General features: G+C 33.8%; 5 protein-coding genes across 6 annotated transcripts; 2 read left to right on the top strand and 3 right to left on the bottom strand.

Moving 5' to 3' along the window:
- Positions 1–3,124: 3,124 nt before the first annotated feature.
- On the bottom strand, positions 3,125–5,901 carry LOC146920292 (uncharacterized). The gene has a single exon (XM_085710720.1). The coding sequence runs from the start codon at positions 5,779–5,781 to the stop codon at positions 3,163–3,165; it is 2,619 nt and encodes an 872-aa protein (XP_085566846.1). The 5' UTR covers positions 5,782–5,901; the 3' UTR covers positions 3,125–3,162.
- Positions 5,902–21,313: 15,412 nt separating this feature from the next.
- LOC146920291 (putative Peroxidase 48) lies at positions 21,314–23,730 on the top strand. The gene is made up of 4 exons (XM_085713695.1): positions 21,314–21,785; positions 22,103–22,297; positions 22,649–22,814; positions 23,025–23,730. Exons 1-4 carry the CDS (start codon positions 21,420–21,422, stop codon positions 23,528–23,530), a joined length of 1,233 nt encoding a protein of 410 aa, XP_085569821.1. The 5' UTR covers positions 21,314–21,419; the 3' UTR covers positions 23,531–23,730.
- A 12,688-nt stretch (positions 23,731–36,418) lies between these two features.
- On the top strand, positions 36,419–39,297 carry LOC146920290 (putative serine/threonine-protein kinase CST). The gene is made up of 6 exons (XM_085713694.1): positions 36,419–36,549; positions 36,787–37,136; positions 37,616–37,751; positions 37,847–37,989; positions 38,394–38,517; positions 38,636–39,297. Exons 1-6 carry the CDS (start codon positions 36,480–36,482, stop codon positions 39,007–39,009), a joined length of 1,197 nt encoding a protein of 398 aa, XP_085569820.1. The 5' UTR covers positions 36,419–36,479; the 3' UTR covers positions 39,010–39,297.
- A 3,363-nt stretch (positions 39,298–42,660) lies between these two features.
- LOC146920289 (phosphoinositide phosphatase SAC7-like) lies at positions 42,661–53,507 on the bottom strand. 2 transcript variants are annotated; one of them, XM_085713691.1, is made up of 21 exons: positions 53,352–53,507; positions 52,614–52,779; positions 52,402–52,485; positions 51,651–51,778; positions 51,470–51,561; positions 50,428–50,485; positions 49,839–49,895; positions 49,709–49,742; positions 49,476–49,556; positions 48,904–49,010; positions 47,201–47,287; positions 47,041–47,118; positions 46,758–46,828; positions 46,554–46,652; positions 46,111–46,210; positions 45,854–45,962; positions 45,644–45,716; positions 45,108–45,201; positions 44,507–44,599; positions 43,842–43,908; positions 42,661–43,165 (listed from the first exon to the last, which is right to left on the bottom strand). In XM_085713691.1, the coding sequence occupies exons 2-21, from the start codon at positions 52,759–52,761 to the stop codon at positions 43,035–43,037; spliced, it is 1,791 nt and encodes a 596-aa protein (XP_085569817.1). In that variant the 5' UTR covers positions 52,762–52,779; positions 53,352–53,507; the 3' UTR covers positions 42,661–43,034. The 2 variants fall into 2 exon arrangements, with proteins under 2 accessions (XP_085569817.1, XP_085569818.1); XM_085713692.1 differs by having other exon boundaries at positions 51,470–51,558.
- A 13,047-nt stretch (positions 53,508–66,554) lies between these two features.
- LOC146920288 (uncharacterized) lies at positions 66,555–68,283 on the bottom strand. The gene is made up of 2 exons (XM_085710719.1): positions 67,699–68,283; positions 66,555–66,977 (listed from the first exon to the last, which is right to left on the bottom strand). The coding sequence occupies exons 1-2, from the start codon at positions 68,174–68,176 to the stop codon at positions 66,724–66,726; spliced, it is 732 nt and encodes a 243-aa protein (XP_085566845.1). The 5' UTR covers positions 68,177–68,283; the 3' UTR covers positions 66,555–66,723.
- Positions 68,284–72,089: the final 3,806 nt, after the last annotated feature.

The raw sequence follows: 72,089 nt of genomic DNA, 5'->3' as shown, positions 1-72,089 counted from the left end.
GTCATCCCCAGCGTTAGCTGTTCCAGTGATGTCACTAATCAATTTTAATTTCAATTTCAGAGGTGTCATCCCCAGCGTTAGCTGTTCTAGTGATGTCACCGGTCAATTTCAATTTCAATTTCAGAGGTGTCATCCCCAGCGTTAGCTGTTCTAGTGATGTCACTGGTTAATTTCAATTTCAATTTCAGAGGTGTCATTCCCAGCATAGCTGTTCTAGAGATGTCGCTAAAAGTGTTGTCTTCATTAAGCTATCGTCCCAAACCAATACGGTAGTAGACAATCATTTTCCCCAGTGAAACTACATTCCCACTAGCGGAGTCGGATCCCTTTTCTTCAACGAATTTGGGTATCCCTTTGTGTGTTTCTCATCTCAGTCAAGTCGTCTTTGTCATCCTGCATTCATATTTGCATCATGAGCATTTCACAACATCTTAGGTCCAAAATTGGTGTACTTCTGTATTTAAGTCTCTTCGTCCTGTCAAATCAAAGATTTCATCTTTAAATCTCCGGACGAAGAAACTTAAATAGGGGCATCTGTCATACCCCAATTTTTGATCTAAGGTCCCACTGACACATGTCCTCTGACCCAAAATATTCTCTGTCTTTTCAGTGAAAATTTTGGCATACCTCATTTTTGTTCCGGTTTCGGGCCTCCGTTTCATTTTATTTTATTTTTAGGTTTTTTAGTCTTTTTATTTTTAGTTTTTATTTTAAGTTAATTTCCATCTTTTATTATTATGCATTTCTACTTTTCGTTCTACTTTAGTTTTTTTTTTTCCTTCCTTTTTTTTATTTTATTTTATCATCAATGAGTCCAAAACAAGTTTGTGAGGTCCGAATTTTTCTTTCAATTCTAGTGCCACAATCACAGCATCTCAAGTCAGCCTTTTCTTTCTTCTCTTAGCCAAAACGTGTTTCCAGTAATGATGAGCCATTAAGTCCTTTTATTTTTCATCAAACTTGTTTCTTGTTCTGAAAAATGGTTTGGCTCAAGTCAGCCTTTTCTTTCTTCTTTTAGCCAAAACGTGTTTCCAGTAATGATGAGCCATTAAGTCCTTTTATTTTTCATTAAACTTGTTTCTTGTTCTGAAAAATGGTTTGGCTTTAAGAACATAGCAGAATCAGAAACAAAGGGGGGGAGCCAATTGCAAAATCATAACCTGCGCACAACACACACAAATGTTCCAAAAAACCTTTATTCCTTTTTCTTTCGGCTGAATTGTTGTGCGGTTTGACATATACCTGTTATGCTATAGCCGTATTTCAAATCCAACACTTACGATTTTCAATTCCAATCCAAACAATTTTCTTTTGCTTGCTGCTATAGTTTTTATATAATTTCAAATTCTAGTTGCCCTTATTTTTCCACCGCTACCATTTTTTATGATTATTGTTTTCCAATTGTGAATCATCATGCTGCTACACGCTATTTAATTCAAATCAGTTTCTTTATTGTTGCATCCATCTATTTAAATTTCATTTGTTTATTGTTACTGATGTACCATGTTTCTATTATTTGCTGCGGCTTAGAATTGGTGCTTCCTTCAATTTTTAATTGTTTCAAACTCTTGTTCATGCATTAGATTTCAATTCATTCACTTTCATTTAAATTCCTCATGTTGCTGCTACGTATTAGATTCCCAATTGTTTTCTTGATGGCTGTGCCTCCTTATTCCAATTAAGAACCATTTGCTGTTTTGTGGTTGCTATTCCTGCTATGCGATTCGATTCATGTTGCTACTGCTAATTCTTGTATTGTTGCAGCACTTAATCTTTTTATTTAAAGTTTCCATCATTAATCAGGTGTTTGCCGTGGCTGTTTTATTCCATTCCATTCCAATTGCAAGGCCGCAGCTACTCTCCAAAGTTAAAAGATGTCATCATAAAGAGAATTGGTGGCCCCTTTGCATTTCTTTTTTCCTAATTTCTTCTTCATGCATTTTTATTTTCTCTAGCATTTTATTTTTCTTTTCTCATGCATTTTTATTAGATTAGATTTATTATTCTGCATTTTTCTTATTTGTTTATGCATGTTTACTTTTTCGTCATTAGAATGTAATTAGGTCAAATGTACAATATAAATGAAATAGTGTGTGTGTGTGTCTGTGTGTGTGTGTCTTTCATTTCTTTTACTGCTTTATATATCAAAAAATGCAAAAAAAATAGATTAGGTTAGGAGATTTTGTGGTGATCCAAAGTCACTACAAAATTCTCACGCTTTTATTTTATTGCTACGTTAGTTTTTTTTAGTTTTTAATTAATATCCAAAAATAACAAAAACATTCAAATAACCAAAAAATCACAAAAAAATATTTTCATAATAAACCTTGATTTCTCAATCAAGTGAGCGTTCTTTTTATTTTCTTTCTTCATCAAACTTTCAATCAATTTTAATCATACTTCGAGTCATCTTTCTTTCAATATAAAAAATACAAACAAATACTCATTTGCCACTTGGCTTTTATTTTAAAACCTTTTTCCAAAATTAATAAAAAACACCACAACAAATCAAACGTCATTTTCTTAACCCCGAACTACGAGGTTTTGATCCCTCACGGGTACGTAGGCAGAGGACACTCGTCCTTCCAAATCAATAAAATGTAGATAATTAGGTCTTTCTTTTTAATCATTTCAAAGTTTCATTTTTTTTTTAAAAAAAAGCAAGCAAGTTTATAGCACAAAATGCTAAATAAAACCAAAAGGTTCTCGTAGAGTACTACGAATATTTAGGGTGCTAATACCTTCCCTAAATATAACCAACCCCCGGACCCCCCAATTTAAATAAATTTTTTCAAAGTCGTGAAATAAAAAGTGAGTCAAAAGCTAAACAAATAGCCTTGATCTCCAAAAAATGACGCGACACTCCCCCTCAATTTCATAATTCATTGCATAAAATAAAAAATATGCAGATTTGAACCAAACTCAATATCATTCATTAATGTAAAGCATGAAGTACAATTACATGAATATATGGTTCAAAAACAAAAAGAAATTCAAAGCATGTGATCAGGCAAAAAGTGAAGTTTCTAACTCCAATAACTAGTGATCACTAGACCTACTTAGGGCCTAAAACTAAGAAAAACTTAAGACTTAAATTAAATCCTAAAGCTTCTCCCCCTTTAGTCATCTGCAAAAAGGATAGGGAGGACAATACAGAAAGATTCAGGGAGTAGAATCCCCAGAATCAGAGGATGGTTCAGACTCAAACACAGATGGATCATCAAAAACTGGTGGATCAATGGCCAGACCAGGAGCATGGACTTTGACAGTCCAATCAGCCAAAGCACAGACAATTTTGTGTGTCTTGGTGGAGACCCTGAGTGCCCTTGAGGCTAACTTCTCAGCCCTTGAAGGCTTGGCAGGTGCAGCAGGTGGAACAGCATCAGAAGCTTCAGCCTTCTCTTTGTTGGCAGACACAAAGGTATTGAGGGAGTCAAAAAGAGCAGCCATATTAGGAAGCTTGCTTGTGGTGGTAGTTTTCATTGGTGGTGGTGGTGGAGTGTATGAGGGAATGGTGTCTGGAGTTGGAAGGTTAGAAACCAAAAAGTTGCTTGTACCAGCAACAGATCCCATTGTGGAGGATGAGAGGTTAACATTCTGACCAGTTTGAGCCATGAGCTGTACCTCAACAGAGGGCAAAGATCCTGAGGCCATAGGCACTGGATCTGCTGACAGCTGGCTAACTTGAGCAAGAAGAGGCTCATTTGATGCATTCAAACCAGCAGAGACTTGAACATTCTGACTGACTGGAACATCTTCAGCAGGAATTTCAACATTCTGAGCTTCAGAGATTTCAACATTCTGACCTGCAGCTGGTTCCTGAACATGTTGAGTGGTGTCCTGACCATCTTGGAACACATCATTGTTGAAGTCAGTGTTGACATCTTCAATGTTGAGATCAAATCCAGTTGTGAACTCCATTTGTTCAACTTGAATATCTTTCTCCATGGACATGTTTGAAGCTAAAATTTCTGCCACTTCCTGAGTATCTTCATCAACATTCTGAGCTATCTTCTCAGTATTTTCTTCAACTCTTTGATTTGGATCAACAGAGTTTTCCTTACCAGCCATCTGAGATATACCTTCATGAATCTCAGTTGCTTGCTTAACATTCTCAGCTTCCCTTTGAAGAGATGCATCATCATCCTTCTGAGCATCATCTTCAATCATTGATTCACCAATCAAGGCCTTGAACTGAGAGCTTCCTTCTTGAACAATCTCCTTTGCAAGTTGAGAAACTTGAGAAAACAACTCCAAAGCTGGTGGAGAGGGAGGTCTGACTTCTGCATTCTTAGGAGATTCATCTCTGATATCTTCTACCTTTCTTTTCTTCCTGGTTTTCTGAACATTCTGATTAGAAGTCCTTTTAGAAGATCCAGAAGTGCCTGAGGTTGTGAAGGAAGGCATATTTGAGGTGGTGATGCGTAGTTGACCTAAAGTCTTTGATGTGAACTTCATGAAGTCAAGCTTGCGTGGTTCTCCCTCAAGTGGCACTTTTGCCTTCTGAAATATAGGTGTAAGGTGCATTGCATAGGGCAATCCAGCCACAGTTTGTTTCATTGCCAAACATGAGTCAATCATGTGTTGAATGATGAGAAAGCAAAGGTTAATTTTGGTTTTGCTTATGAGATGGTGGATGATGCATAGGTCCATGTCAGAGACAACATCAAAAGATCCACATTTTGGTATTAGAGTGTGCCTAATCATGTTGTGAAGGATTTTTGGGACATCTACTAGATTTGTGGAGTTAAAGGTGAGATTTTCTTTGGTGTAATTGGCTATGAGTTGAGTTTTGCTAACTCTGAGGTCATCAAACCAAGAACAAGAAAATAGTTTGTTACCTTTATTTGGAATTTTCAAGGCTTCAGAGAGGAAATCCTGAGTGATAGTGATCTGTACTCCTTTTACAGAAGAGATGAGAAAGTTCTCATTTTCCCTTTTGTTCTGCTTCACAATCAAGTTAATGTAGAACTCTCTAACCAAACCTTCATAGGTGTGCTCTTGTAGAGACACAAAGTTAGTCCAGCCTTGTGGATCTGTGAATTTCTTCAGATCCCAACCTTTTGTCTTTAAGCTATCAAACTCAAAACACTTAGTTCTGCTCATTGGTCTGAGGGCAATCTTCTCTGCTCTCTGAGCTTTTAGAACAGCAGCAACTCTAGCAATGTCTTTTCCTTTGCCATGTTTTTTAGGAGAAATTTTCTCCTCTTCTTCAGGAGTCTTTTCTTCAGACTCTTCCTCATCATTCTCATCATCATCTTCCTGAGATGATGAACTTCCTTTTGATGGAGAGGGAGTGGCAACTTTCTTTCCTTTCTTTGAGTGTACTCTCATGGATTTCACTATTTCAGAGAGAGTTTGCTCAGAGTCTTCTTCCAATTTTTCTTCCTTTTCAGGAATTTCCATTTCTTCTTCTGGATCCTCTTCAGAATCTTCTTCTCTTTCATCATCACTTGATTCTGTCTTCTTCTCTTCGTCAGAGACAAGATTCACATGTGAGACCTTAGGTTCCTTTGATGAATGCTTCATCCTAGATGATCTTCTAGTAGGAATAGGTCTGGGTTTGGTGATGGGTTTCTTAGAGGCTTTTGATTTTGAGGATTTGGGTGGATCAAAAGCAGGATAGACCACATCTGGAAGAACAGTGTGAACAGGGGTTTCACTTAGTGGTTGTTGATCAGAGGATTGACCAGCAGCAGCGTTTGGTGGTGGTGATTGAGAACGTTCCACTTGTGGAACTTCATTATCAGAGAGTTTTGAAGTGGTTTTTGTTCTTGCCATTTTCTTCGTAAGCGAGAGAGAGAAACAGAGGGTTTGTGAGTTTTGAGAGTGAGAAGAAAGAAGTTTTGGATTGAGATAGTTGTGAAATAATCAGAGGTGGTTACTGATTATATAGACCAAACGTGCAGAAGGAAAAGAAAGAGAGAAAGGAAATGATGGCAGTTTTGCATTGGAAAAGATGAAACTGCAGAAAAGTAACGGTCAGAGGAGAGAGAGAAAAAAAGTAGCTGTTTATGGGAAATGGAAGGGATTGGTTGATTTGATAGTTCAGGTTTTACATGGTGGTTAAACCTTAAACTCATCTTCTTATAACCAAACATTAAATGCTTGAGATTATAGAAGGATTTTTGGAGAAAGTCAACACAGAATCTTACGCATGAGATAGTTGACCCAGAAATCAAGTTTTGAATATAACTGAGTTTTGTGGACATCCTGAAAGGATGAAACTCAGATGAAAAAACTTGTGAATGTTGATTGAATGAATGTTAGGATGAACATTCTGATCATATGAACATTCTGACCTGATGAACATTCTGAACTCAAGAACATTCTGAGCTTAGGAACATTCTGAACTCAGGAACATTATGATGAATGTTCTGATTATGATAGATCTATCTGATTTGCATCAGATGACATCAAGGGGTTTAGTCTAAGGCCCTTAGTGATCTGTAATCAATCTTTATTGGGATTTTTCATGATTGACAATTTTTCTTTAAGAAAATTGAATCTATCCTCAACAAGGGGTTTTGTGAAAATGTCAGCTAGTTGATTTTCAGTATCAACAAAGCTTAATGCAATATTCTTTTTCTGAACATGGTCTCTAATGAAATGATGCTTTATTTCAATATGTTTAGACCTAGAATGCTGAATAGGATTCTTAGAAAGATTAATTGCACTTGTATTATCACAAAAAATAGGAACACTTGTGTACCTTAATGAGTAATCTTCCAACTGATTTCTTACCCATAAAATTTGAGAGCAACAACTAGCTGCAGATACATACTCAGCTTCAGTTGTGGAGAGAGCAATGGTGTTTTGCTTTCTGCAAGACCATCCAATCAATGCTTGTCCCAAGAATTGACATGATCCACTTGTACTCTTCCTCTCAACTTTGTCTCCAGCATAGTCAGCATCACAATATGCTACAAGATCAAAACTAGAACCTTTTCTATACCAAAGGCCAAGATCAGTAGTACCTACTAGATATCTAAAAATCCTTTTAACTGCAGTTAAATGGGATTCTTTTGCACAAGTTTGAAATCTAGCACATAAACCTACTGCAAACATAATGTCAGGTCTGCTAGCAGTCAAATATAATAATGAGCCTATCATGCCTCTATATTCTTTTTCAGAAATAGATTTTCCACTCTCATCCTTATCTAAACTTGAAGATGGATGCATAGGGGTGACCATGATTTTTGCCTCATTCATTTTATATTTCTTAAGAATGTCTTTGACATATTTTTCTTGACTTATGAAAATTCCATTTGGATGTTGTTTGATTTGTAAACCAAGGAAGAAACCAAGTTCACCCATCATGCTCATCTCAAATTCACTTTGCATAAGGTTGGAAAATTCTTCACACATTTTCATTTTGGTGGCACCAAAAATAATATCATCCACATAAACTTGAACAATAAGTAAGTCAGAGTCATGTGTTTTTCTAAAAAGTGTGGTATCAATTTTTCCTCTTGAAAAACCATTTTCAATTAAAAATGTGCTAAGTCTGTCATACCAAGCTCTAGGAGCTTGTTTAAGACCATAGAGTGCTTTAGTGAGTTTGAAAACATGATCTGGTTTTTCTTTACTTATGAAACCAGGAGGTTGACTTACATAAACTTCCTCATTTAGAAAACCATTTAAAAATGCACTTTTAACATCCATTTGAAAAAGTTTAATGCTTTTATGTGCAGCATATGCAAGGAGAATTCTGATGGCTTCTAACCTTGCCACTGGTGCAAAGGTCTCATCATAGTCAATACCTTCTTGTTGGTTGTAACCTTGAGCAACTAACCTTGCTTTGTTTCTGACAACCTTACCATTTTCATCAAGCTTGTTTCTGAAAACCCATCTTGTTCCAATGATGGTTTTCTCTTGATTATTTGGAACCAGGTTCCAAACTTTGTTCCTTTCAAACTGAGAAAGTTCCTCCTTCATGGCCTCAATCCAGGAATCATCAATAATAGCTTCATTGATTGACTTGGGTTCCATTTGAGAGATCATTGCCATGTTGGTATCTTGAAAGGACAATCTGGTTCTTACACCATCAGTTGTGCTTCCAATGATTTGATCTACAGGATGGTCTCCTACCATTCTCCAACTTCTTGGTGGAGTTTGGAAGGTTTGATCCTGAACATTCTGATCATCTTCTTTCTCAACTGAAGTGTCAATGTTCTGACTGGGAACATTCTGAAGTGTTGGCACTTCTGTGTCTTCACTTTCTTTTGGTTGAGAATGTTCATCATATTCATCAAATATGACATGCATACTAATTTCAACTGTCTGGGTTTTTAGATTGTACACTCTATAACCTTTAGAAGTTGTAGAGTATCCTAAAAAGATAGCTTTATCTGATTTAGGATCAAACTTACCCAATTTTTCTTTATTGTTCAGAATGTAGCAATAACAGCCAAATATGTGAAAATAAGATATGCTAGGTTTAATGTTTTTCCAGAGTTCATATGGAGTTTTATTAAGAACTTTTCTTATTGAAACTCTATTCAAAATGTAGCAAGATGTGTTAATGGCTTCTGCCCAAAAATAATCTTCAACATTTGATTCATTTAACATTGTTCTAGCCATTTCTTGTAAAGTCCTATTTTTTCTTTCAACAACTCCATTTTGTTGTGGAGTTCTTGCACAAGAAAAATTATGTTTAATACCATTTTCATCAAAGAATGTTTTGAAAGATGCATTTTCAAATTCTCCTCCATGATCACTCCTTACTGTAATGATATTAGAACCTTTTTCATTTTGAACTCTTTTACAAAAGTGTTGAAATGCTTCAAAAGATTCATCTTTGTGTTTTAAAAACAGCACCCATGTAAATCTGGAAAAATCATCAACAATAACAAACCCATATCTTTTGCCTGTTAGACTAGCAGTTTGAACTGGACCAAATAGATCAATGTGAAGAAGTTCTAAAGGTTTCTGAGTTGAAACAAACTCAATGGTTTTAAAACTACTTTTCACTTGTTTACCTTTGACACATGCTTCACAGATCTTATCCTTGTCAAAGCTAATCTTAGGCAAACCTCTAACTAGATCAAGTTGAGAAAGTTTAGCAATGGTTTTCATGCTTATATGACCAGCCCTTTTGTGCCAAATCCATTTGTCCTTTTCAAGGGACATGAAACAGGATTCTGCAGGCATATCATTTAGTTCTAAGACATACAAGTTCTTTCTTCTTGATCCAGTGAAAAACAGTTTGTTAGAGGAGGTTTGTCTTATTTCACATATGTTAGGTTTAAAGATCACTTCAAATCCACTATCACACAATTGACTTATGCTAAGTAGATTGTGTTTTAAACCTTCTACATACTGAACATTTTCTATCTTAGCAGAGTTAGGTTTACCTATAGTACCTTTACCTCTGATCTTACCTTTGTCATTGTTTCCAAATGTCACCAGTCCTCCATCCTTCTTTTCAAAGGTCAGAAAACAGTTCCTGTCACCTGTCATGTGCCTAGAACAACCACTATCCAAGTACCATGACTTTGTTCTAGCACCCTGAGGCAGGACCTACATTTGACAAGATAAAAATTTTAGGTACCCATGTAATGTTGGGTCCTTGAGGGTTAGTTCTTCTAAGAGATCCTTCCTTATTGTAACATTCTGTCTTGTGTGATCAGATTTGTTACAGTAGGAGCATGACTTCTTAGCTTTCTCAGCCTTTTGTGAACTTTCTGATCTATTGAGATGAGAACGTTCTGAACTAAGATTAATTTTATTTTCTTTGATAAGTTTTTTCTTGACATGGCATATTTTTTCATCATGTCCATACCTATCACAAAAATAACATTTAGTTCTTGGTTTAGTTTTAGGTACAAAACTTTCAATGATTTTGTGTGGATCCTTAAAGCCTAAGCCAGATTTTTTTGCACTTTCATTTTGAGATCCTAAGATATTTTGAAATGTTTTTGTAGATTTTATAAAACCTGTAAGATCATTTTTCAAAGTTTCAACTTCCTTTTTCAAAAGTGTGTTTTCCTTTTTCATCTCAGAAGGTATAGAAATAATGCCTTTTTGTTTCTTGTTTAACTCTTTTTGTTTTTCTGACATTTCAAAATGGGAATCTTGCAAAATCTGTATGGTTTTTCTAGATTCATCATATTTGTTTTGAAGTGTTTCTTTTTCTGCTTTTATTTCAGAAAGTTCCTTGATTAAAGAATGACATCTATTAGTTAAGAAGTTTGAGTCATATAAGAGACTATCTATTTTACTTTCAAGATCTTTATAAAAAGAATCAGTTTTATAGACAATTACCTCTTCTTCATCATCTGACTGAGCCATCAATCCCATGTTGGCTTCTTCATCTTCTTGAGGTTCTGACTCTTCTAAGTCATCCCAAGTGATCATTGCCTTCTTCTTGAAGGGAGGTTTCCTTTGCACCTTCTTGATGTCAGGGCATTCACTCTTGTAGTGTCCAGTTTTGTTGCAGCCATAACAAGTGACTTGGCTTTTGTCAGCTTCAGGTCTGGTGCTATTGTTGGTGTTTGGAAACTTCTTTCTGATCTGATTTCTTCTCAACATCATTCTTTGAATTCTTTTGGAGATTAGTGCAAGTTCATCTTCAGCTTCTTCTTCATGAACTTCATCTAATTCTTGTGGTTCTTGTACCTCATCATCAGCAACTGATGGGGTTTGCTGAGATGCTTTTAAAGCAAGTGTTTTAACCTTCTTCACTGGTTTGTCTCCTTGAAGTACCACTTCATGAGCTCTCAGTGATCCAATGAGATCTTCCAGGTTCATAGATTTCAAATCTTTGGCCTGAGTGATTGCAGTGACCATAGGTCTCCACACACTTGGAAGACATCTTAATATTTTTCTGATTCTATCATGAGTAGAATATGCCTTTCCAAGAGATCTCATTTCATTTACTATTGTAGTAAATCTAGCATACATCTCATCAATGGTTTCATTTTCACTCATTTCAAAGACTTCAAACTTTCTGACACCTATGTCAATTCTAGTTTCTTTGACATGAGATGTACCCTCATGATGTATTTTCAGAGTATCCCATACCTCTTTAGCATTCTTACATTCATCAACTCTTTCACTTTCTTCCATGGTTAGTGCACATGATAAAAAGAGTCTAGCTTTAGAGTTTAACAATACCTGAGCCTTTTCATCTGTTGACCATGAACTCTTTTCTTTGACAGCTCCTTCTTTGGTTGTTGGGACAAAATCTCCATCTGTGATGACTTGCCACATATCATTGTCTTGAGATCTGAGGAAGAGTTCCATTTTGCCTTTCCAGAAGTAATAGTTTGAGCCATCAAAAAGTGGTGGTCTGTTTGATGATCCTCCTTCAGCTATGTACTTGACTTTAGACATGCTTCCTGAATCTTTTCTCTAACACTTGTTAAAGTGTTCAAACCCTTAGAACCGGGCTCTTGATACCAATTGAAGTAGATAAAATAGTCACAAGAAAGGGGGGGGGGGGGGGTTTGAATTGTGACCCTTTAAAAATTATCCTGAAACTTAAAGGTTATTCTCAAGTAGTTTACTTGGAATGGTTAAGTTAACTTTCTGAACTCAGAACGTTCTGAAGTTCATACACAGAAACTGATTAATAAAGTAAATGTGTTGGTGTGTGTTGTGTATACTGAAATTAAAGAGTATAAGGAAGAAAGAAAGAACACACAGAGATTTATAGAGGTTCACCCAATGTGGGCTAGTCCTCTCCTCACAATCTTGTGAGAGTTTCCACTATGATGCTTGAGATAACCTCTCAAGTCCTGCACCTTACAATCTTTGTTCACCTGAACAATTACAATCCTGTATTCTCTAAGCCTCAGCAGGCTTGCACCTTCTTGCTAAGTTACCCACTTAGACTTTTACAACCTTTGCTCAAACTAACACTTTAGTACCCCTAAAGCTAGATGAGACTTAGTTACAATTTGTATGGAAGTTGAATGTTTGTGAATCAAACAGAGGAGGAAGAAGAGAGAGGAGTTATCTTAGAGATAACAAAGAGTATTGATTTGCACTAAGTAATGAAAGCCTTAGAGATTGATCAATTTCAGTTTGCAAGAGCTTCAAACAAAATCAAAGTTGTTTTCTTGTATGCTTTGCAATGGTGCAAGTAATGCTGAGCCTTTGAACTGTATTTATAGAGTCCTTGGGCTCAAATAGCCGTTGTGGGGTGTCCAATGGTGTTATGCCATGTGTCCTGGGTCCCACAAGCTTTTACTTGAAATTCTGGGCAAACATTCTGATCTCTGATGAACTTCAGAATGTTGTTGCGTTCATGATGATCTTCATCTGGGTTCATCATGTTCTTCATCTGGGTTCATCATATATGAATGAACATATGAAGTTCTGGGCGTGTCATATGCTTTTCATATGAATTTCTGGGCAATAACCAAAGTATGGACTTATCTTCATACTTCAGAAAGTTCAGTTGCCAGATCTGCCTTGGAACTTGGTGCAGGAGGATATAGTGGGATTCTGCATCTTCATACACAGGCTTTGAGAGATTGTGTGGTCCTTGTTCTGTACCAACTCTCATACGTGTCTATCTCTGATTGAGCAAGATAGATTTGCTTTGCTTTTGCTTTTGCTTTTCACCTACTGTACTGTTCATAAAGTAGGCCTGTGCTGAGCTGAACATTCTGATCATCAGAATGTTCCATTTGTTTCACTTAGGATGATTTGTAAGACTACCATTTGATGTAATCAAATCCTAATAGTGAAACACAATGAAGAGCAGTAAATATAACATCTAGGATGATATTCCCTTGTGGAATATTCCTAGGACTTTAATGTTCATAGTCTTAAATGAACATAAAGTATCCTTTTTGACATAATCCTTGTATATGCCTTTATTGCTTGATTGATCCATGCAAAAGTACTTCTCTTGACATTTATTTATGTCACATGTGTCTTGCATGACCTTGATCCATGTTCTTGAGATTCTGGGCTTGTGTAGAAGCAACCTTCTGATCTCTTGTGCGAACATTCTGATCTCTGAGCAACATTCTGATCTAACTTTCTGATCTCAGTGTTAGATCTTGAATTCAAATGTCCTTTGATTTCTTGATTCTTGGTATGATTTAAGCCTTGTTCCTGTCTTAGTAAAACACTCAAGAGCACAAGTTAAATACCAAGGAAATAATCAAAGTCCATTAATTCTTTAATCATATTGGTTTATTATCTTTAAAATTATTTAGGGATTTTGCCTCAACAACTCTTGTGCAAGTTTACTAGTAGACAAATGAGAAGCATTGCCATGCTATAGAAAGAGTCATGAGGTGCCTTAAGAAAACAATGACTCTAAGATTACTTCACTAGGAGTAACCTATTGTACTTAAATGGTACAAGATATAAAATAGAACATCTTTTAGATGAATATTTAGCGACTAGTGTTTGTATATTGAGCATCACTAGAGGAGTTGTTTGTTAAAACAAATGATATTGACTCAGTCCACTATGGAATGAATCTGAGATGAGAACACTAGAGAAAACTAGTGGAGAAGCAAGTTGACAAGATGCTTGCTAATTGAGAACCCTTAGTGGGTAAAACCATTTCCAGAAGTGTTAAATCATTGTGATAGTCTGCAGCTATTACAAAAATTGAGAATCGTTAGAGACGATAATTAAGGCATGAACACATAAAGGATTAGAGAGCTAGCTACTCTCAAAAGGAACGGTTAAAGTAGATCATGTACGTACTGATAAAGAATTAGTCAATCCTTTGACGAAAGGAATTACTAAAAAGAAAGTCCTAAACACATCCAATAGGATGGGACTAATGCCCAAAGGTCACAAGTGATGGTAACCCAACCTACATGACTGGAGATCCCAAGAAATAGGTTCAATGGGTAATAACAAGTCACAAGTGATAGAACATGCTATGATAAAAGTAAGAAAGCATGATTCCTGCAGCGATAGAAGGATGAGATAATAGAAACTCTTAATGAGATCTATACTTTATTTGGAGTGGAGTACATAGCTACAGGAGTACTCTTGATAGACTCACCTATATGAATGTGGAACTAAGGGCCGGTTCCTATGGGATTCGGAGCAGAATACCTAGAGCGTTCGTTAAAACCGGGATACACGTGCAAGGCCATAAACACACGGGCTTTTAGAATACACCTTATGAAAAGGTTTGTGTGTGGGTTCTATGTCTGAGATAGAGTTCAATGCTGTAAGCAACTCTTGTTAATCAGAATTTTACTCGCTATGCAAAGGTTCAAGTTGTAGGCGACACCTTTGTATACTAGCAAATCTTATGGAGACGTTTTTGACGTTACTTATGAAACCATTTTTTAAATTCAAGTGGGGGATTGTTGGAACATGTGTGGAAATTGAGTAAAAAGACTAAACACAAATTCCCATGTTGGATAGAACTAGTGTTGTGTGAATTAAAAAAAGTGGAAGTCTCACATCGGATGGAACACACACATTAGTAGTGTTTATATAGTGGGGGTGTACCTCTAATTAATGGGGGTACATAAGCACTAGAGAAAAAATATATATAGATATATATTTTATTATTTGGAAATGATAAATTAAATAATTAATTTAATCATTATTAGAAAGTGCTTTCTTAGTCCCCAAGTTTTGCTAAAATATTTTGGTACATAATATAATATATTTTTGTACTAAATTTAATATATTTTAGTACTCAATTAAGATATTTTTGTACTAGATCTAATATGTGAATTACTTAATCGCAAAGTAATATGTTACTTGTTCCCAAAGTTTCTCATATTACTTGTTCCCAAAGTTTCTCACTTATTAGTTGTGAATTTTCCCTATAATAGAGAACTCACATAGTGCATTCCACACACCAAAGAGTTTCATTGAGTTGTCGGGAACTCTTTCTCTCTTCTCCCTTTTTTGACTTGTGTTGACGAGTCTTTCATCTCTTCTCCCTCCTTCGACTTGTTTAACAAGTCCTTCTCCTTTTTCTACTCCTTTCTGTCCCTTCGAATTAAGAGTGTTCTTAAGACCATGGTCCCTTTTCGGTTTAATGTCCCTTCGGAATTAAGAATGGTCTTAAGTTCATAGTCCCTTCGATAATATATGTCCCTTCGGAATAAAGAGTACTTTTAAGATCATAGTCCCTATTTGGAATAAACAATGTCCCGTCGGAATCAAAAATGATCTTAACGGTATATAAAAATTATTCAATAATTTTATTTGAGGAGAAATGGTGGTAACACCATATTTGAGTGGTCATAGTACCATATTGATAGTTTGGAGAACTTAAAGGTTAGAATGGTGGAAACACCATAATTGAGTGGTCTTAGCACCATAATAGAATGGTAATGATACCATATTAAAGTGGTTTCAGTATTAAAGAGTGGTCTTAGTACCATATTTGACGGTGTAATTCTCGAACGATTTTCTACAGTGCAGTAGTTAATCGAACAGTTGTAGCTGGGCTTGTTTTATCCTGGAGGCGGCGTGGTTGATAGTCTACCTTGCACAATTTTGGGTAGTGCCACGAAACGTCTTAAAGAGAGCGACCTGGTCGTGACTCAACCTAGTAACAACTTCGGTAGATAATAGAATTTGGAAATCCAAATACAACAGTTTGGAAATCCAAAAACAACATAGAGTTTCATTAATATTCAATGTTCATGTAAAAATTACTTACACTTTTATGTTCATCTAATCATTTTTAGGAAAAAAAATAGTGGTGAGTGACTAATATATAAAAAAAGTGAATGAATTTTAAAAGTAAAAAATAAACGGGCTGGGCCGGGCTGGCCCATGGCCCACACAGGCCGGGCTGGGCTCTAGAATATGCGGCCCAATTATAATTGAGCCAGGCCGGGCTGACCCATTTATGTAGTCGGGCCTCTTGGGCCCGAGCCGGGCTGGGCCAGGCCAGCCCATTTGACACCTCTAGGTACTCAATCGTGTAATTTTCGTGAACGGCTCTTTCGGGATCACATATTTCCTTCACTAAAGATAATCATGTTTAATATACGGTCGGATGGAGAACATGGTACATTTTTTTGTGATCAATAAGCCTAATGTCTAAAATTTCATCCATTAAAATGAGTACATGGAAAATATAAAATTTGAACTTCAACTAAACATATGACAATATACCAATCTATTGCTTTATATTCACGACTACAAAAATAAATTGAAACATGTGGACATGCAGTGGATCGAACACTCAGCCTTTCCAAAATATGGTACATCTTTTAACAGATATTTGAACTTTGGTTTAATTTGACACATTATAAGATACTATTAGTTCCCTAAAAAAAGACACTATTAGTTCCCGATCGATAATTAAAGATGATACTTTGATTTTATTTAATTCGATTAGTTTTTTTTCTCTCTTCTTTTTGATGTGTATTTCGATTAGTTTTTGAACAAGACAAAATGGAATATATTAAGCCAAAATGTAATTCAATTAGCTATCCCATCTAATAATGATTTAACGATACTTTAATTTGAGGGTCGTAGTTTTGTTTAGTTTTCTTGACCATTTGTCAAAAACTCTAATAAAACACTAGATAGTGCTTAAAGGTGGAAGTACATACGTTATCTAAAATAACACGAAATATATTCATATTACAATGTACTCCTACTTGTTTGACCAAGTATTATTTGAACTTTGAAGGTTATTGCTGACAGGGAGATATGGTGCATTGTACATAAGTAATTTCGACATTAATCAAATTTATTTATCTAAAATAAAAAAGAAAAGTTGTACTAATTTATTTTTATTTAAGAAAAAAACCATAACCAAAATTTAAGAGGAAACAATAATGTATTTATAATTTCTCTAAAAAAAAGTTATTTATAGTTCATCATATGTCTGTGTTGACCTTATTTAAATTGTCACGTAACATAAAATGAAATAACTATTTTTTATCATGAAGATCAATATTTGAAGATAAAGATTTGTGGAAAATGTCAAAAAGCCAACGCCATCAATAACGACGTATCTCTGACGATGCTAACAAGATCCAATGATTATAGGTTCGTTGGAAACATGACTAATAGGATTTTTAGAAGTTAAATGTTAACCGGTGCTCAGAGTCACTGGTTAAGGAACTAGAAAAGGAAATATTTTTTTAAAATTGTGTATTCTATTTTTTAAAAATATTGTTCTTTTTAATGTAAATTATGTCTTTTATTTTTATTCTTGTAAAAAAAAGTCTTTTATTTCTACTTTTATTTTCTTAATCTGTACCCAGGGCACCGGTTAAAAAGAACTAAAAAAAATTGTAAGAAAAGGGTATGGGACACATTACTTCGTGAGTGTTTTTAGTATAAGGGTATAAAGTATAATTGTCGAAAACAAATTGTGTTTACAACAAAGTGGCTCCTAATTCTACCAAAAAAAAAAAAAACCAAAGTGGCTCCTATCGCCCAATGAAAAAAAACTTTAGTGAATTTTTGTCTTCCAACTTCACACTTATTAGACGTCCTTCATTTGTTCAAATTTTGAATTTGAACGTGAGGGGGTTTTCTTTTAAACTTTTGTTACATGTTCCGATTCTAAAATCCGAATAAATGATGGGTGTCTGAGAAATGTGGAAGTTAAAAAAAAGAAATTCATGAAAAATTATTGGAAGAAATAAAACTTTTCTCACTCCTAATGCCTCTAAACCGCTCTGTTTTTGTTTTGAAATTTTACTCATGTTTGAATTCTATAATCCAAATCCAAAAAAACATATTAAGGCACTAATTAGATAGAAATTGAGGGGTTTATATTGATTATTATAATGTTTCATATGTCCACCTTATTTATTATAATTGATCTTCTTAGTTTATATTGCTTCTAATTTATTTATTTTTTCTAGTTCCATAACACACTGAAATGTGTCAACAACGGAAAAAATCCTTAAATTGAATACTATGGATGAGAATTGGTTCACGAATGTCATCAGTGTTAGTGGACTGAAGGAACTTTCTGGTACATGCTACATCTTGATTTACCATGACCTCTTCCCAATCTTTTCTAATACATGGTACTCAAAGACACCAACTTCCATCTCCCGTCTTGATTTTCCCTTTATTTAAGTACCCTTTGAATGTTTGCATGACCTAGTTCCCTTAATTTGTGTCTTTATAGGTGTTTATGGATTTAATTAGCTTTTGAAATTATTTTATCATTAGGAACAATTTATGCTTGCTAGTGTTTGGTTGAACTTGAATGTACATGTTATGCATTTTGCTGAAAATGAGACTAAAGTAGCAACGCTGGAACGAAAGTCGTAGCTTCACTGACAACCAAGATGGTTAAGTGTTAGTGTACAAACGTGGGTCTAGAATGGTTGATGGCGTGGAGCTGAAGTTTATGGCGTCTCAATTGATTGTCAATAGGCTAGTTCTTTGGCTTATGGGCTGGGACCTTGTGATATTTTCCTGTCCGGGTCATGTTCGGATCTTTGTATGGTTTTTCCGTTTGTTTCGCAACCTTATTAGTGTGTCTCGCACAAGCTCGCCGTTAATAATATTTCTTATTAAAAAAAATGTAAGGATCGGGAATGTTCTCATTCTTAATGGATAGGGATAAGAATAGCTTGCGCGGAAATTACAAAAAGACACAACAAGAAACGATAAGGACTTGTACTATAAATTAAATTAAAGGACAATTCCTTTGTAGAGCACAAGGTTCGAATTCTGATCCAATTCAATAGAAGTTTCACAGTTGCTAGCCCTAGCATCCATTTTAGATCTCAAATCCATTTTCTAACCTTAATCCATCTCACATTGAAGGCATGATAGCTAGATTATAGAGTTGTTGGATTCTTTAGAGTATTTTGAGTGAGTAATGAAAAAAAACATTCCTTTCCACTTTGGATTGTAATCTTTCCTCCGAAAACTCTAATCATCTTTATTAATTTATGCAATAATATATTTCTTCACTTTATATTCTCATATATGGCCTCTTCTCTCCACTTGAAGATAATTTAGGACATAAAGAGCTCCGTTTGAGAAAGAACCATAAACCAATTGATGTTTGTTACATGTCTCTCCTTCTGTGTCTCAGGATATAATGTGGTCGAGTGACTACTAGCAACGAATCTAGATAAATAAATATTTCATAGATCTTAAGTTTTTTTTTTTTCTTTTACAAGGAGATCTTAAGGTTGTTTATATTTATGTTGTAGGAACTATCCAAAATTTCAACAAGTGGAGGCATAATTATTTATTATAAATATTTTTACAAAAATATATAAGTTCATAAGCGACAAAATGATGATGATGATGCCATCATTATCATTAAGCAACAAATTGGAAATTAATTAGAAATTATACCATTTTATATCGAATTTTCTAATTTCATTCCATGAGAGTTTTGTTATATCCCAAGTTGATAAAAAAAAAAACCACTAATCCTTATTCAAATTTTCAATCAGTACCCATTTATAATCTATTTTCATGTTTATCTATCCTCTTTCTTCCTCTCTCCCTCTTTCTTGTCTCCATCTCCATTTCATTCATTTTTCTCTTCCTCTCATTTTTTTACCCATTTCGGATGTTCCATTTCTCTTTTCTACAAATTTTATGTCTTTCATTTTTTTTCTTCAAAGTGTTAGGGTGCACATGAATTGAGTTCACGTACACGTACTCAAAATGAGTTTATGGAGACTGACGTGAACTTCATTCATGTATCTTCAATTTTCATATATTTGCGTACTTTAATTTAGAGCACCGGACATGATACATATGTTAATCAAGTAGAGGCTATGGGTGGTGTAACTAAAGTTTAAACAGGTTATACATGAATTAACATAAGATGTACAACATACTAGAGATGGAATAAAGTTCTCAAACAGAAATGAATTGGGGCAGGAGAAGCGAACCGTGAAGTTATAAGAACCGTCATGAATTTTTCAGATAGAAAAGACAAATTTGGTCTGGTAGGCTTAGCTCAACTGGTAGGGACATTGCATAATATATTCAAGAGTCGGAGGTCGAAAGTCCGACACCCTACTTATTCACCTTAAAAAAGAAAAAAAGTATTTGACTAAAAAAAAGGACAAATCCAAGACCAATATTCCAAATCAATTTTTTGAGAGAGGTGAAGCGTAAGATTAGGGGATAAAAACGTATATGAGAAGGACTATTTAGGTATTATGATAAGATATTAACAAATTTTGGGTGTAATCAGTCGTTTTAGGGGTGTAATTAAGAAAAATCCTTTATATTCAAAAATTAAAGACACGCCTTAATTCTTAAAACACACACAGTGTATTTGTAAAAAAAAATAAAAAGTGTATTTATAAAGGCTTTACATTGTGGCTATATATGCTGTGTGAATCAGATAATTGGTTTTTTATGTTGCAATCAAAATATACTTTTTGTCTCCCCATTTGTTTTTTTTTTTTTGTTAGAAAAAAAGACTTATAACATTTTTTTTAAGGAAAGACTGACAACATTTTATTACTTAAAATGTGTTTAATACAATGTGGTATATCAACCACAATTTAGAAATTAGTTGATAACAAGGCCACCTTTGTTAATTAGTGGGTAACCTCGTTTACTTGTCTACATACAAACTAAATATTAGGATTTTCATAAAATTGTACAAACCATTCATCAACTAAAATAATTATGCGCATTAGTAGTGAATATTTTAACTGAATAATTGAGTTCAAGTACTTAATAATTCAATTCGATTTATGGATGAAACAATTATTCGTTGACTAAAATAATTGCCACCCCCTGATGTAAACATTCAATATTGTCAAATTTCAGAAATAGAAAAAAGTGCAAGTTTAGAAGTCCAAAATTTATCATCACTCTCACCAAGGTAGACCTCATCAGCAGCATGCCTTTACAATATTTCAATCACAGTAAGATGAACAAGAGCTTGGTACTTTGGTGTAATTGTTGGACGGTTTAGGATAAAACCTCCATAAGGGTATTGTCCAAAATTAACAGCAGCATGAAGAGCAGAAGTAATCCATATGATAATGCATGCTAGGCCACCATTGCTTGTCTTTCAAGTCACCATGCCTCATCTGTTGGATAATACAAGGAGACGTACATAGTCTTGGACCCATGCTATGCCTTAATAGCATCCCATCTCTCTAGTCCATCAACAGCATAAGGGTAGTCCTTTAGTCCACGTGGAGAAGATGGATCCTCAGTTATTAATAACAAACAATTCAAAATTATCTTATTATTTATTTTACAATAATGTACATTTAACTAAATATTACAAACAATCTTAAGAAGAATTATTTACTAGGGCTGATAATAAGAAATATTTACCCCTTAAGAAGATTAATCTCATGATTAGTGATGAAAACAACGATACGATACCCTGGTGAGTCCATTCCTAGTTCCTTTCCTATATAAAAAGAGAATCAATTCAATATGCTGCTAATTGCTAACTAACCATTCATTCAGTTACAATTCCAACCAACTCAATAACTTCCTAAACAAGTCTTCTCTTTCTCTTCTTCTTCATCATCAAGAAAATGAGGAGATTCTTCTTCATCTTCAACCCATGGATCATAGTTGCATTCATTCTAGTCCTTCCCGTTCTTCTCTCTCTCAGAAACCCAAGAGGAGAACCAGAACCAGAAAACACCATAACACAAACTGAAGATACTACATCTTCTTTCTCTCATACTTATTTTGGTTCAGTCATCTTAGCCAATACTTTTCCATTTGATTTCAATCAAAGAATCAGAGATGGTTCCAATCTTCAATATAATTTCTATAGGGATTCTTGCCCTCAAGCTGAAGATATTGTTCGTTCCGCTGTTACCGATATCTACTTTGATCTTAGAGACCTTGCACCTTCTCTTCTTCGTCTCTTCTTTCACGATTGCTTCATCCAGGTATATTTAATCTTTTTTTCATTGTTCTTTAATTCTTTATTTTCTCTGAAATATGGGGTGTTTTTGTTAAGCATTTTCTGTTATTTCCTAATTTTACAGGCTCTATGAAATAGTCAATAATAGATATCCTAAATTGTGTTCCTTATGTTATATTTACTGCATACATCTTTGTTTCATAATGGTTTACTTTACTTTAATTGAAGAAATAAAAAAAAGTGAAACTCTGATATATGCTATCTATGTTTACTAAAGCATTTTCTTGCTTTCATAATGGTTTTGATTTGCTGTTCTAACTACTTGTGGTATTGCGAAATCAGGGTTGTGATGCTTCCTTGCTATTGGAAGACAATGGTGATAGAAACGGTTCCTATGAGAAGCAGGCTATTCCAAATCAAACATTGAAAGGTTTTGACAAAGTTGACTTGATTAAGGAGGAGGTGGAGCAAGCATGTCCCGGCGTTGTGTCTTGTGCTGACATACTTGCTCTTGCCGCAAGAGATTCCGTTCTTTTGGTTTGTTCCTAACACCTATAAGTTTATAACATCTGTTGAAAGCTCTTAATTCTGATGCATTTTCGCTTTAAATGCTATTTTGTGACTACTTTGATATGGTTTATGGTGGGAATTTCTAGCCTGCATGTTTACTTAAAAACGTTTTCAGTTTTCATTTTCTAAACTTTGTATTCGTTTAAAATTGCCAACATTGAGATGGAAAACTTGTGTAGTGATTAATTGTCATAGAGAAAATACAGAAAGATAGTTAGGGAAGCTGTTACTTGTCTGATATCTGTCTATTATCCTTGATACATGATGCCTTTAATAATTTTTGCACCTATGATTTATTAATGTACATGGTCATTGCAGGGTGGTGGGCCTTTCTATCCAGTTTTAACAGGCAGACGAGATAGCCTGCAATCGTTTTTCCAGGAGGCAACTGATCAAATTCCAAGGCCTGACGATGACATTACGCGCACACTGCACCTCTTCAATCTTAGAGGATTCAACGCACGTGAAACAGTCAGCCTCCTTGGTAAATTACTTTACACTTATGCATTTATGAATATAATATGATAAGGTATATTTCGTGACTGCATTACGAACTGTTGAGCCTGATGCAGCCTCAACTGTGGTCACAAAGACATCAAAAACCCTGATGTCGTAGCTGAGATTGCGATCTCACACATTTTTTAAAACCTTGAATATGACTAATGATATCTGTTGGTTTCTTGATAATCTAAAGGAGGACACAACATTGGAAAAATCGGTTGCGATTTCATTCAGCAAAGGCTGTACGACTTTCAAGGAACAGGGCAACCAGACCCGAGTATACCTCTCGATTTTCTCAGTCAGATGAGGCTAAACTGTCCTGACAACAGTAAGAATAATATCAGCAGCAACGGCACGTTTTCGACGTTTACAGTTTCAAAGCCAATGAATGTTCATCATTCTAGTAGTGACAAAGGGATGTCATACATGCAAGTACTGTCATCTGCAGTGCCATCTGGAGCATCTTTTGACACTCACTACTATCAGAGTTTGTTGAGAGGAAGAGGGTTATTGTTTGCTGATCAACAGCTGATGGCTCAAGAGAAGACTGCCAGATTGGTTTCTGCTTATGCTTCAGATGACGGATCAACCTTTCGGATGGATTTCGCAAGGGTTATGTTGAAATTGTCTAACCTTGATGTTTTGACTGGAAATCAAGGTCAGGTTCGTTTGAATTGCTCTCGTCTTGTAAGCTCTTAAGTGAGCTGGTTCATATATTTCATTCTGGTTTAGCAAATTTGTTCTCTTCCTATGTAAGTTTTTCACACATTTAAGGGTAGTTTTGGCCATGTAAAGTGACAACTGTTACAGAATTTATAGATTTTGGTGGCACTGTGTTAAATGTTTACTCTAGTGTTGCAAGGCAGCAATAAATATCAATAAATCAAAGTGTTCTTCTTTTTTTTTTTTTTTTTTTGGTCAAGTAGCCCAGTGGCTAGATTTACACACATTATGTGTGGAGAAGTGGGGAATCCGGGGTTCGAACCCCGGCCCCTGCACAAGTTATCCCTGGTAGCTACCAACTTATGCCTTATTAAAACTTGGATTCCAAGGTATTGAAGTATATTTTTGTATAAGCTCCCTATTCAAATGTTACCATTAGAGATCAAGGAATGATTCTTAGATATGATATTATTCTGTGATGGTTCCTCTCCTATCCATGTAATGTAACCATAATGTTTAATGAATACATACTAGTTAGCAACAGTCCATCATGGACACAGTTGTGTGGATATAAGGAATCAACTTTCATGTCGAAATTAATGTCAAATGTAGACTTAAATTTAAATTATATATGAAAATAAGAAAACTTGACACACCCCGATTCCCCAAATGGCTGTCAATCACTCATATTATGCAAGTAGAGGTCCAAAGAGTTGAGTTTGATTGATTGTCTTTGCTTTTTATATCACATTATAGTTGACAACGCTTACGGACCTCAATACCTTTTATGTCACATTGAGTTTTCTTTAAAGATAATTTGATTGTTGCCTAGCCAAATGCACCAGCAGTGACAATTTCCTACCTTTCTTACCACTTTTGATATATATACCATTGTGTCGCAGGAAATGAGAGCACAAGTTCAAATCTTGAACGAATCGCATACCAAGCCATCCATGAACTTGATTCCATACAACATTACTTGTTGGACAGGAAAAAAAAACAAGTGTTGGGCAGATTCTGTGCTTGAATTGCAGAAAATGCGGCTGAGTTGGTGTTGAGCCGTCAATATGCCTCTCTCGAAGAAATTCTCCCTTGTTGCCAACCTGTCATGCAAAAGCTTCCAGCAGAAAATAAGAATTTTGCTAGGGACTGCAGTATTCCACAATTTCAACCAGACCTGAAACTGGATGTCTTCATTCTAGTTCTCCATAGAAACGCCTTCCTTTGTCACCCAGAGATATCAAGATTTAACGAAGACGCCTCTAGCAACGTCTGGCAACCAAACCCAATAATTTGGTGTATTTATTGTTGGTGATGTGCCTGTAATAATGTCATCCGACATAGATACCTCTCCTGCCTCCCTATCTAACAAAGCCCTGCTTCAACTTAAGTTCCACTTCCAACTAAAACCAAACCATCCCCTTGATTCTGCGATTGTCACATTTTTGTCCGCTGCAAGCAAAAAAAGGCGAGGATGATCTTCTTATAATGTGTAGTACTTATTATTCTAGCCTTTTCTTCATTGTCATGTACCATCATATTAAAATCTTCATTGATCTGATCCTTTACACTCGCTATTATTTTGCATTAATAAACCTATACAGCATTTTTTAATCGTATTAAATCTGTGGAATAGAGAAAATTTCAGCATTTTTCTTACCACTTTTAATATACCACTGTGTCATAGAAAATGAGAGCACAAGTTCAAATCTTGAACGAATTGCATGCCAAGCCATCCATGAATTTTGATTCTTCACAACATTACTTGTTGGACAAGAAAAAAAATAAGTGTTAGGAAGATTATGTGTTTGAATATTGCAGAAAACACAACTGAGTTGGTGTTGAGCCGTCAATATGCCTCTCTCGAACAAATTCTCCCTTGTCACCAACCTGTCATGCAAAAGCCTCCAGCAGAAAATAAGAATTTTGCTAAAAGTATTTAACTTCTCTTTCTCATATTATTAATGAAGGATGAATTTATAAAATCTTTCATAGTTTCTCTTTCCCATATAAAATTAATTTCATTTCTTAATATTTGTAGAAGTGTCACACACTTGTTGTGAAAGTGCCTCAAAATTGAAGAAATTGGAATTCTGGTAGCAGAAAATCGGTGGCCGATTTTCAGAGCACGGTGGCCGATTTTGGACTCTGTTTTTTTGTCTGTTGGTTCTGTAAAAATCGGTGGCCGATTTGGTAAGCACCGTGGCCGATTTTGACAGCAGAAAATAAAACAGAAACGTATTTTCGGGCCTAGATTTGTTCTAGTTTTATTGAGGATTCTTTTACCATAAATATAGACATTGTATCAGTGTAAACCTTGAGAGATAGAGGGGGCTGAAACAAGGGTTTAGAAAGGCAACAACAAATCTAGGGTTTGTGTAGAGTTTGTCTCTTTGGAACAAACACTAGGGTTTGAGGGTTGATTCACCTTGGGAAACACTATTAGGATTGAGTCTCTTGGTTACGGGAAGAGGCTGGGATTTGGGTAGAATTAGGCGGGAGACTTATTCTTGTAACCCATTGATATCTCTTTTGTAACGTTACTCATCATATAGTGGAACGGAGGGCTGCTCTCTCCCCCAGACTAGGTCAATTTGGACCGAACTGGGTCAACAAATTCTTTGGGTTCTCTCTTCCTTTTCTCTCGCGGTTGTTTTCTACTTTTGGCTTGTGATTATAACTGTTCCATACACTTTGATTTCGGTTGCTTAATTATCCCTTGCTCCACACATCAAGTTGTTATTGGTGTGAGTTTTTCATCGAATTCGCAACAATTGGCGCCCACCGTGGGGCAAAGGTCAAAGGATAATCAAGTACCATGGGTTCGAAGTGGGATATTGAGAAGTTTACCGGAGATAACGATTTTGGGTTATGGAAGGTAAAGATGGAAGCGGTGTTAATACAACAAAAGTGTGAGAAAGCTTTGAAGGGTGAAGGTTCGTTACCGGTCACCATGTCACGAGCGGAGAAGACCGAGATGGTGGACAAGGCCAGGAGTGCCATTGTCTTGTGCCTCGGGAATAAAGTTTTGAGAGAAGCAGCAAAGGAAGCAACCGCGGCATCGATGTGGTCAAAGTTTGAATATTTGTATATGACAAAGTCTTTGGCTCGTCGGCAATTCCTAAAGCAACAACTTTACTTATTCAGGATGGTAAAGTTAAAGGCCGTCATGGAGCTACTTGTGGAGTTCAACAAAATCATTGGTGATTTGGAGAACATTGAGGTGCGTCTTAGGGATGCGGGTGCTCTGATGGTGTGGGGTTGTTTGGAGGATGAAGGTGATGTTGGTCACCTTGGGATTGATGTCTAGTGGAGCGGTGTTCGTCTGGAGAGACGTTAAACACTCAACATCAGCCTGGAGAGGCGGTGGTAAGAATACTCATGATCAGTCTGGAGAGGCGGAGGCAACAATACTCATGATCTACCTGTTGAGGTGGAGTTTCAAGGTTGAAGACATAGTGGGATGTACGCATTTGCTAGTTGAGGTAGAATACGCTCAGCGTGAGGTGGAGTTAAACACACCGGTAATGGTACGACTATGGAGGACCTTGGGTGCTATGCTCTATGGTGAGCAAGGGATTTCTTCATAAGGTTGAAGAATGTATAGCACGACTTGCGGGATTACTCTAAAAGAAGGCCAAGGGTGATTGGATGCAAGGAGACCTTCAAGGAAGCGGGAGATGTCCTGTGTTGAAGATGTCATGGTGAATGCTTGTGGAACTACCTAAAACTCCTAGTGTAGTTAGACTGCAAGGACTCTTCGAGAAGACGGAAGACGTTCCGATGGCTGAAGAGGTTGAGGTAAAGGCTTGTGGAATTACCTAAAATTCCTAGCGTAGTTGGACTGCAAGTACCTTCGAGAAGGCGGAAGACATTCCGATGGCTGAAGGGATTAGGGTGTAAACTCGTGGAGATACTTGGTGTAGTGGGAAGCAAGGGAAAGAGCAGCAAGGTGTTGATGTTAAATTGGCATCATCACTAATTTAGAGTCAAGGTGGAGATTGTTGTGAAAGTGCCTCAAAATTGAAGAAATTGGAATTCTGGTAGCAGAAAATCGGTGGCCGATTTTCAGAGCACGGTGGCCGATTTTGGACTCTGTTTTTTTTGTCTGTTGGTTCTGTAAAAATCGGTGGCCGATTTGGTAAGCACCGTGGCCGATTTTGACAGCAGAAAATAAAACAGAAAAGTATTTTCGGGCCTAGATTTGTTCTAGTTTTATTGAGGATTCTTTTACTATAAATATATACATTGTATCAGTGTAAACCTTGAGAGATAGAGGGGGCTGAAACAAGGGTTTAGAAAGGCAACAACAAATCTAGGGTTTGTGTAGAGTTTGTCTCTTTGGAACAAACACTAGGGTTTGAGGGTTGATTCACCTTGGGAAACACTATTAGGATTGAGTCTCTTGGTTACGGGAAGAGGCTGGGATTTGGGTAGAATTAGGCGGGAGACTTATTCTTGTAACCCATTGATATCTCTTTTGTAACGTTACTCATCATATAGTGGAACAGAGGGCTGCTCTCTCCCCCAGACTAGGTCAATTTGGACCGAACTGGGTCAACAAATTCTTTGGGTTCTCTCTTCCTTTTCTCTCGCTGTTGTTTTCTACTTTTGGCTTGTGATTATAACTGTTCCATACACTTTGATTTTGGTTGCTTAATTATCCCTTGCTCCACACATCAAGTTGTTATTGGTGTGAGTTTTTCATCGAATTCGCAACAAAACTAAAAGAAAAAGAGGGAGTATAAATTCGATAATAATCGGGGAGTATATGCTTTTGGTTGCATTATTGTTCCTGGTTTCCTAAGAACACACACAACCTTCCAGTTGCAGACACTAATGCTTAGCTATTTTTAGGATACATGGAAATAAGTAGTCACTAATGACCTCATTTTGAAATCCAAATCCATGCTAATATGCAAAGAAACAAAGATAAAGTGTTATGGGCTGATTATATTCAAGAAATGGAAAACATAGAGATTCTTTCCACTTTTTAAAATTGTCCCTGTATGTTGAAACTTCTTTTTTAATCATTCAAGTTCAAGCACTTCTTTTTCAGTCCTTTGTTTTTAATTATTGAATAGTTGTAGGCTCCTTGCTTTTTTATTATAAAAAAAGACCTTCAATGAGTTTAATGTGCCCAACTTATTCTTTAATAAAATTTCTCTGACATTTTTAAAAAAAAAAATATTCTTTTTTATAATAATAACATTTAGTGACCAAAATTTTCATCTCTTGGAACATAAATCACACCAGCTTTCTCACTCTTAGGATCTGTTGAGAATAAAAAGTTTGTAGAATAATTATATAAACAAATAAGACACCAAACCCATCCAAATATCCATACATAAATTAATGTCATTAGATCAAACCATAAATGATCAAGATTAAAACATAAAGACATGCAACTTTTTATCAAATCATCATTTATACATAGTAAATCCATCCATTCCAGCTCATATGGTGTGAGAACATCAACCCTTGAATGATGGGCAAGTTCTTTTTTTTTTTTGTTTGTCGAAAAAAATAATCATGGGCAAGTTAGCCCAACTCCAATTAGCCAAATCATGAACGATTGAAATTCAATGTAATCTACACTAATTATATTAGTGCTCTCTAGAATATCGTCGACTAAAGAAATACATCACTAAAGAAGTCGTTGACACATTCCGGCCGCCACGATGTAGACCATGGCTTTTGGTGGTGCGATCGAGTTTTTTGGCTCGCGTCACCACCTACAGACCCAGATGGGTCTTGCTCCAAAAGGGTTGTCCCGGTATCAGCTCCGCTGCGGTGGCTTCTTGTTGCCGTCACGTTTTTGCGGTGGCTTCTTGTTGCGGTACTGTACTCTGGTCCAACCTTGGTTTCACGTTTGTGACACGTTGATTTGCGCCGATTAAGTCTGGGGATGGGGTTTACGACGATGTTGCTGCTTTGTGGTCACACCGTGTGTCTGTCCTCTCATGAATCGGAAGGTGAACCGGTCCCTGGTTCCTTATTTACGGTGGTTGTTTACTGCCGCTGGATTTTCAATATGTTGTTATAGGTGGTTCGCGGTTGTTGATCGCATTGACGTTTATGGTTGATTTTGTCGTAATCTGAGATGTTCGGGTAAACATCATGGATGTTGCCGCAATGAAAAGAGAACCAATTTACAATGATGGGAGATTTCATCGCTCTGAATTTTGGCTTGAAAGGGTTGTTGGTTCTTGAATCTATCCATGTTGGCGGTTGGTTCTTTCGTTGTGCAATGGCATAGTGTTTTACTGGATTGGCAGATGGTTTGGCTCGAAAGGGCAATTATAGCTTGCTGTTGTTTCGCAGGGAGTTGCAGGATCTTGAATCGCTTCTGTGCTGGTAGATGATTCATACGCCGGTTTAGCTTATCCATTCACTATTTGCTGCAACGAGTTGCTGGTTCATGTTGGCGCTTGTTCGTGCTTGCCTAGGTTGTGCTTGTATGATCGCTTGCTGTGGGCCAGAAATGGTTGATTGATCGCAGCAAACGGTTGGTGCGAGTGGGTTCGCAAATTACCGTGTTGGCTGTCGAGTCCACTACACTTTCAAGCATCTTCCAGTGGCTTTGTTCGTTCCATTCGCCAAAATTTAGACCCTTTTGGTATTCATCGTTTGCTTTAATTTTTAGGGTTGGATCCATTTTGTGGATTTTTTATTTTCTTATTTTGTTTTTCCCGTTTGGGCTATTTACTGGGTTAGGTTTTATGTCCCCCCAGTTTTTATGTATTTTTTTTCTTTTTTTTAATAATATTTATGAGCAATTGGTATTAGATTAGAGTAGGTTCCAACTTAGTTGGACACTATTCTTTTTTATGTCAATTTGCTCTGGCCTTATAAAAAAAAAATATTAGTGCTCTCTAGGTCCACATGTTGATGTGAAACCCTTCAGATTTACTCGATGATATCTTCATATGAAGTATCTTTTTACTCTTTACTTATCGGAAGATATCTTTTTATAATATATAAGTATTTTGACTGTTTTGAGCAACACATGGACAAAAAGAGCAACCATCCAATACTAACCGTGTTGTTCTTAATAGAAGATAAATGATATTTGTGCAACCACTTTTTGACAACTTTTGAAACAACCATCTCTCTCATACTCACATGTGTTTTTATTCTTTTTCTTCTTATTTCTCTCTCAATTATTTTTGTCTACTCACAAGAGGAGAAAAGTGGTTGTCACCAAAGTTGTATAATATTAGTTGTACAAATATCACTCATCTTGATAGAATTCCAACATGTAATGTTCGCCAGTGGGTCCCGCCTTGACAGAGGGCAAGCTGTGGACACCAAGGCTTCCAAAGATGAAGGTGTTGTTAATGTTGTCACGATCATATCTCAACCAGTTTTTGAAGAAACTTTTTCTACCATCACATTTCTAACAATTATACATTTTTCCAATTTCCATAAGATTATTTTGAATGACATATTTTATCAAGAAATATATTTTCAGGAAGTACAAAATTCCCATTTTTTTTTTCCTAAAGTGATATTAGAGGGCGTGAAAAGATCTTATAAAAAAATAAGAGGGTGTGAAAAGTTGTTTCATCATGTTAGATACTCGGTTTAGGCGTTAACTCAACAAATTGGATGAATTAGAATCGGAAATGGCTCTTCTCCCATCTATTTTTGCTCATTCCCGTCAAAATAGTCGAGCGTGAGTTAACTCACGCAGGTGTATTCTCAGCGTAAGTTAACTCACGCAAGTGTATTTCTCAGCGGGGATGAGCAAAAACAGATGGGAGAAGAGCAATTCTCATTAGAATTCGTTAGAGCTTCTTATGTGACTAATCTATTAGAGAGGAATGATAGTTATATGAGAATTTCTTTTCCCACTCTTCAACCTTCTCGCACACTCTATTTCAGATTTTTAAATCCAAAGAATATAAGGTTTTTGAATGTGTTTTTAACGTGTTTTACGTTTTTGGAAGTATAATCTAAAACCCAATATAGGACGCGCGAAAAGTCGGTAAGGCGAGATAAGAAATTCACTAGTTATATAAGGACATGCATGGATATATCCATAGTTATTCAATGATATGGTTGTTTACTTATTCAATGATCTAGTCGTTTAATAGCCAGTACATAATAATTTGGACATAATGATTGGACTATTAATGATTAGTTTTTGTTTTTGTTTTTGTTTTTCCTAGACCATTAACAATCTCCTAGTTGATAATTTTTGTTTTTCCACAATAACTTCTTAAATCTATGTTCAGAAGTTGAGTCTCAATCTCAACCTTCTGGTTCTGGTAACGATGAGAGTTGTACTCAACCTAAGTCTGATGATTATGATACTCTAATGATTGGAGCCGTTGGAGGAAGAAATGCAAAGGGTAGAGTATATGGACTTGGTTTTGATGGAATCATGCATGCTCGTGCCTCAATTTCTAAGTTGAATCAATAGTTGAATTATACTGATATTGTTCGTTGTATAAGTTGAGAGATTGAAGCATGATTGAGGAACAAGATTGCAGAACAGAAGCAAACAATCAAATCAATCAATCCTCGCTTGTCAAAATAAATTATTTTCCATATTCGCTAAATATGCAAATATAGATTTTTTTTTGAGGCAATGCAAATACAAATATAGAGATTTGGACGCAATGAATTTGGATATCAATCCTTCTAATGGTAATGCTAGTCCCAGAACCAATCCTTCTAATGGTACAAATGCTAATGAGTGATGTTGTTGACTTTTGGAATGAAGAACCTACTTTAATTTCATGTTGATATTTTGAAGACACTTCCAAATCAACTTTTATCCTTTGAGTAGATTGAGTAAACTTTGATGTTATTGACAAATGCTTATGTGTTATGCTTATTATGATGGAATATTTAGTATTGAAAGAATGAATATGTAGTTGGATATTTTCTAGCCACTTTCAAATCAATTATCTTTAAATGGATTGATTAAAATTTGATGTGGTTGAGAGATACTTATATGTTATGCTTAGTATGATGAGATGTTTCGTATTGAAAAAAATGGATAAGCAGTTGTGTATGAATTTATTGAAATATAATTTTTTTTTTTGAAAGATTTGAAATATAATTTATAAAATAGATACAATTTAATGTGATAAATTCATTAAATTTGTGACAGATTTGAAACATTGAATTTTGTCACAATTTAATATATTTGTGACAGAGTTAATTTATATTTTTCGTCTCAATGAATTTATAATTTAATAATAAAAAATAAATTCCATCACTAACTTTGTCTCAAAGTTGACAAATTTGGTAATTACGTCAGCATTTTGGGACGAAATAAAGGAGTCATGTTTTATTAAATAAATATATTTCACCCCTGATTCCGTCTCAACTCTGCAACGGATAGTAGTATTCCGTCTCCAAATTATTGCGATTAAATTATTTTGTTGCATATTCCGTCCCAAATTCTATTTGTGACATAATTTGAACTACTATGTGGCAGAAAATTTAGTTTTGATTTTTTTTTCTTCCTTGTAGTGTGAATATAGGAATGGGTTATTCGTGGAGTGACTTTACGATTAGAACCCTTTTGTGAGGTTTGATAGAGTAAATTATTTCATCTTTGAAGAGATTTGCTCTACAATACAAGTTCCTATCAATTGGAACCCTTTTGAAGAGATTAGAACCCTTTTTTAATTGATAGTGAAGTTTTTGTAAATTGATTAATATAGTTTTATAGTGCGATCAATGCGTCTTAGACTACCCTGTGGTTTGTTAATAGCCGGCCAATTACATACATTGTAGCATATATACAACAATTACGTGGTGTCCAGATAATACTGCAGCATATATACAATGCGTCTTAGACTACCCCGCAAAGTTCAAATAATATTGATTTGGGGTTGTGGCTATAGAAGACTTGTTCGTGTGGACGAGGATAAGGAGAAAAAAAACTCTGAATGCATTAAGGGACAGAGATTGAGATGTAGATTATACACCTCGTCTCGCATAGTCTTCAATAAAATTACAATAAAACTTTATAAATATATTTTAGAGATTTTTTAATATGCATTTTTTGGGTTACTATATTTTATGTACGAAGCTTACACCGTCGTTTAATGATGATTAATCATGATTAATGAACTTGTGAGACACACAAATGAGTTATTCTTTTTTAACCAAATCTCTTCATACGCAATAGCAAAGATTAAACCACTGACCTCTAACTTAAGATATTGAAATTGTTAATCACTTAAACTAATTCATCATTGGTAATATGGATTATCTTCGTTAGTTAAAAAAGCATTGAGTAATAAAGAAAGGGAAATGTTAAAGATATAGCAAATACAATGCATCAAAAAAGAAAAAGAACGTAGCAAATACAAAGTACAGAATAAAATATTTCCCTTCCCGAGTGGGAAAGCATGCAAGCAAATAAAGTCAAGAGCGTGGTGTTGAAATTAACTCGACGCGCCGTTGAATATGAACGGCGATGCTTCTTCGTTATTTTACTCTCCTAGCTTAGCTGGAGTACATTATTTTACACAGCCGCGTAAAAGGTAGTTGTTTTTTCTTCAATTAAAAAAATAAATCAAGAATTAAGAAGCCATTCTATTTTTATTTTTATGTTATCTTCCAGTAGCTATTATAATTCTAAGAAATACCATCAAGATAATGTGACATAAATGATAGATATTTGGATTCGATCAAAAATTGTAAAAAAAAAAAGAAAAAACTAAGAAAAAAAAACTTGTTGAAAAAATACAAATTACTTCAGTTGATTGACCTCCACAATATATTTACACATTATATTTGTAAGGATAACCAATTATTTTAAGAATTTCCTTTAAAAAATTAATTTAAAATTTTAATTTTTCATTATTTGTTATTAGGATTTTATATTGGATTTAATCATATCATTGCAAAATTTCTAAGATGAAAGATGTCAATCTTTATAAACTATCTGATTTGTTCTTGTTTACAAGAGACATTTGAGTCAACAATTTATAAACTATCCTATTTGGTCTTATTTATAAGAGACATTTGAATCAACAAAAATTGATATGTAGTTTAAATTTTGAACTAGATACAATCATTTTTATTCAACCGTTTGCATTTTGAACCGAACCTAACTGTTCTAAACTGAACCAAATTGTTATTATTGGTGTCGTTGAAAAAAATATAAAAAATCAAACAAAATCGAATTTTAGAAGTTTTTAAAACCGAACCGAACTGTTTTGAATCGAACTGTTTTCATCCAAACTGTTCAGTTCCATATTTGTTATTAATGATTCAGTTTGTTTGGTTTGACTCGGTTCAATTCAGTTCAATTTTTTGGTTTTATTGCCCACCCCTATCTCTAAGACCAAATTTAATGTGATGTAAAATAGGAACTTGGAAGTAACACTTAGCAATGTCTAAGACGTGTATCTTCTTGCTTTGAGATATAGAATATCAGCTGATTCAAAGCTTATGAAAGTGAAAGAAAAGATTCAGCATTTCAATGAAGTGAGTTGGAAGAAAATGTTTGTGACTAGATCCCAAATCGGCTACCTCTTAATTGACAGTAGACTGCTCAAGCTATAAAATCAGTTCAATGTGACATACATTTATCAAGCTATTAATCTGCCTTATTCTTAAAAAAAAAAAATAAGGAGAATGCCAATGAATAGCTTGTTCATCATATATAAGAAACCAAAAGAAAGAGTTTTGTACGAAATTTCTTTTATGGTAATTCTTAACTATGATTACAAAGAATTTGTTAGCAGGTCCTATTTGACAAAACAAACTTTTTGAGTTTAAGGTATTTTTTTTTTTTAATTATGCGATTTTGACATCCTAAATTTTACCTTTCACATTTATCCTTCTTACATTTTCTAAAAAAATATTTATCCTTGACAAATTAGTTAAAAGATTACTCTTTTATGAATCAATTAATTCAAAGAAAAATATGTATTTAATTTATTATATAAATCAACATGAGACAATATTTTTTATTTGTTAGTTATTTAAAATATGGTCTTTTGCGAATCAATTAGCCAAAAGATAAACATGTAATTAATATTGTTTCTTTTGAGTATATTCTAGATAGAATTTTGAAGAAAATTATAAAATTTTGTAATTTCTATAATTTAAATTGTAAAATTAATATTTACCACTTAGAAGAAAATTGCTGGAAACTTAGCAATCTAAAACTCCAATATAACTATTATTGATATATATTTTTTTACATTATATAACTGATAAATGTTCGAATTTCTCCTATACTAATTTGAGCGGACTAATTTAGTTTTGTTAAAAAAAACTCCGAAAAATGAATTTGAATCTTATTCTTTAAAACCAACTCAGAATGAAATACCCAAACACACACACACATACATACACACACACACACACATATATATATATACACAACAATCTAAAAATATTAGCAATGTAGTAAAATACAAGTTGAATAAATCATAGTCTTTGAAAAGTAAAGTAAATGATGAAAGAAAAATGAGAGATTGAGAAATAAAATACTATACCTATTCTTACAAATTATGGTTGGACCTAACACTACCACACAAAACGAAAAAATTGCCGCCACTTATATAAATACATAATCATATAATCTTTTGTCTAATTTGAGACTTTTAACACACCCCCTCACAGCTAGCACTATTAAGTTTGGTTCATGAACATAACCAATGGATGAAAACCAGATAGCATGTTGCCGAACAGATTTTAACGGATAACCATCAGGTTGTGTTAGGCACAACCACGATTTTTAAGACCAGTATCATTCAAAATCCTATTTTTATAATGTTGTATGTTTATATGCACGTGTGGACCGTAGTTTCTTTAATGATGGCTAGAAAACGCCAAAATGATTGTGATTTTTGTGTTTGTTTACTGTCCTTTTGACAAACGCGACTCTAACACGGCAATCACACACATATATACTTCAAACAACCTACGACTTTTACACTTGTTATCCACACTCTTTCTCTGTCTCTTTTTTTCATGTGTTTCATTAGTTAACAACCTTAACATGGGTCTTTGCTTCACCTCACTCTCTCACCAATCACCACCCTCTTCCCTCAATATTCATAACACTTCAGGCAAGTCATCGTATCCTTCACAATTTTCTCGCGGCTTAATTCAGTCATGACAAAAAATAATATCAGAGACAAGTTAGTCTCTCTAGTAAATGACTAGTCTAGAATTTTTTTTTAGAGACTGAATTGGACCGTCGAAAAATTGTTACTGGGCAAATTGGGTTTTTAAGAATTCAATTTTATGCATTTTATTTTAGTTCAAAGCTCAAAATTTTAATTAATTAACTATATTATTTACAGGGTTTGGGAGTAATAATGATGATAGTACAAAAGAAGAGTCATCATCATCATGTAATAAGAGTAAAGTTTGGGAGATTGGAAATAGTGAAAGTGATAGTAGAGAAGGAAGCATAGAGATAAATGGGAAGTTTCTAGAAATGCCAAATTTGAAGGTGTTTAGTTATGGAGATTTGAAGGCTGCAACAAAGAGTTTCAAGTCAGATGCATTACTTGGTGAAGGAGGTTTTGGTAAAGTGTATAAAGGTTGGTTAAATGCTGTGACACTGGCACCTGCAAAAGCTGGTTCTGGAATGATGGTTGCTATCAAGAAATTGAAACGTGATAGTGTTCAAGGTCTTCAAGAATGGCAGGTCAGTTAATTTCCAAATCTTTGAGGATACTTTGTACTGTTCACAATCTTTAGAGTTAAATGTGGTGTATGATTATTTATGATGAATATGTATAATCATGGTTTTATATTGTTGTTGCGATCGCGGTTATGTTGTGAAACTTCGGCAAAATGCGGACTATGCGGTTGAAATTTCAATTGTGATACCGTTGCAGAATCAAAAAACTGTTATACATTGCGGTCACGGTCTCACACTTGCAGACCACAATATAAAACCATGTGTATAATAGAATAAAAATAAAAGCTTTGACTCATACTTAAATTTAAACCATGGTTGCGTTGTGAACCTCAATATAATAGAGGATTACAATCAAATGCGGTTGATGCGGCCTCAAATGCTGTCCTTGATATTGCAGTCACTGATTGTTTAAAACCATGCTAGAAATTCTAATTCAGCTACTGACTTAATTTTTTTTTTTTTTTGTTCATATGACAATTCAGTCAGAAATCAATTTTTTAGGAAGGATTTCTCACCCCAACTTGGTGAAGCTACTAGGTTACTGTAGGGACAATGATGAATTTCTCCTTGTGTACGAGTTCATGCCAAGGGGAAGCTTGGAGAATCATCTCTTTAGAAGTATGAACTTTGAGACAATATAAAGTAAATAAGAGCAAAATTATTGTCTATGAAGGATCTGAGTTTAATTTCAATTTTGTTTTTGTCTGTTTTAGGAAATACTAACGTAGAGCCACTTTCTTGGAACACTCGACTCAAAATAGCTACCGATGCAGCTCGAGGCTTAGCTTTTTTGCACTCCTCAGATAAGCAAGTCATATATAGAGATTTCAAGGCTTCCAATATACTTCTTGATGGGGTTAGTTATTTTTTCTGTTGGTCTTATTAATTTAGGGCATGTTTGGATTGTATTATTTGATTTTATCTATTAACATAAGCACTTATAAGACTCTGTGAGATGCTATGGAAACAACTTATGACACGGCTATATGCTAGCTGTTGGCAGTTTATTTTCCTATGCTCTCCAGAATAGATTATGAAAACATCTTTTTAGATGTTGCGATATTTAGCAAGTATGTGAATTTGGACACCAACTGTTCTGTTAACTAAACCTTTAACACTAGTGTGTTAGCTGAACATTCATCATAACATTCCTCAGACATAAACCTCACAGAACAATCATCATATTTTAATATACATTTTCTACGTCTTTTTTTCCTTTCGATCCACATATTTATTAACGGTCAATTATGTCTTCTACAGAATTACAATGCAAAGATTTCAGATTTTGGGTTGGCTAAATTTGGGCCGTCTGGGGGAGATTCGCACGTGACTACTAGGATCATGGGCACATATGGTTATGCTGCCCCTGAATACATGGCAACAGGTGATTATATCTATATATATATCAATATCTATACACACTGAATGGATTTTTGTAAATATATATACTTCAAATTGAGAAATAGTCTAATGGATTATGTCATATTTGTATAATTCAACAGGTCATTTGTATGTGAAGAGTGATGTTTATGGATTTGGCGTAGTGCTGCTTGAAATGTTGACAGGATTGCAAGCATTTGATGCAAAGAGGCCTGAAGGGCAGCAAAACCTAATTGAATGGATTAAGCCTTCTCTCTCTGATAAAAGAAAGTTGAAAAGTAACAACATTGTTGATTACAGGTTGGAGGGTCAATATACATCAAAGGCAGCATTTGAAACAGCACTCCTTATTCTTAAATGCCTTCAACCTGACCCTAAAAAACGTCCTTCAATGAAAGATGTTTTAGGGATATTGGAAGGCATAAAAGCTATCAAGCATAAAAGGAAGATATCCAAGAATCATTGTACTAAGTCTGCAACTGTGGATAATTTATAAAAAGCCAATTTGTCCATTTAAAAATTGAGGGTGATGATTTTTTAATCAGTCACTTTCTGGTCATTTCTATGTTTTAGTTTATTTTGTTAGTTTTGTTGGAGGAGAAATTCTTTTAGTGTTCTTCATTGTTTGAGTTAGTCACATTTTTTGAAAGTGGAAAAATATTTTCTGTTGTAAGTAATGTTAATTCCTTTGTGAAAAAAAAATGTTACTTCCTGAAAGACCAATGTATTTTCTTATGGCTTGTACGTGACTTTATTTGAACATAAACTTTTGGGTTGTTGTGTGTGTCCTCGCAGTTCCGTCCTTTGTAAAAGGCACCTCATTGGACTTTGGAGTGTGGGTGTTGTATATAAACTATAATTGACCTTGATTCTCAAGCGATATGAGACTTTAGAATGCACCGGAATATCGAGAGAGATAAATACCAAACGAGTATATGAAGATGAGAGTGTGGCAGTAGCGTTTAACCTTAACCGGGGTAATGGCGTTTTCAGAATCTTGTTGATTCTATAAAAATATATTTCATTAGTAGGGTGTATCTTGAACAGCTCTTAGATAAAATTGTAGAAGTATATCATGGTATAAGGAAGAGGGAGGCTTCATTTTGCAAACATGAGAAGGAAGACCAAATTTAATGTGATGTAAAATAGGAACTTGGAAGTAACACTTAGCAAAGTCTAAAACTTGTATCCTTTTGCTTTGAGATATAGAATATAAGCTGATTCAAAGCTTATGAAAGTGGAAGAAAATATTCAGTATTTCAATGGGGTGAGTGGATCAGGGAGCACTGGGAAATAAGCTCTTGATTGTCAAGGTACTTGAAGGATCGTATGAGTGAGAGTTGGTTTGTATATATGTATGTTTGTGACTAGATCCCACATCGGCTACCTCTTAATTGACAGTAGACTGCTCAAGCTATAAAATCAGTTCAATGAAACATATATTTATCAAACTATTCATTGCCTTATACTCAACAGGAGAATGCTAATGAATCTGCGGAAAATAGTAGGGAAACCCAAAGAAAAGAGTTTTGTACGAAATTCCTTTTAGGGTAATTCCTTCTTTTTGATGCATATTTGTTAGCAAAGTCCTATTTAACAAAACAAAATTTTTTGAGCTTATGAATTTTTACAATTATGCGATTTTGTCATCCTAATTTTTTATCTTTCACATTTATCCTTCTTACATTTAAAAAAAAATAATTTATTGACCAATTAGTTAAAAGATTATCTTTTATGAATCAATTAATTTAAAGAAAAGTCAATTAGTTAAAACATTATATTTTATGAATCAATTAATTTAAAGAAAAGTATGTATTTCATTGATAGTGTATCTCTTAAATGTCTTCTACATAAACATTCGAAGAAAAATGTAATAAAATACTTAAATTTAAATCATACACGAGACAAATATTTTTCGAATCAAATAGCTAAAATATAAGCGTAATTAGTATTGATTCTTTTGAGTATCTTCTAGATTGAATTTTGAAGAAAATTATAATACACCAATTATAATAATATACAAACTATTCACAAGACAAATATTTTTTTTCAATGGTGTGTTAATTAAAAGATAGTCTTTCGTGAATCAATTAGTTAAAACAGAAAAATTTACATTGACTTACTTTACCCCAAAAAAAAAAATGAAAAATATATATTTCATTAGTGTCGTGTATCTTGAATATCTCTTGGATAAAATACACGTGTGTATCTTGAATATCTCTTAGAGAAAAATACACTTGTGTTTATTTTCCCACACTCTTTCCATTAAGTTTTTTTTAATAAAAAATTAAAATTTTATAATTTCTATAAATTTAATTGTCAAATTAAATATTGGTTCAACCTAGAAGAGAAATGTTGGGAACTTAGCAATCTAAAACTCCAATATAATTATTACTGATCTATTTTTCTTATAGTATATAGCTCCGATAAATGAATTTGAATCTTACTCCTAAACTTGACTCAAAAATGAAATATCAAAACACATCTATATATTCAATACTCTAAAGATATTAGCTATGTAAAACACTAATGCAAGTTGAATAAATCTTTCGGTCTTTCAAAAGTAAAGTAAAAGAAGAAAGAAAAATGGGAGATGGAGAAAAATGGTAAATAGTCATTTTCATGAATGTGTTATGAGTCCCTTAATGTATCAAAATTTCAAAATAGTATCTGATTATATATTACATTAGTCAAATAGTCTTTGACGTTAAAATGTTCTTTTAATACTTACTCGTTAAAATGTTCTTGTGTCAACAGTAATTGACTATTTCGATACATTGAAAGACTATTGTGATTACTCGTTACACATTTAGGGACGAAAATTACTATTTCCCCTATAGAAAAAAATAATATACCTATATAAATCAAAAGTCATATGGATTGGTTTGTCTAGTAGTAGTTATATTATGAGTCATGATTCTTAGCTTCCTTGTTTATTTTTATGGAATTGACCTTTGTTAAACGTTTGTTTAGTTGACGTCTTGGATTGGTTTGTTCTGCCAAACGAATGGTTTTTGTTCTTAATGCAGGTTTTTTTTTAGCTCTTCATCAGTGTCAACAGGGAATATAATAACAGGTCCAAGTAAGCCATGGATTACAGATTACCTTAACCAAGGGAGGCTTATGACTATTCTTGGCTTTTGACTTTGTTGAGTGCTGTAATTATAAATTTGCTGATATATTTGGCTTGAGCAAAGCGGTATGTGTACAAGGATAAGAAAAGAAGGTTGCTGAGGAAGGCATGGAAGAGTAACTGATGCATGATGAACACAAGGTTAACTGAAATAACCAATAAAAAAACTGTTAGTATTAAATTATTTCAGAAAAGACTTTATTTTCAATCTGTTAATATGTTGGTTAAGTCTTTATATAAATTTTCAATTTATTAGGGTGTGTTTGGATTGAGGGTTTAGGAGGGGAAGAGAGGGGAGGGTTTACTTTTCTTTTTTAAATTACGGACTATATAACATGTTTTTCTAAATTAAATCAAGTGTGATCGAAGTATTATATGATCGTTTATCATGTTAATATGTTAACTTTTTAAAAAACATTTCATAGTGTCTGTAATTTAAAAATGAAAACTAAACCATCCCCTCCCTTCCCCTCCTAAACCCTCCATCCAAACACACCCGTGTTCTCGCACAAAAATATGTATTGTTCTGACAGAATTAAATATTGTAATTGTCTCATGTTATGTTTTAAAATTTATATAATGGAGGGGTCAGTTGAATTGTATGGTCATGGAGGATGGGCACAAGTAAAAAATTTGAAGAAACTGAATAAAGGAAATGAATAGAGCATCTTATTCTACAGTTCTAAGGGTGACAACATGGATTTTAGACCACGAGGAGCAGATTTGATTACTTGGTGAATAGAATGATGATGTGTCAAATGATACATTTGAAGGTTGTTACTGCGTTCTCTTCTTTTATCGTAAACAAGGCAAAACCATAGTCACATTCAACAGCAGTCGAATCCCCTACACCAGGAAGTACGCAACTGCATACATGACTTTTATCAATCCTCCTCCTATTCATTTTGATAAGTTGTTTATAACTAAACTTTAAAAAGAGAAAAAGAACAGTGTCGAGTTGCATTAAACCCACTGCATACAATTAAACTTTAAATATTATGTAGTAACTTTGACTTATAAAATAAAATGTAAAATTATTGCATTAATTTGCTTACAAGCATACAATATAATCCAAGGAACCTATGTTTCCATCTTAAACAGGGCACAGACAAAAACTCAAATATACATGGAGGGGTTGAAGCGTAGTAAGAAACACCAATCAAGCAGTAATCACTTGAGTAGGATGTCATTGGACTATTATGTCATTGGACTATGATATAAATAATTTATGGGAGTTACAATGACTACAAATTAGTAAGAAATAACAAATATGAATTCGTTGACGTGATTTAAATGTAGAACTAAATCCCCTGACGGTGACTCCTGCTGCAGAAGTTGAATACTTCACAAAAATTTCATTGTTCAAATTGATTCATGTAGAAGTTAACTTAACGTGAGGGATTGTGTAGACGTGGTCTGTTGCAGAAAACCCGTCCATTGGCCCTCACAAATGCTGCCAAACCAACACTAATGCCTGCCCACATTAGCGAAAAGAAGAAGTGCCGAAAATCATATCGAACTGCAGCAACAATAAACAAAATAACACTTTTAAGGCCATAGATTTCACAATATCTGTAATGCATAGTTGATTAACCTATTACTGTGAGCTTGTATGCTTGTGAAGAGTTAAGCACATAAATTCGCGTAAACTTTCACATCACACATTTTTGCTTTAAAGTTTAAATATCTAGAAACCCTGGGCATGCACATTTGGCAGCAGTAGGCTACAAGATATCCCTCTTAGGATCTGTTTGGTTTGAGGAAACATATTTTTTCATTTTTTGATCACTTTTAATAACAAAATTTCATCTTATTTGTGGTTTGTTTCTATTTTCAAAAGTTTGTAAGGTGAAAGCAAATTGTTTTCACTGCTTGTAAAAAAAAAAAACAAACAGAAAGCAAGTTCTCAAAGTTAACATGCCATAAAAAACTTCAGTGGTTCCCCTAGTCCCCCATTCTCCATTTCACTTGACTGTCTTCTACCACCACTATATTGTCGGTCTAAACTTATTGCCCCAACTGATTCTGAAAAGGTCACACTGGATTTTAGACCACACGCCTTTAAAGTAGTAAGCTGATTCTATATTTTTTTATTAAACCAACACAGAGAGAGATACCCATGCACGAATGTGTGCACATATGAGTGACCAATTAATTTTTAGTTTAAACCTTGAAACTAAATAAATTAAACTCACCTTGTCTCAACGACATGGTTGCAAAAAGAAATCCAGTAAAAACCAGACCCAAAGCCAGAGGAAATGACTGCAAACATAAACAATAATATCAACATTTATTTCCATTAAATGCATATGACTTGCTTGAAGAATTCTATTAGTGAACTACATATCAGCAGAGTGCAGAATGCAAAATAAAAAGCATATGAGGTCTTCAAACATAACGGCAATGATGTAATGCATTATCCAGCAATATAGTCACTTTAACATTTCCTTGACTGAATAATCTGGTTGCTCTTTTAACTATCAATGGCAGTTTTTATTTCTTATTAAATAAAGCTTAAACCACTTGGCTTCATGAGGCCCATTGCATCCCACCACTTTTCAGTAGGGTTACAACCAGCTTTATGTAAAGCTTGAAAGGAACACATGTCTCTCAAAACACAATAAAAGAGAGAAAATAGTAAGTTTTCGTTTAATTATTTTTTTCTGTGAGAAATAGGAAATTTCCACATAAAATACATTTCAATTCAATCATTTCATATTTAGTATACCACTATGAATTTAGCCGTACATCATAGAAATTAAAATGTTTATAAATTGTGCGAGCATTTTAAGAACCGATCTTAAACACAAAATTGAAGCCACAAACATCAATTAAAAAATTTCATCGATGTTGTACTCACAGCTATAGCTTCAAGGCCTCCTTTCTGAGAAGAGGCAGCTGTATCTCGGCCGACAGAAACTATATAATGTCCTTGCAGAAGATCAATTGCATCCTTCACATAATAAAACAAATATGAACAATATAAATCATCAATTACATATAAATTAATAAGATATTAATTAACAAATTTAAAAATGGTAATAGATCCAGAAAGCTTAAAAGTAATTTAACTCGAGATCATTTCAGACAGGGTATCATAAGAAATAAGAGTAATCAGCATTGAAATATGCACATGAAAAATCGGCATCTTCTGCAGCATAATTACCATGTAGGGTAGCACAGACTAGGATGCAGAAGGGAGAAATCAAATATACAAAGGACAAAACCAAGATGAAAATAAGTTGAGAATAGGCAACTAGTAGACACCTAAGGAACTCTAGAGACCATAACTAGAGTACCCCACACATATTATTAGATTTTTATATTGGGTGTAAGGCATCCTCACAAAACCGGCTTATAATGTGAGTGTCACTCTTTTATAAAGTCATTTCATGCCTTATCTTTATTCTACGTGGGACTTGGTTTTTCCTCATATATTATGTTAAGTAAGTTCTACAAACCTGCTTTGTTCCATCAACAAAATTATTCAAATAATATCTTTGGAGAGCATTGCAACCATCATTTATTATCCCTTGAACGGTGCGGTGCCCAAACCTGAATTCCACCAAAAAAATCAACGAGATAAGTCACAAAAGGTTAAATTTCAAATCTTATAATTCGCAATAACAACACATATTTGAAACTTTATACGCAGAGATCTTATCAAATTGTCACACGGAATTTATTCAACCATAACATATAAAAGAATTGCACAATCACATTACTGTTTTTCTTATTGCCAGCTGCCAGTTTTTGTAATTCTAATTGAAAGCAACAGACTAATATGGAAATAAATAAATAAATAAATCACAATTCCCATACTAGAAAACATATACAGTGAGAGTCAGCATATCATATGAGAGCAGCAATGATGGTTCAAAATCATTTCATACTAATGTAAATTGAACATAGAAAAGCTTTTATGGACACATAATTTCATGATCCTCTTAATATGCGAGGAACATGAAATTTTTTGTAAAGACTAATGGGAAAATACCTGACAAAGTCTCCTTTCAGAGCAGGAGTTCCTGAATACTGAATACTTATATCGTCCCCATGATTAGCCCACACTGATCACAGAATCAGTTACAAATTGAATCAAAGGTTTCAAGAGAGACAAACAATGAAAACTTGAAAATAACTACATATTACAACGTATATATCTATATTTCAAATCACATAATCTGAAAAGTAATAATAAACTTACAAATCTTAAAGCGTTCATCAAGATTTGAATGCGAACTAATGGTTTCTTCAGCACCAAAGACACCAAGCCTTCTAAGTTGGTATTCTAACATATTTCGGCCTATCATGCTCTACACATGTATTTTAACATTAGTAAGCTGAAAAATGATGACCAGGACAGATAAAAACAAAAGAAAGTGTTCCTTATAGAGGGACAAAGAAATATTTTCCATTAATTCGGGATGGCACGGAACACTTCCATAATAGAAACCAACCAACCTGAGTTACATTTGTACGGTCTAGACAATCAATACAGTTGGTCCTAACAACTCCAAGTTGCTCCTTCATTTTCTCTCCCTTTTCATTCAACAGAAGATATCTACAATTGCATAACAGAATAGCAACTCGGGTCAATATATTTATTTTTTTAAAGAAGCGCTTTGTTAACGCAAAATTTTATTATAAAACAGGATAATCAGGTGAATTTTTTTTATAAGACAGATCATGACTTCGTGCTGGAAAATTGTCCATGATAATATAGCAGATAGGTCCAAATTAAGCAACATAAACATAGTAATATAATTTGTTAGAATTTGTTAGCAAATCAGTAGTATAAAAATAGCTCCCTGCTTCAATGACACCAATCAATGTCAATGTTTCAAACTACTAAACAATTATCAAGAAAGTAGATATCGAATAGCATAAGCAAAAAAATTTCATACCCATTTCTCTCAAGAAAATCTGATATTTGATCGTAAAGCAATGATAGACGTTCAAAATGAACATGTCCACAGATATGATGGAAATCAAAGTGAACGTATCTGCAAAGAATAATTAAGCACACATGAGCAATCCCCTAAAAAACTGAAAAGAATCCATGCATATCAATATAATCAATCTAAAAGTTAATTGAAAGAGACTTCTACCTTACATCGTCACTAGCCACATGCTGCATTGTACTGCCAAATTTTTCACATAGCCGTCCTTCACCTCCATGCTGATAAAATACAAAGGAGAAAGAAGACCATTCAAATAGATGCATGCCGATACATAACAATTCCATGCACATTTTAAGTTTGCATGCATTCTTTACAGTTGTCACTTGTCAATGAAATTTACTATGCAATTACATAGACTAGTATCATTTAGTAAAATCCCCAACCAATATACAAGCATTCTCAGTTTGTAATACAATGGAAGTGTATTTACCTTGTTAACAAGATCAACAGCCAACACTGCTCCATATTTTTTTCTCAAATCTAATATATGCCTCTCCAGGACTCGTGGCTGCATCTCAAGCAATGAAATGGAAGTGAAATACACAAAATACGTAAAAACCACAGAAATACAACAATCAACAAACACTTACAGCTTCCTCGAGTTTCAATAACTCAAACTTCGGTTTATATGTTAAGTCAACAATTTGCTGCCAGAGCAGAGGAATCGAACCACGAATCTGCAAAAGCTCAACCATGATGTTTTCTAATTGATACGAAATGAAATAAAAGTTTAATTGACACTAGATTTTGGTACAAACACAGTTAACATTCATCCCAAAAATCAGAATTTGAGCATCCTAGCCCTCCTTGTTTGGCTTGATTTTTAAATCATATAATAGAAAGAATCCCCTATTTTCACTATAATATAAGAGAGTTGTAGTGATATCCACGAAAAACCTGGAAATACTAGTTTACATTCAACTATCACTATTAGTATTGCTACATTCAAACCAAATAAGAGTCCAGCTCAGCATTTTTTTAATATAGAAGTCCTATATCCTAATAGGTACAACAAATCTTATCAGAGGGTCCATGTCTCAAAATTAAAAAAAAAAAAAATACCCAAAATAGTTGAAGGTTAAGCTATTTTTGTATTAACCTTAAAGCTACCAATATTGCATGTGAGAATACTTTGGCTTAGAAGTATAAGAGTAACCTTTTCAGTTCAACATCAACCCATCTTGAAACTGGAAAATCAAATTAACAATAATAAAAGTGACTTAATATAACAAAAAATAATGGAATGAACAAAATATGATGATTTGTAGCAAAATATAATTTTTTTACTAAATGCAAAAGATTTTAGTCAGGAATTTAGTTTTGGTATTTTTCCCAACCAGAAAGCTAATATAAATTTGAACAGTTAATGATGCCAGTATCAAAATCTAGCAAGGATCAATGGTCATGTTTGGTAGAGTTTGTATTTAAACAAACATGGAATAGCAGATAAAAAGAGATAGGATAACTTCCAGGTAGTTATATAGTAAGTTGCACACAAGAGATCAAGAGAAAGTAGGTAGAATTAAAACAATTATTTCCCAATGAAAAAATCAAGTGACAGAAAAATAGAGTTGAAAAGAAAAGGCAATTGCTTTCTGTATCGTTATATGGAAAGCTGCTCCGGGTATTATTGGCACTGAAACAAAAATGTTCTTTTCTGTCTGTGAGACTGTGACACTGCTTTTGCACCAGCATCATTAAACATGAAGTTTATTTTTGAATAATTTGCTAATAGCAAGATGAAAATGGCAACTAATATTCATATTACTTCCATGCCTACTACTACCAAAGTATATTAGTTTCTCACTTCCTATAGTCTTTCTCTTCTAGTTCCTGGTCACACAATCACCAAAAAGAGCCTAAATACGTATATACAATTGGAAGGATATCAAAGTATCATTTACATAATATTAAACACTTAGTTCGTCATTTGTCAGCCCCCAAAAATCTGGCTTCTTGAAAGTTCAACACCGTTAATTGGACGGTCCAAAAATACTAAATGCAAATAGGTATAGACAATTAAGAACTTTTTAAATATATTAGACATAAAAAACTGAAATCAACTTTCCGACTTCTAAGAAAAATAATCTAGTTAAATATCATTGGTTCATTAATTATGCAGTTGCTTATAAGTGTACAAGATAATGTCCATCTTATTTCAAAATAATGACAACTCTTTAGGATGATTAGGACTGCTGCTCTGATTTAAGTCAACAGAACACACATATCTTGCATGACAAGCCCATCATTTTAATTCTTAGAATAATCGATTTGTGGTCGTAGAAAGTAATACCTGAACAAATGAAGCAGTATACCCATTGAACTGCATAAGTTGTTCTGTTTCCACAAAATTGGCAACATATCCATCTGGATCAGCTCCTCTTCTCCACATTCGAGTTCCTTTCAAGGAATAAAATTTCATTTGTACTATCAGCCAACCAATCAGTAAAAGATTATGATTGCTTTCTTTAAGCAGTCATAAATTTCAACCCCATATTCTCTCATACAAAATTACTTCAAATTATATATTCCAAAAATAATTTTAAACCTCAAACATGACAAATTCAAACCCTAACATGAAAACAAAGGAAACAATATATCTTTTAATATCTTTTTCTTAAGGTGTAACTTAGATCTGTATATGCTCCTAACAGACAACTACAAGGTAATGTAAAAATCTTCGGAAACCTTCGATGATTACTTGCAATATCACCGCATTAATTTCACTAAGTTCATGGCCTACACGATATTGATTCTTTGAATGGTAAGAAACACATGATATCTGTAAGTGCACAGTCAAGCTAGAAACAAGATTTTCTTGGTTGGACAGAAATAAATATATGTTCATCCAAAAGTTTAAAATACCGTTTCTTCTTGTGCATCTCCTAGCAATCAAAGTGACATCAATAATATCTTTCCCAATAGCTGCTTGAAAGTAATGGAAACCTGATATCTTGCTAAGGATAACATTGAAAAAGAAATGGTTCTGTGCTCACAAAACATAAACACAAAAACTTATACGAACCCCAAAAGTATGCACTAGTTATAAGAAAATCCATAAATGATGATCTATCATTGAAATGATCAAATAAGGATACTGCCTTGGACTACAGGGAGTAAGTATGGGTCAAGCTGGCAAGCAGAGAATCACAAATTTATTAGTTAGTACTAAAAAAATGTGGAAGTCATGAAGAAATTGAACAAGTGAAAAAATTACCATAAACCTACCTTGTTATCTATGAGCACTTCTAACATATAATTGTTCCATAGAAATCGAGGTTCTGCCTGTGATCAAAAATTTGGTAGCATAAGCAGAATAAGAGCAGGGGAAAATCAAAAACTACAGAAGGAATCAATTCGGAGTGGACATAATCTGCTAAACATGAGGAGTGTCGCTCAAGAATGGTATCAAGAAGAAACTGTGATTCTTTTCTCTCTACCAGAGTCAGCACATGTGGGTATATCAGTGTAACGGCAATATTCTATAAATATCAGTATAAGAGTATGTTTATGTTATTGCCATAGGTGGCTAATAATTGTGTTAACACAAAATATGCTGAATCAACATATTATGATTTAGTTACATTGAGCTTCTCAAGGCTCGACTTCCCCATATGTTAACTGTTACTGAATGTTTCAGTGAATTATTTCATCAGTTTCACACAACAGAGTCTTGTATTCCTCTCTCTTTGGTTTATCATTTCCTCTCTCTTTCCTATATGCTTCCCTTTACTTTCTTTCAACTAACATGGTTTAACACAATAAAAGAAAATCTCTAAACTAGGAGGGCAGTGGCAAAACAAAAGGCAATAGATACCTGTCTCCAAAGAGGAAGCAATCTAGATTCATCGCCCAGGTCATTCAACCGCTGGGCACTGCAAAACATGATAATTTTATGGTATTAATAAATACAAATTTATATTTTATTTTAACCCTCCATAAATTATGTGCTTTATGGGGGGCTGTAAATATCCTACTCCCAAAAAAAAAGTGATAGTATATTACAAATATTTTTTGTACAGGGTTTTTTATTGATAGATAGATTGATGGTGATCTAATCTTGTCTTATTAAAAAACTTACCAAAATAATTTTGTCTTGGAATGGTAAGGCAACATAAAGCATTATTTATAGGATTTAATTCATATATGTGATAACTATTTTTGCTAGAAGGAACATTTACATGGTAATGCTTTATTTACGTAGCATGCACTCAATTTTCATTCAGGATAAAAAAATAAGCCAACTTTTCTAAGATAATATTAATGTCACTATTATCACTAAACTAATGTCTTTTAATTTAACCAAGGTTACAATGACCTGCAGCTCTAAAAAAGTCAGATTGCAGAAGTTCTTCTTCTTCAGATTCATTTAAAAAAAAAAAATCAATAGAACTGTATATTAAAATAAGTTCCTATCCTAGATATCAGCTGCGTAGAGGTTTGCAACCAATGGCAAAATGTACTTAAAGTATCTCATATTCACCCCTTCCTATGCAATGATTTATGATATCTTTCAACATGTAGTATGAATGATTATTTTGCAGAAGCCCTCAAACATATATTATTGATACTCTGGACATAAATGTCAAAGTGAAGTAATGTCATCCTAGGTGCCATGCTAAAAGTTCTACACACTACAATACATAAATAGGGAGGTGGGAACTGCATTTTATGTAGGTTTACAGGCTGCATGATTGCACCTACCGATTAAACTGAGAATGTATGGGTAGTTTCTTCTCTGTATATTCATACATGTATGTAAATAAGTAAGGCAGTGAATTTTAGAATCCAAATAGAACCATAACATATTCTAGAGACATAAAAATGAAAGACTACTAGGAATATGGAAAGAAGTTCACCTCAGAGTTAAATTAGTTTCATATGAGAAAAACAGACCAGTAGTTTTCTCAGCAACATTTAGTAGCCCAGAAAATTCCAACTCCGCCTTCTTCTGCCAAATATGGTGCAGCAATTATGAGTTCCAAATTGGAAGTATACATGGAAGCAAATAGGAAACAGGTGGAGCTGTAGCAAATATACCTGTTCGGCAGGGGTACTTTTAAGTGAATGATCACATGGAAAAACCTTCATGGATGAAATTTTGAAAATTGGATGCCCCAGGTAAGATCCAGCACATTCACGCTCAGTTATGACCATCAAATATGATCCTAAGGGCATAGTAAAACTTAGCAACATCAAAATAATTGCCCAAATTGAACTATGCTTTTCAAATAATGTATTATCTGGTATTTAAAAGGAAATCAATTATGTAAACAAGATCGAGAAAATAGGATACCAATATCAAAATCACTATTGTAAGCAATTAATAAACAGGGTAGTAAGGACCTGCTTTTTAAGCCATAAACATAAATGAACTAAAAGAAGTCTATATAAATGCAAAAAGCTAGCATGATCATTAAACCATGTGCCAGTTCTTACAAAAATAAATAAAGAAATAAAAAAACGCTTTGTTTTCCTTAGCCCATATGGCACCAAACATCATTGATATTTTATTCATTTCTGCTTTTGTGTGCCAAAATCAATGACCATTTATCATTAGTCGAACATCCCAATTGCTAACTTCAATCACGCCGCCCACACAACTAAAAAATAAAAAATGTGTAATCTAATCATCTCACATTTGTACACAATCATATAGATCAAGATGAACATCGACCTTGCCGATAAACAGGAAATTAAAACTTAAAGAGCAACACAATCATACAGTAGCCACTTCATGTAAAATTTCATTAAAGCAAAACACGGCCATGTCTCTCTTAAGATTGCTCACCAGCCAAAAGCCTCAATATCCCAACAACACCAAAAATCGTATAAATCTTCGGAACTCGAACAGTGGTGCATTCTGGAACCTCATCTGTCAAAGCAAAACAACCCAAGATCAAAATATATAAAACGAAAAAAAATTCAAATGATCGATGGATCCTTTGTAGATGAATTACATAAAAAGCACTAGAAGAAGACAAATCAATGGAATCAACTAACCGATGAGTTTCATGGATCCATCAACTCGACTAACAGCCAAAGAAGAACCAGAAGATCCATCCGTTGGCTCAATCACATACTGATCAGGAAATTCCCATAATCGCATACGCGTGTACAGCTTCTGCACAGAATCTGCTCTCTCCATCATTATTGAAACTCCAACTCACTGAAAACATCAAATACAATCCATTCAAATTCAAACTAAACTCTATTCACAATTAATCATCATCAAGGATTCAAATCTCAATTCACGGCTTAAGCTAGCTACAAATCATTCAAATCCAGTCTAATTTGATCAATATTCATTCAAATTAACAATTCGAACTAAACTACATTTACAATCAATTATCAAAGATTCAAAGCCCATTTTACCGCTTAACCTTTCTAGAATTTCACAAATCAACCGAAGCAATAACACTAACTTCAAATCGTTCAAATAATTCAAATCCAGCTTAATTCGATCACTATTGATTCAAATTAACAGTTCAAATTCGAACTAAACCAAATTCACGATCAATCATCAACGATTCAAATCTCAATTCAACTTTTAACCTTTCTACAATTTCATAGATCAAGCAATAATCCGAAGTTCAAATCATTCAAATTCAGCATTAATTGATCTAATCGAAACAGAAAACTATTTTCCCGCTAAAATTGTTGAAGTTTGTTACTGTTACAGAAATTTTCTCACACTTTCTCAGCAAAGAAAATGAAAAAGAGAAAGAGAAGAAAATGTACCTGAATGAAAATTAAGATCCAAATGCGAATTCGTGTTTAGAATGATATAATAATATTCATTTTAGTTTTAAGCTAAAGTTAAGGGCGTGTTTGGAATGTTCGTCAATGATGGGTGATGTGGACAAAATCGCTGGTTCGTATTCGTGGTGTTCCAAAGGGTGAAGTGATTTACCGGTTCTGCTTAAACCGTGCCCAGGGGGGTGTGTTAGCGACACACGTGGGGGTGGATTAGAGGTTTGTGTGAGCGGGACCTACTACTATGGAGAGCCTTATGATTATGACATGGTCAATAGAGGAGCAACGTGTGGGATTGTATCTACCGTTGGATGTGAATACTGAAGTGAAATTGATGGTTAGAAATATGGCGGGGTCTTGAAATTTTGGATGTATAATCAATTTCAAGCTTGGATTGGAGAATTTTGTCCTCTTAATTCAAATTTGGATGAAAGTGTTCACAATAACAATATCAAGTCAACATTGTCATAAAAACAAGAGAGATGAAGCTAACTAAATACTTCATCCGGTCCTATTTATAAAAGAAATTTTGGTCAACTAAAGTTAATGTATCTGGTTAAAAAGTTAAACCAGATACATCCACTTTTGTTGACCCAAATTTCTCTTATAAATAGGACCGGAGGGAGTATGATTCATGCATGTCTCAAATAAAAAACAATAAATGAACATACAATCTTCTAATTTTTTTAAAATAAAATTTTGGTTCTCCTATTTTAAAAACGAACTTTTTGGTTTTTAATGTCAATTTTTCCTGAGTATTTCCCCAACTCTGTTTTTAGATCAATTTTGATGATGTGATAATTACCTACATTAACAAATTTAATATGCATGTTGTTATTAATTTGTTTTATTTAATAATTATCACTTTATAACATATTTTAGTTTTTAAAATAATATATAAGTTAAAGATGTGATGAAAAATATTAAAATACAATTTTATAAAATATTTTGATTATTAAAATAACATTTTAACTATTGAAATAATATTGTATCATCAAAGTTAAACTTCACTCTTTTAGGTGGATGAAAGCCACTCATGTTAATGTTAGCTTAAGCTTTCATATTTGGTGGCCGAACTCTTTTGCTTGTTTGGGTATCGGCTAAATTTTCGTTATAGTTTGCGTGTGATTACCTATTTTGTGTTGTAAACTTTGAGGTATGTTTCGCACTACTTGTGCCAAGAATGATCCTTCTTTGGTATTAATATAGCTCCATTTTTGCTTGTTCAAATAAAAAAATATTAAAATAATAAGAAATATTATTTTCTAAAATTTTAGTTATTAAATTATTTTAACTGTTAAATTAAAGGTCAAATGCATCATGTGATCTTTAAGTTTAACGTTTATATCGAATTAGTCCTTTTAGTTTTGTAGTTTTAAATTGGTCTTTTATGTTACTAAAAGTGTGCCCATAGTCCTTTAAGGCATAAAATATATGCATTGTTACCCTCTCTTTCCATCAAACTTAGTTAAAAAATGTTTATGTAGATGTTTATTGCTAAGTTGACAAGTCTAAATTAATCTCCCCCAAAATTAGGGTTCATATATGTATTGTTTAGTCTTAGTTTGAAACAAAAATCAATCGATTACTTGATTTATAATGTTGTTGATGAAATATTTATTTGTAAAATTAGGATTGAATTGGGAAACAATAAGTAGAAAATGTATATAGGTAATTATATTTGGTGGCAATGTTAAAGGGTCATGTAAACACTTTTTAACAAAATGGTATGAAAGAAGGGATCAATTTGTTAGAAAAAATAATTAAAGGACTAGTTTGTTTACTTTTACTAACATAAAATACCAATATAAAATTAAAAAAAAAACTAAAAATTTAATATGGTGTAAACGTTAAGCTTAAAGGAGCCTGTGATATATATGGCCTAAATTAAAATGATATTTTAAATACTAGATAATAATATATTAAATTAAAACAATATTTTAATCATTAGAATATTTAGAAGAAAAATAATCATTGAATGAAACGAATTAATAATACCCCACTTGGGTTGGCCTAATGGTATTGGCTTGGGATCTGGGAGTGTGCTCTTCCTCGAGGTCTCAAGTTCGATTCTGTCTGGTGTCAATTTAGGTGGACTAATTTAGCTTCTTCAAAAAAAATAATACTCCAAAAAAAACAAATTATTAATAATAAGCTCGGGTCACAAAATTTTACCTAAAAATGAAAAAATAAAATTAGAGGACCAAACAACCGATTGTTAAAATGGGGAGTGGGGGGACCGAAACATCATTATTTTTGAACTAGAAGGATTAAAGGTGCATTTAAGTCTTGTTTACACCTAAAAATATTTATCATGTTAGCTAACCTTGGAAAATAGGTGAATGGATTTTAAGGGATGTAACTCTCTAGCTGATGAAAGGTTAGACGATGTTGGGGCAGTCGAGCGAGGGAAGTTGATTCTTTCTTAAGCCTACTAACTTAGTATGTGGTTCCTAATTGCCTCAGACTTGGTCAAAATGAAGTGGAACTGAACAATCACACCCAAAACCCATGTTCCATGTTTGTTGTGACGCTAACCGCAAAGAGGATGAGGGACGAAATACGATCATATTGGAGTTACACACTAATGATTGTGTAGATGAATCATGTCGTGAAAGGGGAGTCTGGCAACCAAATGTGGGGTGCCACGATCCCCTCAAAAAGGGAAACTCATGCATTACTCACGAAATTATTCGAGCAGAGGCTTAACATCATGAGCGATGTTGTTTGGATAATAGTTAATAGTTTTATTATAAATACTTGATTCATATATTGTAATTAAAACATCTGGTCAATCAAATAAGCTTATTTCACTTTTTTTTTTACCCCTTTACGTTTATGCATTTATCTTTATTTAGTGTAACTCAAAAATTAATTGCTCTTTAGGAGAAATTAGGGAACCCACAAATGAGAGATGGAGTTCATTCATCACCATTAATTGCTTGAAACAAATGAAATCATAGTTGAGGACATTCAGCCGAGCCTCAGCTAAATGCTTGCTTCATCAAAAAAATTATATTGGCACGCCTAGAGGGATAACATGGTCTTTAACACTAAAAATTCAAGTTCCCTGGGTCAGGATTATGTTTAGCATATGCACCTGAGGTATGGAAAAAGTTTCAGCAATATGGATCAACCATCATCATTAACAACTAGAAGGTCACGGCAGCCTCAATCGAACAAGCCTTCACAAATGTTGGGATTGCCAACATTTGTTTCCCCGCCTATTGTTTGTGAGGCATAACTAATTGATACACCTGCAACTCAAATAGTAATGCCAGCGTCTTTCATTAGACAATAGATTGACATGTTGATACATCACACCATGTATTAGATCTCTACAGAACTTGCTGAAATTTTTAAACTCATGGTGCATAATGAGGTTTGACAAGTCAATGAGTTAGAAGCTTTACGAGCCAATTTTTGTGACAACTCAGTCATTTTTACTCCACAGGCGGTACAAGGTGTAACGCCCACTTTTTTAATTATTTGATTTATTCTTTGTTACTTGATTTATTTGGTTTATTTATTGAGCCTAGAAATATATTTATATATATTTATATGAATTATGTGATGAGATGTGAATATTGATATGACTTATATGTTTATATGAACTATGTGATGTGATGTGTATATTTATATGATTTTATATGATTTATATGATGTGGTGTGATTTTATGTGATTATATATGTGATGTGAATTTAGAATATATTTATATGATTTATGTGTTCTGAATAATTATGTAATGTGAGTCTGGAAATATATTTATATTTATGTGATGTATTTATGTGAATATATGTTATTCGGTGTATAATATACTTGTTATTTTGTGTGAAAATATATATATGTTATTTGGTTTATTATTTATTAGACTATATTTAGTAGGTAATTATAATTATTAGAAAGAGTAAATAGAATAGTTGGAGGGTTATAAATATGAGAGACTAGGTTGGAATAGCTATTACGTAGAAACAGTTTTGTGAGAAGAGTAGCCACCAAAAAGAAGAGAGAAAGCAATTTCCGTTTTTCTGAAACCTACCTCAGTAAAACAATGATATCTCACTCGTTAACCGTTGGATCGTGACGATTTTTGGACACAACATTCACAACACCTGGGTCTACCTTTTCACCGTTCGGATCGTCGAAACAAGGTCTGAGTTGAGAGAAAACTATCGCGCACTGAAGCAGTATTTTTGGGTGTTTTCATCACTTTGTTTTTCGCAAGCTTTGTTCATCTGAATTAAGGTAAGGGTGAGACTAGCTTTCAATATAATTAAGGGTATGGTTCTGAGAATTGAATTTAACATGATTAGGTTGAGTTTTGGTGAGAATTGAGATTAGGGTTAAATGACCGATTTGATGATTAAACCATGAAAAGATGTTAGATTGATGCAAAATTAGTTTACAGACCTTAGATATTGTCTAGGGTGTTAATTAGATGCCATATGGATGAAAGAATCATGAAGATAGGTGAAAAGTTGTGATTTTTTAGGTTTCTGGCCGTACTGACATTCATCGCTCGCAACTGCGAGTAGAAACACTCGCAACGGCGAGCTGCACCCCATCGCTCGCAACTGCGAGCAACGTTACTCGCAACTGCGAGTAAGACCTTCGAGCTCGCCATTGCGAGCAAATTACTCGCCACTGCGAGTTAGGCTGTTAGTTGCCCAAAATTGTCCCGATGCGATCCTTTCGCACGTGTAGTCATGAGTTGATCTTATAAGTAAGAAAAATGGTTGTTTAGGATACTTTCAGAAGTTCCAGAGGTCTGTTTAGGTGACTGAGATTAGTGGTGATGATGTATAAGAATTATTTAAGATGCGTTATGATTATAAGTTGTTATGATTCATTCCCTTTAATGTTGATATGTTATTTAGACGCTATTATATGTTGTATCTTGCTGCTGTTTATTGCCGTTGACTGTTAACTGTCTTGAAGTTGCATGAGTCGGTCTAAGTTGTCATGATTTAAGAAGTTGTCCATTTTAATGGAATTGTATAAGATGTTCACGTTGTGGTCCAAGTTGCATTTAGAGTTGTGATGTTGCATAGTCAGCGATGGGGGCTTAATGCCCGACAGGTTCTTTATGACCTTAGCGATGGGGGCTTAATGCCTGACAGGTCCTTTATGACCTTAGCGATGGGGGCTTAATGCCCGACAGGTCCAAATATGACCTTAGCGAAGGGGGCTTAATGCCCTGGTGGTACCACATGCATGATGAAGTTGTCTAAGTTGTTGATGAAGTTGTCTAAGTTGTTGATGAGGTTGTCTAAGTTGTTGTTGAGGTTGTCTGAGTTGTTGTTGAAGTTGTCTGAGTTGTTGTTGAAGTTGTAGTTGCATTGTAGAGTCGTCATAACTTATATTTAATGATGATTTAACGATGATGTCTGACGATGATGCCTTTAATGATGATGTTTGATTATGTTTTGATGATGATGCTTTAATGATGATGTTTGATTATGTTTTGATGATGATGCTTTGATGATGACGTTTGATTATGATTTGATGATGATATTTTGATGATAATGTCTGTTTATGATTGATGATGATAATAATATGATACTAAATGATTATTAATGCTGATGTTTATGATGTCTTAAGTTGTTAAATATATGATGATACTTGATTATGACTTAATGATGATTTTTGCTTATGAATTAGAGATGATAATTGTTTACGAACTAATGATGATATTTGACAATGATAATTGAATATGATTTGATATAATGCTAAATGGTAAATGTTTTAAATGTAAATGATGATTTATGTTGTTAAATGCATTTTGACGAATTATATGTTTAATTTATTGACTGTGAAATCTCACCCCTTCTGCGTATATGTTGCCTCGACCGTGGGTAATGTGCAGGTAATAAAGATTAGAAGTGTTCGTGAGAGGACTCCTCACTTGTGTCTAGGTGCTCTGATATGTAACGGGATGGGGCTTGCTTTCATGAACTTTTTATGAATAAACATTAACTAAAACTTATGAGATTTCTGATAAGGCCTGTGTGCCAAGACTTTTATTATGTCGAATAATTTCCGCTGCATGATTATAGATTTTGACGTTGAATTTTGAAAGATAATTATTATTATCTATTTTGTGGTTTTAAGGAAGTATGTGACATTCCGTTTGTGATTTAAATATTCTGATTTATGATGAAATTTTCAAGTTGGGAAAACGGGGTGTTACACAAGGGAACTAAAATCTAGTCGGTGTTGTTAATCAAAGCCAACCGATTATTGCATTCGTACGACTCTAATAGGTTTAGTCGATTTGTATAAAACATGTACCTTGTACTCCTTATTCATAGCCTAGTATTTTTGCCACAGCTAACCCTATGGGCACCCAAAAATGAACGATATTTTTAACCAGACTCAAGGCCATCGAAATCATTAGGTCAGTAAAGCCCTTGTTTTAGGCCCTAAATTTCTAACTTTTTTAATTATTATATATTTTGTGATTCACACTCCTTAATTGTGGTTAATATTGCATTAGCATGTATGTGTCTGTTGCAATACACAACGATTTTCTAAGATTAATTTTTGCATTTTTTCTTCCTGCATTATCAAAAGATTTACTGCACAGTGCGGCGAGCGAAATCAAAAGGAATTCAAAAGTTACAATTGTTCCTTTTATTGTTTACAGGAACAACATAGTTATAGTCGAGGTAAGAACTATGGGACCGCGACTGTTGGACTCCAAAACTCATAATTGATACAATCAACATGTAGTTTGAGATACAACTGAAACTCATGGATAAGTATGTGCATGGAAAGCCATATCCATAATGGGTCGGTGATTAATGCCATTGTCTAGAGGTTATAAAACTCAAGATTTTTCTACCTTTGTTAGGGAATATGGTAAGTCAATTGTGAGGCATATCGAAAGATTTACTGCACAGTGCGGCAAGCGAAATTAAAATGAATTCAAAAGTTACAGTTGTTCCTTTTATTGTTTACAAGAACAACATCTATATAGTATTCTTCTCTCACACCAAATTTGATCCAAACATGGGAAGGCATGGATTAATGTTTCCATGACATGTTCTATTGGCCTCAATCAAAAGTTACAACAGTAGGACTGATGAATATCAAGTAACAAGTAGATGAATCAGTTGCTGACTTCATTGAGAGGTTCATTAAAATCGTTGGGAAATGCTCAGTCCAATTCACTACAAGAAATGTTGCATTTTGCCAAGGGCAGAAGCCTTGGTAAAATGCTAAAAGCCTTGGCAATTGGACGTTTGTCAGGGGTTTTGCCAGGAGCAGAATCACCAGCAAATCTGCTCATCGCAAATTGTCCTGCCAGGGGTTTAGCTCCTGGCAAAATGCGCTCCTGGCATAGGCCCTGGCACAACCCCTGGCAAATTGTGTCTGCATAATTGCTGGCTTTTATGACACACTCTGGTCAATGCAGGCTTTTGCAGACTGTGTCAGCATCACATGCCAGGGACATTGTGAGGGGTTAACCCCTGGCAAATTGTGTACGAAATTTTTTTAAAAAACGTTTTTTATTTGTTTAAAAAATCAAAATATTAAAATTTAATAATTAAAAATAATTTTAAAAAATAATTATTACACCATTAAAATTAAAATTTGAATAAATAACATTTATATCTAATTAAACTTAAAAAAAAATCGGTTTTAAATTAAAAAAAAACAGTATATACAATTTAGTGAAACCTAATGTTATTATTAAAAAAAAACCCTAATATAACAGATCTAGACAAAATATATTTAATAGATCCAAAAAAAACTTATATATATTCAATAGATCTTGACAAAAACAAACATATATTCAACATGCATTACAACAAAAACAAGTACAAGCATTAATTTAAAAATATACATAATTATCATCACAAAAAATCAACATCAGCCATTAATTCAAAAATTCACATACTAAAAAAATTCAAAAACTATAAAAACTCTAAAAAAAATTGAAAATTTCAGCCATTAATTTAAAACAGCATTCTAAAAACTTATTATTTTACATATTTATAACATGCATACACAACAACATATATATACATTCAGCCACTCATAAGAAAATTTATCAAAAATTTAAAATTGAGAAACTACCAACTTGTTGAAGCTTCACAAAGAACATATCCAAGAAACCAAGTTGTGCAAGGAACCACATGAGGAGGCAAACTTTGACACTGATATTGCAAATGACATAAAAAAAATTATAAGTCAATATAAGAAAATAAAATAGAAGCATAAAACTTTAGGTGTAGAGATTTACCAAAGTAAAAAAATTAGTGTTGTTGGAGAAGAGAGTGGTTTGTGAAGAGTGGTGGTGGTGGTGTGTGTTCTGTGAAAGAGAAATAAATTTCTCTAAGTGTGAAGAATGGAACGGTTCAAATATGCACAAAATTATAGATCTACAATTTGCCAGGAGCCCAGCCAGGAGCTACCCCTGGCAAGACTCGGTCTCCAAGGTTCCTAGCGTAGCCACAGACCTACCAAAAAGGTGTCAGCAATTTGCCAGGAGTTTGTGCATTTTGCCAGGGGTTCAGCCCCTGGCATGTCAGCTTTACAGATTTTTGTCAAATCTTCTGCAGCATGCAGAGATTCCCTTGACTTTAATTTGAATCAAATTTTCCCTCTTAAAATTTGCCAGGGGCTACTGCAATTTGAGAGGGGTTTGCTCCTGGCTTATGGTGTGGTTTGAAATTGCAATTTACCAGGGGTTTCCCTGGCATTACTCCTGGCAAATTTGCCAGGAGCTGATGCTCCTGGCATTATTCCGTGGCAAAACGCAATATTTCTAGTAGTGATTTCTTGGCGCTAAATATGCATCATTGCCATGCAACCACAACTAACAAATAAATTGGTGGGACAAGCCTTCCAAGATCCAAATGGCTTGCCTTCTTGAGGATCACCTATAGAGAAATTCATTAAATAAAGAGAAACGATGTGTGCTAGCCAAGGGAGAGCTCTAGACCTAGTTTCCATCATTGACATAGAGGATTAATATGATGATGATATGTCAGTCAATCCAACGACACATATTCTCACGACTAAAATCCATATAAGGGAAAAGTTATATATGTTTTGCCTTAATGTGAGCAAAATGGAAGGACATAAGTTCATCAAAAGACTAAATTGAGCATGACTTTGGTTTAACAAAAGTTGACCATGTATTTGATTATATTCTCAAAGATAAACATATTTGACTACTTGATGATCACAAAATCCCCCATATGAGGAGATAAAATGCAAACAGTATAGCCAGTGGCATAATTCCTACAATCAAGCCACGACTAACTACATTATCTTCTGAAGAGTCGTCCAAAAGGTTGTTAAGGAAGGCAAGATTACGCTAGTAGATAATAAAGATTTGGAAATGGTCATTGATACCGATCATTTCCCAGCCATGGATATGGCCATGGTGTAATTCTCTGAACCCAAAAGATTTTAGAACTATTGAAAAAGAAAATATGGTGATCAAACGGGGTTTGACAGCCTACATTTAGATTGGTTGAATCCATACAATGGGATGAACATACAGATGAAACACCAAATAAGACACTCAAAGTCAATAGGGTCCCTTTAAGAAATCAAACGATCACTTGACTTTGCATCGTGGTATTTAGGTGATTGGAGTGGGATATGGTCATGCATCCTAATCTAAACATACACTTTATTTGTAATAAAAAAAACTAAAATTGTATGCATTTGATAAATGTATATCATGTCGTATGGGGTTTGATGGAAGTTTGGACATACATGTTGTCCGACAGTCAAATATCTCGATTTGATGGAAGGGGTGTGGTTGGAGGATGGATGTATGAGGTGGATGGGGTATTTAAGGAGAAAATGAAATCTCTAAAGATGTACTCAAAGGTTGGAACAATGAGGTCTATGAGAATATTGAAGTAAACTTAAAGAAACTAGTGGAACATATGTGCTATTTTTTGGATCTAAAAAGTGAAAGTGGGGTGTTGTTCTTAGGTGAAGTAGAGGAAATGAAGGTGAATTTTTTCAAAATTTCAGAACACCTTAAAAGTAGGGATAATTTTGTTTACCAAAAATCACGATCAAGGTGACTCAAAGAGGGAGATACTAACGCAAGTTTCTTCCATGCATGCATCAAAGGTAGGAATATGGCAAACTCGATATTGGTGCTAGAAAGAGAGGGAATGTTGGGTGAAGGTGTGTAGAGAGGTTGTGGATTATTTCAAGAATCGCTTTAAAGAAGCAGGTTGATCAAGACCTACTCTAGATGACCTTAGATTCCCTACCTTATCTTTGGAGCAAAGTATCAATTTAACTAAGGTGTGTTTGGAGGAGAAGATTAGTGAAGTGGTTGCCTTGTCATAGAGGAACAAAATTATTGGTCGTGTGGTTATAATTTTTCCTTTTTCAAAGAATTTTGGGGGGTTTGAAAGGTGGATGTTAAAATTATGTTTGATCAATTCCACTCAAATTTAAATCATCTGGAGCACTTATTGCCTTATTTCATTACTTTGATTCCAAATGTTCTTAGTTCTCATTCTTTGGGAGAATTTCTCCTTATTTCTTTATTTGGGAGTCTCTATGAGTTTTTCTTTCTAAAAGGCTAGCGATAATAATTGATTCACATGTTTCAAAGAATCAATTGTTGGGTGAAATAGGTGGATATTTGTAAGCAGGAAAATGTGGTTGTTTGAGGCTGAAGGATTTTAAGGTTGTTTAGCAGTGCTCTTTTATCGAAGTAGACGTGGTATCTGTTAATGGAAGGGGAGTCTCAATGGGAAAGGATCTTTAACCTGATAATTTCAACAACTATTAGACATGACAGGACTAATTTTGTTGGGTGGAGAGATGTTTGTGGTTTAGGTGGTGTTTTGGGGCAAGAATATGATTGGTTTGTGGAAGTATTTAAAAAGAGAATTGGATGTGGGAGAGGGACATTATTTTGGCAAGAACATTGGTATGGAGAAATGTCTTTTAATCAAATGTTTTTTATGGATTTGATTATTTCGGTTCAAATTTCGGCAAGGGAGGATGTGTGGAGTTTTCAAGTAGATCCTTAAGGTCTCTTTTCAGTAAGTTTTATCTATCTTCATATATCTATGTAATCTATCTTCCCCTCTTCTTTTGATGTGTCATTGGGGAAAATTGCTGTTGACACATTGCATAAGGCTATGTCACACATGTAAAAGACGAAAATACCCCTGCGGCAGTTAACTACCGAAGTTTTGAACCGGCTGCAGTTAACTACCGAAATTACTTCGGCAGTTAACTGCCGATGAAAAAATGAAAAGAAAAAAACCTCGGCACTTAAGTGCCGAAGAACTCAGATATCTACACCACCAACATCCTTCAAAAACAATGGCATAATCATTCACGGTTCTTTTTCTAATCTTAAAACTTGACAGAAATTGCCGAGTTCTTCTTTGTGGATACAACTCCTTTTGTGGACAAGTGCTTTCTCAAGCCAAATGATCACAAGTATCATTGGAGAGGTGTACTTCCCAGAAAGAAATATTTATCAAACCTCTTGAAGGTAGTTAAGTCTCCTCATCACAGAAATTATTAAGATAAAAGATGATTTAATAGTTCTTTTTTGCATGTGTGTGATTCTAAACGAAGGATCTGGAAACAGCACTAAGAGATTCAACTGCCAAGTGGAAGATTGTTGTGGGGCATCATCCAGTGAGAAGCATAGGTAACCACGGCGACACCAAAGAGCTCTTAACACACCTCCTGCCAAATCTTGAGGTCACTCATTATATATAACTAAGCACTCAAATTAAAAAAATATTGTCTTACTAGTTATAAAGATAAGGTGCATCGTCCTTTATACCATTGTTGGCGGTGTGATGAGTTCTTCGGCACTTAAGTGCCGAGGTTTTTTTCTTTTCATTTTTTCATCGGCAGTTAACTGCCGAAGTAATTTCGGTAGTTAACTGCAGCCGGTTCAAAACTTCGGTAGTTAACTGCCGCAGGGGTATTTTCGTCTTTTACATGTGTGACACAACCATATGCAATGTGTCAACAGCAATTTTCGTCATTGGGTGAGTTACTTGATAAGGTTTGAGGGAGACGTGCTCCTTCAAAGGTTTTATGGTGAGTTTGTTTTAGATTTTTTTTGAAAAAAAATCTATTTTTTTTTTTTATAAAAAAATCACTTTTGTCATTTCTAAGTGTTTGTTTAGGATTTTTATAAAAATCATTTTATCAAAAAAAATCTATTTTCACCCTAATATGAAAAACTATTAGGATTAGCTTTTTTGAAAATCTATTTTTTCAAAAACGAGGTAACACATGAACTAGTTAAAAATCATTATTTTTTAAAAAAAAAAGATTTTTTGGATAGTAAACAAACACAAATAGCTTCAGATTTTTTTAAAATCTCTAAAAAAAAAATCTCTAAATTCTTTTAACATAATTTTTTTTAAAGCTCAAATAAACGCACTCTTAATTGTCTCTTGGCAATTGATTTTAATCACTTGTTTACTAGGTGTGGTTTCGCAAGCGCTATATGCTATGAAGTTCTCAAATGGTTAGGTATGGAAATAGTTCTTCTAAGGAAAATATTTATTTCACCTTTGAAAAATTCTAAGGAAAATATTTATGTTGCTAGAAATATTCTATTCTTTGCATCAGAAAGGAAAAGGTGTAAAGGGTGTGTTTGACACATGGTGTTTTGACTAATTTGAAATTCTATCACATACTTCGCTGTAACTTTAAATTTCAGAAATTGAACTAAAATAAATCACTTTAAGAGACTCAACATTTTTAAGATAAGAACTCCAAGAGTTTCGGACAAAATCCACAAAAACAAAACATGTCAAGTTCGTTTGTTCAAAATTTCAAATCACTGACCAGTGATTAATATATCCAAACTACATAAAATGGTTGGATTTCAATCCAATTTTTTTTTTTTTTAAAAAAAAAAAAAAACCAAAGCTATGAACTCTATGAGCAATTAATATATCCCATCCACTTTACCATGATTTCCAAGATTTTAATTCTGCAGTTAAACCTCGTCATCAATTGCCCTAACCCTAAACATTGCACACACTTTCTCTATTCTCATACATGCATGCCTCTTAATTACTACCATCAACTTGCACTAACATATATTCAAGTTAATTTTTTTAAAAAACATATATTCAAGTTAATTACAGCAACCATTGATCATATGTAATATCTTTCCAAGTTTATAAATTAAAAAAACAAAATAAGGCATATTTATACTCCAATAGAGATAATAGATTAATGCAGAGATATTCAACTTCTATTACTTAATACGAAACGAAACTAAAATCCATAAAACAATACGAAAGTACCAAAACAAACATAAACGAAAAGGAAACATAAAAACATATGAAGTTGAACAATCTGCACCAAGAGATAGCATTATAAGTCGCATTTCTCTTCTGTTTCATCATCCTCTTCTGGAGGTGGCAACTCGTTCAGATCAAAGTCCCGTCTCCGTCTTTCTTCATTCGCAGCCGGTGCAGGTGCAGGTGCTGCTTGGATTTCCTTAGTGATATGACCACTACCACCTGCAGAGGACCCTGCGGTTGATTGGATCGATCTATTCAGATCGAACACAAGCTCGCGAGCTAATGAGCTCACCCCTTCATTGATCTTGTCGCCAAGACCATCACCTGTAAACAATTAACGACGTAACAAATAAAGCACACACTCATATAAGGTTAAAAAGTTGATTTGTTAATCAGTCTGATTTGTTTATTTAAGATTAGTAAAAAATTATTCTTTATGATTTAATTAAGTTTGCGTGCCTAAGTTTTTTTCAAATCATTTTGTTAAAAGAGTGGTTTGTATGTTGAAAATGAAAAGCTATTTCTATTTGCTTTTAAATAAGTGAGAAATATAAAATCTCTTTTTTTAAGTTTAGTTAGACAAACACAAAATAACATATTTTTCTTAAACACTAAAACATTCAATTTGAATAGGAAAAGCTATTTTTGTTAGCTTTTCAAGAAAATCACTTTTACAAAATCTTTTTTACAATTTAAAACAAACACAACATAATATATTTTTCTTGAATGTTTCTGAAAAATAATCCCTAAATAATTTTTAGATTTTTTTTTTTTAAATTACACACAAACATAGCTAAAACATCAAAAATATTTTTTTTAAACAACTAAAACATTTCAATTATCTTTTGGTGGATCTAAAAAAATTAGATCTAAATCATGGAGTACCATACTTTTCATAAAACATCTCTAAATTATTTATATCAAAATTTTTTTTTTTAAATATTCTTTCACTCATAACCATAACTAAAACATCAAAATCTTAAACAAAATTTCAGATCTATATTATAAGACTATATATATAGTTAGGGTTTAGTAATATATATACCCTCAGCAGGAACGGGTGCAACGGTGCTAAAAGTTGGTGGAGGGAAAAACCCCCGATGAGCACGCTCTGGATGCTTGCGCATATGCCCAAACGCAGCTTTCCATGTGGCAAACTCCCTCTTGCATTCTGGACATGTTGGGGATCCTGATGGAGGGTCTTTCACTTGGTTGCCTTTCCTTTTCTTGAAGACATGACCATCAGAACCAACTTGTTGGATAACAGATGAACCGTCGGCAGTTAGGGCGATCGTCCTAAAAGCCCCATCGTCTTCTTCGTTACCCTCATCACCACCATTTGGGATCATCAAATCATCATCATCAGTTAGTTCGGCCAGGACTTCCTCCGGTGTTTTCAGAGAGGTTTCATCCTCAGTGTTTGTCACAGCGGGTGGCTGATCATGTTCAGCCAAGGTGCGTTGAGGGGAAGTGGCTGGTGTGGTGTTGTTTGGGCTTGACTCATTGGCAGGGACGTTTTCCATGATGGTGATGATTGAAAGAATGAAAAACTGAAGAATGGAAATGAGTGAGGGGTGTGTTGTGAATTGTAGAAAATATGAGTATTTATTGATGAAAAAAATTGATGAAAGCACATATGGAAAATGAATTTACGACGTTACTTTACTTGCAATAATGCCACCATTTGTGAAACGCTACCAACATGCAATATTTTTTTGGTGACTTTTGGGGGGAAAGGTGGTTGTATTCCATGTATCCAAGAATTTAAAGTTAAATTTCCATATATATTTTTATTTTATCATTATAATAATATTTGTCTGAGATTTTTTATTAATATTTTCTATTTTTAAAAAGAATAAATAACTTTTTCCCTTGACTATGAAATGTAGAAATTATATTTTAATTTATGCATTAAATTTAGATAATTATTATCAATATTTTAATAATAAATTTATTTGAAGTAATAAATAATATCTAAAGGTGATACATTAGATGTCAAATAGTTTTATACTTTTGTCAAAAAAAAAAAAGTTTTATACTTAGCTCTCATTTGTCGCGCATGATAGCATAGAAACATGATATGATATGATACAAAGAATATTGAGAATATGATAGAAGAGCAATGCTAGGAACACTCTCTTTTGAGCACTCTTTCTAGCACTCACTCTTTTATTGGGTGAAATCAATGTATGTCCCACCACTTTATGTGGGTACCATTTCCATAGTGTAGTTCCCACATTGTTTTCACCCAATAAAAAAGTGAGTGCTAGAGAGAGTGCTCAAAAGAGAGTGCTGCTAGCATTCATCTATGATAGAATATTACACGATAGGCATTTATTATGTCACATGTTTGATGCACACATGATAAAAAATAATATAGCATTATTTTTTTTTCAAGTTTATACATCATATTTAAACGATCATGTAAAATTTTCAAATAAACTAACGAAAAGGACCAAAAAACTAACTTAGTAATTAAATAATTATATATAATTTTTTCAATAAACAATTTCATTTTTTTAAATCATGAGTGAAATAATTCTATTTTATATGCTAGATTTCATAAAAGCTCATTTGAAAAATTAATATTATATATGATTGATAAGTAAAATAAATATATGATATATATTATATATATACACATGACAAAACTACCCTTACAATAGAATTATATTCAATTTTTAAAAAAATTAAATTAAATTAATATTTTTGTAATTTTTAGTAATAATTTTATTTTTAAATATTCTAGATTCAACAAATTAAATATTAACATTTTTTTATAATTTAATATCAAATTTTATAATTTATATCTATTTTATTAGTTTTCAAATTTTTATATTGTAAATCATTTTATACAAGTGTAAATTGATAATCCATCTTCTTATCCTATCATGTTGGTTTCTAACCCAACTCACATCGAGGATAAGAATTACAAGTACAAAGATATGATATGATAAGTTTCAATATTAACTTTTTTTTATAGCAGTTTCAAAATTAACTTATCATATCTTATTGTATCATTAAAATTTTAATTAAGACATGATATTTTTTAAAAATAGCAAAGAAATTATATTAAAAGATGGTAACAAGTACAATAAGTAATAAACCTACAAAATATGATGAAGTACAACAGGTACTCACCTCTTAAGAGATGCTTACAAAAAAAAAAAAAGCAAAATTTCCCAATTTATCTAAGAATACAATATAATGATAGTGTAAACCATTTGTAAAAAAAGGTCAGGAGAACCCAATTATTTTACCCAAAAACCAACTCCAAGATAGACTTAGTTCTAATAAAAAGTATACACTGTCGCAAGTATACATTGTCGTAACAAGTAATAAGCAGTAAGTAGAGTAATGATTCTTGTCAAAAAAAAAAAGTAGAGTATTGATCCCACGAGGATTGTCGTGGATAAGTTCTAAGTATTTTCAAATGCTAAGTTTAATTATTTAAGATCCAAAAAGACATATAACAAAGACAAGGTTTTAAGATACTAAAATAATAAAATGCAGAGGTAAATAAAGCATGTAAAAAATGAATTAGTGATTCAAGTGAAAAGGTGTGGTTAAGGAATTAACTTGGTAAAGATAGAGGTTTGCAAGATTTAGAAAGATTAATGGTCGGATTAGGCAAGTGTACCAAATCGTTTACCAAGTAATAAATTGATAAGTAATGTATCGTATCCACAAAGATTGTCATTTCGTCCAAACAATTCGCGTTACTTATTTTAAGTTGACAATATAAAATAAAAATGTTAAGGGTTAGAGATTGCAATTTTTATCTGTTTGCAACATAGCAAGTTAACTGTTTTGGTTGCAGAAAAGTAAGCAGCGGTTAGGATTCTTTGAATTCCCCCTATTTATTTTGTTGGATATTAAATAACAATCATGTCGCATTTAGTTTTTTTTTTTTTTGAAAATGGCATTTAGTTATCTTAAGTAGACTATACAAGTGATGAGGCCGTTGGGACGTTCTAACCTAGTCAGTTGTCAAGCTGCACCTACTGATTGTACGGTGATCCTTACGTGCGGGGTCTATACTATCTCGGTTGATCTAGGTTTATCCCTCTGATGGCTAACTGCACCTGTTGATCGCACAATGATCCTTACGTGCGGGGTCTTGCTAATTCAAAGGTAATTAAAACATAAACTTAAATTGGCGTTCCTAGGTTTTCAAAGTCAATAAAGGCCAATGTTCCCGAAGGTCTTCCCATCTATGAATCTTAGGACACTCATAACACAATATCTTTCTCCCCTAAGTAGTTCTACAAATGGGCAGCCCTATCAGCATTTACCTCCCATCATGTGCCTGGGCGCTGGGCACCCCATCTTGTGCACCTGGGCGCTTCAGTGCAAATTCTATGCTGAAATGCATGTTTTCTTCGCCTGTTGAGGTATTTTCTTCAAAGTAAAATGTCTTGGAACTTGGGAACAGAATTCCTCCCTTTGTAAAGTCTCTTGAGGCCTCTTGAATCTTCATTCTTATCTTCCCAAGGTTCACATAAATCTTCAGATGTCCTACTTTGCCCGAGTTGCTTGATTTCTTCGTGAATTACATCAAGAACACCTTAAAATTGCTATGTTTCGAGAAGAATAGAATTACAAACTCAAATATATAAAACATTACAAATGTCCTGAAATCATAGGCAATTGATTTAATACTCCTCTGGTTTGCTGGTAAAACCTACTAAAATAGATTGAAAAACATGCTAAGAATAACGTATAAGATGATATGTCTCGGGACTCTGTTTTTTACTTGAGACATGATATGCCTCAATACTTTTATTGATAGACTTGCTTGACTCTTCGGATTTTTTCATGAAATTGTTTAGCATAAGAGTCAAGCTTTCTACCAGCTCCATACTATCTTCCTCTTGTTCAACTAGTTCCTCCATATGATTCTTTTGGTTTAGATTTTCAGAAATACACCCAATGATGAAATCTAGTTTAGCTGCATGCCTATTTAAAGAATCATTGGCTCCAACAAAGAAGAGTTCAAGGATATGGTATCTTTCAAAAAAAAAAAAACCATCTTGAACTTGGGGATATGATTCACAAGTGGAATTTCTCTTAAGTGCTTGATTGGATGGAGCGTTATTTAAATTGAATAAAAATTTCTTTTTTTTTTTTTTAGGGAAAAATTTTTCTTGTGCTTTAACTAGTGATCATATTAATCTTCCATCCAATTCCGAGTCATGTGCAGGCACAATGATTGGATGGAGCGTTATTTAAATTGAATAAAAATTTCTTTTTTTTTTTTTTAGGGAAAAAATTTTCTTGTGCTTTAACTAGTGATCATATTAATCTTCCATCCAATTCCGAGTCATGTGCAGGCACAACGTGAGTCATGTGTACGTTTGATATCCATAGGTGTTCATGATATATTTACCCTATCTCACCGTGAGAGACGGTTTTTTCATGTGCTAATTCTACATA

The sequence above is a fragment of the Medicago sativa genome, chromosome 5 (assembly GCF_051527215.1).
Source record: "Medicago sativa cultivar Bolivia chromosome 5, Bolivia_mono, whole genome shotgun sequence".
Taxonomy (NCBI): Eukaryota; Viridiplantae; Streptophyta; class Magnoliopsida; order Fabales; family Fabaceae; genus Medicago; species Medicago sativa.
The sequence above is the reverse complement of the archived record's forward strand: the minus strand, read 5'-3'. Positions and strand labels throughout refer to the sequence as shown.

Excerpts from the sequence above, each read along its gene's own strand:
- LOC146920292 (XM_085710720.1), bottom strand. The coding sequence starts at position 5,781 with ATGGCAAGAACAAAAACCACTTCAAAACTCTCTGATAATGAAGTTCCA.
- LOC146920291 (XM_085713695.1), top strand. The coding sequence starts at position 21,420 with ATGAGGAGATTCTTCTTCATCTTCAACCCATGGATCATAGTTGCATTC. Across the intron at positions 21,786-22,102 it reads TTCACGATTGCTTCATCCAG|GGTTGTGATGCTTCCTTGCT; the intron begins GTATATTTAATC and ends TTGCGAAATCAG. Across the intron at positions 22,815-23,024 it reads TGAAACAGTCAGCCTCCTTG|GAGGACACAACATTGGAAAA; the intron begins GTAAATTACTTT and ends GATAATCTAAAG.
- LOC146920290 (XM_085713694.1), top strand. The coding sequence starts at position 36,480 with ATGGGTCTTTGCTTCACCTCACTCTCTCACCAATCACCACCCTCTTCC. Across the intron at positions 37,990-38,393 it reads CCAATATACTTCTTGATGGG|AATTACAATGCAAAGATTTC; the intron begins GTTAGTTATTTT and ends TGTCTTCTACAG. Across the intron at positions 38,518-38,635 it reads CCCTGAATACATGGCAACAG|GTCATTTGTATGTGAAGAGT; the intron begins GTGATTATATCT and ends ATAATTCAACAG.
- LOC146920289 (XM_085713691.1), bottom strand. The coding sequence starts at position 52,761 with ATGATGGAGAGAGCAGATTCTGTGCAGAAGCTGTACACGCGTATGCGA. Across the intron at positions 50,486-51,469 it reads GAAACTAATTTAACTCTGAG|TGCCCAGCGGTTGAATGACC; the intron begins GTGAACTTCTTT and ends CATGTTTTGCAG. Across the intron at positions 45,717-45,853 it reads TGATGAACGCTTTAAGATTT|TGTGGGCTAATCATGGGGAC; the intron begins GTAAGTTTATTA and ends TTCTGTGATCAG.
- LOC146920288 (XM_085710719.1), bottom strand. The coding sequence starts at position 68,176 with ATGGAAAACGTCCCTGCCAATGAGTCAAGCCCAAACAACACCACACCA. Across the intron at positions 66,978-67,698 it reads TGCACCCGTTCCTGCTGAGG|GTGATGGTCTTGGCGACAAG; the intron begins GTATATATATTA and ends AATTGTTTACAG.